General features: G+C 41.8%; 2 protein-coding genes across 4 annotated transcripts; both read right to left on the bottom strand.

The window, feature by feature from the left end:
• Nucleotides 1–11,932: 11,932 nt before the first annotated feature.
• CIP2A (cellular inhibitor of PP2A) lies at nucleotides 11,933–47,603 on the bottom strand. 3 transcript variants are annotated; one of them, XM_077820944.1, is made up of 21 exons: nucleotides 47,459–47,603; nucleotides 41,613–41,760; nucleotides 39,778–39,890; nucleotides 36,312–36,406; nucleotides 35,561–35,657; nucleotides 33,810–33,932; nucleotides 33,494–33,639; nucleotides 32,846–32,921; nucleotides 30,690–30,917; nucleotides 29,913–30,072; nucleotides 26,901–27,042; nucleotides 25,939–26,038; nucleotides 24,724–24,842; nucleotides 23,877–24,069; nucleotides 21,690–21,764; nucleotides 21,474–21,584; nucleotides 20,312–20,508; nucleotides 18,943–19,056; nucleotides 16,047–16,129; nucleotides 15,307–15,446; nucleotides 11,933–14,209 (listed from the first exon to the last, which is right to left on the bottom strand). In XM_077820944.1, exons 1-21 carry the CDS (start codon nucleotides 47,543–47,545, stop codon nucleotides 14,039–14,041), a joined length of 2,718 nt encoding a protein of 905 aa, XP_077677070.1. In that variant the 5' UTR covers nucleotides 47,546–47,603; the 3' UTR covers nucleotides 11,933–14,038. The 3 variants fall into 3 exon arrangements, with proteins under 3 accessions (XP_077677070.1, XP_077677059.1, XP_077677077.1); XM_077820933.1 differs by lacking the exon at nucleotides 47,459–47,603 and adding an exon at nucleotides 47,045–47,283; XM_077820951.1 differs by lacking the exons at nucleotides 39,778–39,890; nucleotides 41,613–41,760; nucleotides 47,459–47,603 and having other exon boundaries at nucleotides 35,561–35,676.
• A 5,998-nt stretch (nucleotides 47,604–53,601) lies between these two features.
• SH2D1B (SH2 domain containing 1B) lies at nucleotides 53,602–64,488 on the bottom strand. The gene is made up of 4 exons (XM_077807301.1): nucleotides 64,213–64,488; nucleotides 61,137–61,200; nucleotides 59,200–59,359; nucleotides 53,602–55,957 (listed from the first exon to the last, which is right to left on the bottom strand). Exons 1-4 carry the CDS (start codon nucleotides 64,344–64,346, stop codon nucleotides 55,920–55,922), a joined length of 396 nt encoding a protein of 131 aa, XP_077663427.1. The 5' UTR covers nucleotides 64,347–64,488; the 3' UTR covers nucleotides 53,602–55,919.
• Nucleotides 64,489–71,320: the final 6,832 nt, after the last annotated feature.

Genomic DNA, 71,320 nt, shown 5'->3' with positions numbered 1-71,320 from the left:
TCATGTTATGAATTTGGTAGCACTGTCGGATGCAATTTGAGACTCACTTAGAGAGTCTTTGGACTGATATTGCTGAACCCTTAGATCTTTCCTCCATAGAGAGGAACACTTTAGTGGACATCCTGAAGGCTCTTGTCCTATAGAGGTAGAATTGTAGGGCTCTCCTAGTATGATCTCCCTATTGTCTTGGTGAGGCTTGGGGTAGAAGATGGGAAGGTGGATTGTGAAAAGGTTCATGTGAAAAGAGGAGGTTACCTTAGGAATGAACTTTGGATGAAGCCTGAGCGTAACCTTGCCAGGGAAGAATACTGCATACAGGGGATGTGCCATCAGAGCTGCTACCTTCCCTATTCTTCTATTCAAGGTAACTGCTATCAGAAAGGCTCTTTTCATTGATAGTGAGCGAACAGGTGGCTACAGGTTCAAAGGTGGACCTGGTCAGCCCTTTCGGTACCAGGTTTAGGTCCCATGATGGGGTAGGAAGCCGAGGTTGAGGGAAGAGGTTTGTTATTCCCTTAAAAACTTTTTCATGGGTGAGTGTGATAGTACTGAGTATCCCTCCATGGGTTGGTGAAACACTGTGATGACTGCTAGGTGGACCCTGAGAAAGCTCAGGGATAAGTCTGATTTTTTAAGGGTCAGAGCATGTTCCAGAATATGTGGAAAAGTTGCTGACACTGGAGAGATTTGTTGGGACATGCACCAAATCTGAAACCTGGACCACTTCTGCAGGTAAGTGCATTGCATGGAAGACTTTCTACTGTGTAACAAAACTTCTTGCACTTCCCTTCAGCATGAGCTTTCTAGGTTCTGGAACCATGCAGGAGCCATGATTTGACACAGACAATCCCCAAGTTGGGATGCAGGGTTCTGATAAATATAAAGGGAAGGGTAACTACCTTTCTGTATACAGAACTATAAAATCCCTCCTGGCCAGGGGCAAAACCTTTTCACCTGTAAAGGGTTAAGAAGCTAAGATAACCTCGCTGGCACCTGACCAAAATGACCAATGAGGAGACAAGTTACTTTCAAAGCTGGAGCGTGGGGGGGGGGGGGGGAAGAGAGGGAACAAAGGGTCTCTGTCTGTCTGTGTGATGCTTTTGCCGGGAACAGATCAGGAATGCTCTTCAGAACTCCTGTAAAAAGTTAGTAAGCAATCTAGCTAGAAATGCGTTAGATTTCCTTTTGTTTAAATGGCTGGTAAATAAGCTTTGCTGAATGGAATGTATATTCCTGTTTTTGTGTCTTTTTGTAAGTTAAGGTTTTGCCTAGAGGGATTCTCTATGTTTTGAATCTGATTACCCTGTAAGGTATTTACTATCCTGATTTTACAGAGGTGATTCTTTTACTTTTTCTTTAATTAAAATTCTTCTTTTAAGATCCTGATTGCTTTTTCATTGTTCTTAAGATCCAAGGGTTTGGGTCTGTGTTCACCGATGCAAATTGGTGAGGATGTTTATCAAGCCTTTCTCAGGACAGGGGGTGTAGGGCTTGGGGGGATATTTTGGGGGGAAGACGTCTCCAAGTGGGCTCTTTCCCTGTTCTTTGTTTAACAGCCTTGGTGGTGGCAGCATAGGGTTCAAGGACAAAACAAAGTTTGTACCTTGAGGAAGTTTTTAACCTAAGCTGGTAAGAATAAGCTTAGGTGGTCTTTCATGCAGGTCCCCACATCTGAACCCTAGAGTTCAGAGTGGGGAAGGAACCTTGACAAGGGTACATCCTTTGTCCTGTGAGAGGAGGTGAGGAGTGGTCAGAAGGGAAATCAGCAGGCACATCGCGAGCTGCATCAGGTAAGGATACCAGGTCTGGCTTGGTCAAGTAGGAGCAATCAGGATTACGTGAGATCTTAATCTTTAGCAGGCCCTTCAACAGAAGAGGAAATGGAGGGAAGGCAGAAAGAAGGTTCTTGAACCAGGGGAAGAAAACGTCGACCTCAGAGTGCTGTCCCATCCCTGCCTTGGAGCAGTATCATGGACACTTCTTGTTCTGGTAAGTGGCGAACAGGTCTGTGGACGGTGTTTCCCACCCTGAGAGCAAGTCATGAAGTACGGGTGGATGCATTTCCCACTCGTGGTCATGCGGGAATTTGCGACTGAGCTTGTCTGCCATCAAGTTCTGTGTGCCCGGGAGGTAAGTCACTGACAAGGTGACATTGTGAGAGATGCACCAGTTCCATACCCTAATCACTTCCGCGCATATGGAGGGTGACCTGGCCACTCCCTGCTGGTTGATGTAGTACATGCAGGCTATGTTGTCCATTAGGATCTTTGTACGTGACCTGCTATCTGAGGAGGGAAATGAGTGCAGCCATTCCTAACTGCTCTCAATTCGAGGAGATTGATGTGCAGGGATATCTCCCCGGTGACCATCTGTCTTGCATCATGAGGCCATTTAAATGCACCTCCCGATCCTATAAGCAATGTGTCGGTGGTAAGGAGCGACGACGGCGCCTGCGAGAAGGGAATCCCTTTGCATGCATTGGCTGGGTTCTTCCACCAGTCCAAGGAGTTTTTGATCCTGGTAGGCAGTGATAGGGGTTTATCCAAACTGTCTCTGTTTGGTCTGTAAAACAAACTGAACCATAGCTGTAGGCGTTGCCTGTGTAGTCTGGCACGCAGTATCAAAGCTGTGCTTGCCACCATATGCCCCAAGAGTTGGAGGTGGGGTCTGGCCAGTATTTGAGGACTGTATTGAGCTGCATCTGAGTGAGACCAGGGATAGGAACCGGTCTTGATGTAGGAAGACTTTGGCCTGTAGTGCAGCTAGGTCGACCCCTTTGAAGTCCAGGTATTGCATGGGCATGATGGTCAACTTTTGGATGTTGATCTGAAGGCCTAGATCTGTGAACAACCATATTGTGAAATCGATAGCTCAACAAGCCTCCTGGAGTGACCGGGCTCTGAGAAGACAATTGTCCATGTAAGGGTAGATCATTATCCCTTGTGATCATAGATGAGTGGCTACCACAGAAAACTTTGGAAAATATGCTTGGGGCTGACAGAAGTCCAAAGAGGAAGACTCTGTGTTGGTAATGGTCGTGTCCCAGAATAAATCTGAGAAATTGTTAGGGAGACAGTAGTATTGAAATAGGAAAGTAGGCGTCCACTAGGTCGAGGGACAAAATGATGGAATGATCATTGATAAAGTGACCATCTTGAAATTTTGAGCTTTGACAAACTTGTTGAGAGCTCTGAGGTCCAGAATAGGTCTCCAAACTCTCTTTCTTTTGGGTCTTAGGGAGTAATTAGAGTAGAACTCCTTGCTTTGCAGATGTTGAGGTACCGATTCTACAGCGCCAAACTCCTGACATAGTAAACTCTCATGAGAAGGAACCCTGAAGGGGGATGGAGAAGAGTGTTGTGGAAGGGGTAGAGAGGTGAAATGGATCCAGTATCTGGATAGAATAATCTCTAGAACCCCTCTGTCTGATGCTTTGCACTCCCAGGCTCTGCAGAACACAACTAAATGGTGCATGGTCACAGACAGTAGTGGGGAGGGGTCTTGTGGTGCCTCAATCTGCCTGTCAAAAGTTGTGTTTAGGGGCAGGGACGAAGATTGAGAACTGGAAGTTTACAAATTATATCTTCTTTCCTTTGGGGCTCATAGTGGCACTAGATGGAAATTGAGACGAATGGGACCCGTGCTAGGACTGGGTGCTAAAACATCTCTACTGCCCCAGTGTGTAGATTCCCAGTGACCTGAGAGTAGCCTTGGAAGCCTTCAAGGTGTGGAGAGGAGTCTGTCTCCTCCACAAAGAGTTTCACACCCTCAAAGGGGAGGTCCTCTACTGTGGTCTGCACCTCCTTTGAGAATCCCGACAGGTGACTCCATGGTGGCTGTGGAGCCATCCAGCCGTGGAGATGGATCTGGCAGCTGTGTCAGCGTCATCAAGGGCCAAGTGTAACAATGTTTTTACCACCAGTTGTCCTTCCTGGATGATGACCATAAACGATTCCTAAGAACTCTCCAGCAGCTTGTCAAAATCACCTAACTTATTGTAATTCATGTGGTTATATTTTGGCAATATGAAATTGTAAGACGGCTGAGGAATACGCCTTCCTACCAAAGAGATCGAGGCACTTCCAGTCTCTGTCGTAAGGCATTGCTCTGAAAGGATGTTGTCAGCCATGAGAGTTTACAGCATCCGCCACAATGGATTGGATGGCGGGTGGGAGAAAAGGAATGCTGATTCCTTTGCAGCGACACACTATTTCTTGTCTGCTGCTTGCGCATTGGCGCTACCAATGCCAGGGTTTGCCACACCATTTTAGCTAGGTCTAAGATTGCCTTATTGATTGGGAGGATGATTTTTGAGGACAACGAAGAATGGAGGATGTCGATAAGCTGGTGGTGCATGTTTTCGACCTCCAATGGTATGTGGAGGGTATCCGCTATTTTCGCCAGCTTCTGACACAGGGGGAAGTCATCTGCCTCGCTGCTGAATCTGAGGAAGCATGCCTGGAGGGTTGTTGGTTAATGCTTGAAGCTCATGAGGCAGGCTGTCTGTGTGCAACCCAGGGGTCCCAGTTTGGCCATTATGGTGGCATATGGCCTGGTGGAGGTGTCCATCAGTGGCTTTACCAAGATGGTAGTGGTGCCATCTGCTGGTACAATCGTGGACCCTGTGGATAGTCTGTCCCATATGGATCTTGGGAGGAGTACTGTGAAACCCCATCTGGCTCACTGTCTAATCCCTCACTTGATAGTGGGGAGGCATGGCATGATTGCAGGGATATACGCCATACCCAGCAATGGCTTAGTGCCATGATCTCAGTACCGATTGGTGGAGAGTTGGGTGCCTCCATCATGCTTAGGTTACTGGCTTGATGGAATCCCACTGGTACTGAGTGTCCCAATGTCGGGGGAGATGGAGACCTCATCTGTACTGGGTTCTCAGGTGCCAGGTGGTCTATTATCACTGGCAGTATTGATGTCAACTCGCCTACAGGGAGTGTCCTAGGGCCTTCACCCTTCTCTCTTGACACTGTAGATAATGTGCTCATACCCAAAGGGTTCATGGGCCAATCAAACAATTGCCATGACTTGTAGGTGCCCAATTGTGGTCTGGTGCCAGCAGCGTAGAGGATACCGAGCGAGATGGCGATCGCTTTTGGCTACTTGTGGGCTTGCTGAGGGGACTTCCCACTCTCTTTTTTGACTCGTGAGAGGAGTCCCCAGGCCGTTTCTTCAACCCACTCTCCTTCAAAGTCGAAGGTTGAGGGGAAGGCTGGGGTCGGAGAGCTGCCTCCGTAAAGATGATTTTCTGGCAAAGCTCTCTGTCCTTGTGGGTTCAGACAAAACTGCTGGCAGAGGGATCACTTCTGCTGGATGTGGCCCTTACTGAGGCAGCAGATGCACTGGGAGTGCTTGTTCATGACCAGGACAGCTGTGCTGCAAATGTGGCAATTCTTGAAGCCCGGAGAGCTGGGCATACCCTTGTCCAGGGGGATTCCCCACACTGAGGACTTGACAAAAGAACGAAGTCCTTTCTTCTTTTTTTTTTGTAAGGCACAGCCAACTAAACATTTAGAATGAGGAAAGAAACAAAAGACATTTCAAAGGAAGCTAAAGTTTAGCAAATGTAAGAAAGTTAAAGATCCGCAAATGGACAGCTCGGGCTCTGACTCTAGCCAGATGCGGTTGAGAAGGGACTGAGGATGATTAGCCTGCGCGCGCTGCCTATCCTCGTGGTGCAGCACAAGCAGAGACTATGCATGTGTGGGCCCGACAGACATGGTTACTGAAGTTCTCTGATCAGCAGTGCAGGGACGCAGACACCTACCAAGGAGCACCCATAGGGATGGTACTTGAAGAAGTAAGACGTTAAGAGGCAGGCAGAGAATTGGGACAAAGGAGCCAAAGAGTGAGGTCATTGAAATTGGATGAGGATCCCTCGGAGGGACATTGGAACTGCGACCAGTTGCTAATAGAGGCCAAAGTGAGAATAGGGAGACAGAGCAGATGAGGAGCCAGTAAGGAGTTCGAGGGGCAGGACTGGTATAGTCTGAAAGGAAAAGATTAGGACTTAATGGGCAGGAAAACTGGGATGGGAAATGGAGATGGGAATGAAGAACAGGGGCGGGGAAGACAGAACCTGGCAGAGATAGATTGGAAGGAACAGGACAGAAGGGGGGGGGGGTCAAGCATGGGGGAACTAGGAAGGCCTTTGCCCATTAACAGAATCCTCTCCTATGAAGCCTGGAATGGAATCTAAGGCTATGTCTACACTACGAAATTAGGTCGAATTTATAGAAGTCGGTTTTGTAGAAAGCATTTTTATGCAGTCGATTGTGTGTGTCCCCACACAAATGTTCTAAGTGCATTTAGTTGGCGGAGTGCATCCACAGTACTGAGGCAATTGTCGACTTCCAGAGCATTGCACTGTGGGTAGCTATCCCACAGTCCCTGCAGTCTCCGCCACCCATTTGAATTCTGGGTAGAAATCCCAATGCCTGATGGGGCAAAAACATTGTCGCAGGTGGTTCTGGGTACATATCGTCAGGCCCCCCTTCTCTCCCTCCCTCCATGAAAGCAACAACAGACAATCAATTCGTGCCTTTTTTCCTGGGTTTAACCGTGCAGATGCCATAGCACAGCAAGCATGGAGGCCATACTCCAGGGTGCTCTTTTAGCTGACCTCGGAGAGGTCAGTCGGGGTGCCTGGGCAAACATGGGAGTGACTCAGCCAGGTCATTTCCCTTTTAAGTTTCGTCTCATGGCGATTCAGTCCTGCCGGCAGTCGTACTGCACCATCTTCTGCCGAGCACCAAGGAGATGACAATGGCCAGCAGTCGTACTGCACCCTCTGCTACCAGCCTAAGATGTATAAAAATAGATGAAGTGGATCAAAACAAGAAATAGACCGGATTTGTTCTGTATTCATTTTCTCCTCTCTTTCTCCCTCCCTCCGTGAAATCAACGGCCTGCTAAACCCAGGGTTCTGAGTTCTATCCTTGAGGGGGCCATTCTGTTTCTCCTTGATTCAAAGCCACCCACTTTGTTGATTTTAATTCCCTGCAAGCCAACTCTGTAAGCCACATTGTCAGCCGCCCCTTCCTCCATCAGAGCAACAGCAGACAATCGTTTTGCACCTTTTTTCAGTGCAGACGCCATAGCACTGGGAACGTGAAGCCCGCTTAGATCACCTCTGCAATTATGAGCACTATAAACCACGCATGTATTATCCAGCAGGATATGCAGAACCGTAACCCGAAAGAAAAGCAAAACCAGGCGAGGAGGAGGCGACTGCAGCGTGGTGATGAGAGTGATGAGGACATGGACATAGACGTCTCACAAAGTACGGGCCCCTGCAATGTGCACATCATGGTGTCAATTGGGCAGGTTCATGGTGGGGAATGCCAATTCTGGGCGTTCTGGAAACAAGCACAGAGTGGTGGAACCGCATAGAGTTGAAGGTCTGGGATGATTCCCAGTGGCTGCAAAACTTTCACATGCGTAAGGGCGCTTTCATGGAACTTTGTGACTTGCTTTCCCCTGCCCTGAAGCACAAGAATACCAAGATGAGAGCAGCCCTCACAGTTGAGAAGCGAGTGGCAATAGCCCCGTGGAAGCTTGCAACGCCAGACAGCTACCAGTCAGTCGGGAATCAATTTGGAGTGGGAAAATCTACAGTGGGGGCTGCTGTGATGCAAGTAGCCAACACTATCACTGAGCTGCTGATATCAAGGGTAAGACTCTGGGAAATGTGCAGGTCATAGTGGATGGCTTTGCTGCAATGGGATTCCCTAACTGTGGTGTGGCCACAGATGGAACCCATATCCCTATCTTGGCACCGGAGCACCAAGCCGCCGAGTACATAAACTGAAAGGGGTACTTTTCAATGGTGCTGCAAGCACTGGTGGATCACAAGGGATGTTTCACCTACTTCAACGTGGGATGGCCGGGAAAGGGACATGACGCTCGCATCTTCAGGAACTCTGGTCTGTTTCAACAGCTGCAGCAAGGGACTTATTTTCTGGTCTGGAAAGTAACCATTGGGGATGTTGAAATGCCTATAGTTATCCTTGGGGACCCAGCCTACCCCTTAATGCCATGGCTCGTGAAGCCTGGACAGGAGTCAGGAGCTGTTCAACTACAGGCTGAGCAAGTGCAGAATGGTGGTAGAATGTGCATTTGGACGTTTAAAGGCGCGCTGGCGCAGTTTACTGACTCGCTTAGACCTCAGCAAAACCAATATTCCCGTTATTACTGCTGGCTGTGCGCTCCGCAGTATCTGTGAGAGGAATGGGGAAGACATATATGGCAGGGTGGAAGGTTGAGGCAAATTGCCTGGCTGCTGATTATGCACAGCCAGACACCAGGGCGGTTAGAAGAGTACAGGAGGGCGTGGTGGGCATCAGAGAAGCTTTGAAAACCAGTTTCAGGAATGGCCAGGCTACGGTGTGAAAGTTCTGTTTGTTTCTCCTTGATGGAAACCTCCCCCGGGCTCACTCTACTTTCCTGTAAGCCAACCGCCCTCCCCTCCCACCTTTGATCACCGCTTGCAGAGGCAATAAAGTCATTGTTGCTTCACATTCATGAATTCTTTATTTATTCATCACACAAATAGGGGGATAACTGCCAAGGTAGCCTGGGAGGGGTGGTGGAGGCGGGAAAGACAAGGCCACACAGCACTTTAAAACGTATTGAATGCCAGCCTTCTGTTGCTTGGGCAATCCTCTAGGGTGGAGTGGCTGGGTGGCCGGAGGGGCCCACCCCGCGTTCTTGGGTGAGGAGGCTATGAAACTTGAGGAGGAGGGAAGTTAGTTACACAGGGGCTGTAGGGGTGGTCTATGCTCCTGCTGCCTTTCCTGCAGCTCAACCATACACTGGAACATGAATTTGATCCTCCAGCAGCCTGAGCATTGACTCCTGCCTTCTTTCAGCAAGCTGACGCCACCTACCATCTTCAGACCGCCACCTCTCCTCGCGGTCATATTGTGTTTTCCTGCACTCTGAGATTGTCTGCCTCCACTTATTTTGCTGTGCTCTGTCACTGTGGGAGGACAGAATGAGAGGTCAGAGAACATATCACGTGTGCGTTTTTTTCGCCTTCTAATCTTTGCTAGCCTCTGGGAAGGAGAAACGTGCAGCTGGTGGAGGGGGAAAAAAGGGGAGAGTGGTAGTTAAAAAGACACATTTTATAGAACAATGGGTTCACCCTTTCACGGTAAACCTTGCTGTTAACATTACATAGCACATGTGCTTTCATTACAAGGTCGCATTTTGCCTCTTATTGAGGGTGTGCTGGTTTGGTGTGTGAGATCACTCACGCAGGGGCGGGCAGCAGAATTCGGCTTGCAGGCAGCCACGGTAAGCCACAGTCTTTTGGCTTCTTTAACATTCGTAAATGTGGGAATTGTTTCAAACAGCAGCACCCTCATTTCCCATATGAAGTAGCCGTTGGGTTGGCCATTAAAAATGGGTTGGTAATTTAAAAGGAGGGGCTGCGGTTTCCAGGTTCACATGCAGCAGAAACCCAACTAAGTACCCTCCCCCATACACAATTCTCTGGAATGATGGCTTCACTCTTCCCCCCACCGCATGGCTAACAGTGGGGAAGATTTCTGTTCAGCCACAGGCAAAAAACCCAGCAGGAATGGGCACCTCTGAATGTCAGTTTACTAAAACCACCCTATTTCAACCAGGTGACCATGAATAATCACCACTCTCCTGAGGGTAACAGAGAGATAAAAAACAGATGTTGTTTAAATGCTAGCAAACACTGGGACCATACGCTGCAATGCTTTATTCTGCAATGATTCCCGACTATGTGCTACTGGCCTGGCGTGGTAAAGTGTCCTACCATGGAGGATGGAATAAGGCTGCCCTCCCCAGAAACCTTTTGCAAAGGCTTTGGGAGTACATCCAGGAGAGCTTTATGGATATGTCCCTGGAGGACTTCTGCTCCATCCCCAGACACGTTAACAGACTTTTCCAGTAGCTGTACTGGCCATGAATGCCAAGGCAAATCAATCATTAAACACGCTTGCTTTTAAACCATGTATAATATTTACAAAGGTACACTCACCAGAGGTCCCTTCTCCGCCTTCAGGATCTGTGAGCCCGCCTTGGGTGGGTTTTGGGTTTTGGGTCCAGGGTGATAAACAGATGCTGGCTGTTGGGAAAACCGGTTTCTCCGCTTCCTTGCCGTGAGCTATCTACAACCTTCTCCTCCTTGCCCCCAAAACACGCTTCCATGTTGCCTCCCACTCCTTGGATGGAGTCAAAGCACAGGGTTCGGTAGTGGTGGCTGCACTCCCTAGAATGGCATGCAGCTCATCATAGAAGCAGCATGTCTGGGGCTCTGAACCGGACCAGCCATTTGCCTCTCTGTTTTTTTGGTAGGCTTGCCCGAGCCCCTTAATTTTCACATGGCACTGCTGCGGGTCCCTGTTATAGCCTCTGTCCTTCATGCCATTGGAGATTTTTTCAAATATTTTGGCATTTTGTCTTTTCGAATGGAGTTCTGCCAGCACAGATTTGTCTCCCCATACAGCGAACAGATCCTGTACCTCCCATTCGGTCCATGCTGGAGCTCTTTGGCAATTCTGGGACTGCATGGTCTCCTGTGATGATGAGCTCTGCATGGTGACCTGTGCAGGTGAGCTCTCCACGCTGGCCAAACAGGAAATGAGATTCAAAAGTTTGTGGGCCTTTTCCTGTATACCTGGCCAGTGCATCTGAGTTGAGAGCGCTGTCCAGAGCGGTCACAACTGAGCACTCTGGGATAGCTCCCGGAGGCCAATAATGTCGAATTGCGTCAGTACCCCAAATTTGACCCAGCATGACTGATTTCAGTGCTAATCCCCTCGTTGGGGGTGGAGTAAAGAAATAGATTTCAAGAGCCCTTTAAGTCGAAAAAAGGGCTTCGTCGTGTGGACGGGTGCAGGGTTAAATTGAGATAACGCTGCTAAATTCGACTTAAACTCGTAGCGTAGACCAGGCCAAAGATTCCCAAGTGTTACCATTCTTCTGCAGTCACCCTATACCTGTGGTAAAAAGTGTTTCATCCCCCTTGAATGCTGGTCCATATATAGGATGACAACCTACTAAGCTCTACATTACTATTAGCTCAGCTCAAGTGGCAGAAGCCTGCAGTGGCTCTAAAGATTTCAAACCCTGCTGGTGATCCATGTGGGTCTGAATCTGATGCCATCTGATAGAATTTGTTTTTTTGTTTTTTAAAGAGACCTACCATATTAAGAGCATTCAAGTTGAAAGGCCAAGCACTCAAAAGTTAAGTGCCAGAATTAAGGTTGCCTGTGCAAACTTAATCCAGTTCCCCCTTGTGTGTATGCATTATGATAGTCTTTAATTACATGTTCACATACCCTTTTTTTTTTTTATAAACACAAGACCCCTGCCTCATTCAGTGCACAGGGTTGCGTAGTGAAGAAGGCTGTTGTCTGTAGGACCCTTGCCTCGTTTGTTGCAGAAGTTGAAAGTGTGTAATAAACAAGGCAAGGGATTGTAGAAAGAAAAAGGAAAGTCTCAATTTAGGCATCTCAATGTTGCCTTAGAGAAATGGATTCTATCCCTGCTTCTGCCATATGAGTTTCTATATGTAATGCTAGACAAGTGCCTTAAACCAAAACTTTTTGCTAGGAGTCACTATTTTCTGGGTGCACAACTTGAGGCTCTTGGGTTCTGATTTGCAGAAGCACCAATGCTTGCAACTGAAGTCAAGGGGAGCTATGCTTAATTATAATAAAGTAATTAATGCTGAAACCAAAAGAGGCCCTGAATATCTCAAATCCCCCCCCACCAAAACAGGATTTAATTATGACTGGCAGAAAGTGCTTTGTTTAAAATATGCCTAAGTTATTTGTAATTTCCATTAGGTAATATTCAGTATTACAGGTCAGAGAATGCAAATTACAAGTAATACCAATACACAAGTTCAGTCAAAGTGGTTTGATGCGTCCATGTATTCATTTGTTCAGAGTATTAATACGGCTCAGCTAGCAAAGTAAAACTGGGGTAGTACATTTCTACAGAAACATTTATATCGAGAGCCTATCTTTGTGGATTCTGTATACTAAACCCTGAAACATTCATTTCTAATTGGCTGTGGCCATTAAACATTTTTAGTGAATAGTCTCAATTCAGTGATCAGAATGCCTATTTTTAAAAGGGGAGAAAAATGCCATCTCAACATTTATCAGTTAAAATTAGTAAAATACTTCATATTTTGACTAAGTACTACCTTACATAAAGGAGTTTTTGCCTGATGAAAATATTTACTATCTTTTCACCCATGAGAAAGATTTTTCAAAAATATACCTGTGCCTGTAAAATGATTTTATGACATTCCCTCAAACTTGTTAACCCCTTACACTGAACTATACATTTTAGCTAACAGGCTATTTCCTCAATATATGCATACAAGTCTAAAAAACTGACAAGCAACTGAGCTGGTAATAGAATATTTACCTTCCAAAGCACCCATTATCAAAGTCCGGGAAATGCATCAAAGCTGGAATTTATTATAGATTGACTAGTAGCTGTATCTCTAATTAAGGTTGCCCAACACTTTCTATTATAGTATATATGAAGCACAAACAAAATATGGAGTCTTTTTTTTATTCCCCTTCCCGTCGTGGAGGCCAATGATATCTATAAACTGGCCAACAGCCAAAAGATACACCAAGTTATAATAAATATACAATTGATAAGCAAGTTAAAATAGCCACTATTCAGCTGGAGTTTACAAATGTGTCTAATATGTAAAAGATTGTGCTCAGACTCTGCAGTTGAGCAGATTTAAAAAAGATGGACCCATAATACAACTGAAAAAACATAAGGCATCTACACTTATGGCAAGACCTTAAAGGCTGGTCAGTGCAAAATAAATAGTAAAATAATGGCAGTAATAATACAATTGTGATACACATTACATCATTCAAAATGCTTCTATGTTTTTTCTAAAATGCACACAGCCATTCTTGAAATTTGAGGTTGTAGACATGTTATTCATGTCACAGCCAATGTTGGTAAATTACAAGGAAAATAATGTTCCCATGACCCAGAAAAAAGCATGTCTTTTACATAAAAAGTATAAAATGTTCTTCACATGAAAATGGCAAAAGTAGTTATACTGTAAGTTTAAAACAGTATAAAATCCTTTATACAATGCACAGTTGACAATGCTGAAAAAGCTAATGTGTGCCAGGTAAAACTGACAAATTAATTGCAGACCTCTAAGAATCAGAAGAAAGTGCTGTAAAATTTAAGAGTAATGTACTGATGGAGTTTAACAGATATTTGAAGATGCATAAAGAGATGTATATTATTCCATAAATCTACCTTTTCTAATTGACACTACTTTCTGGAAATTTGACAAGTATGCATTTTTTTTCAAATTCACATCCTTTCACAAATGTGTGGAGGCATTTCTAATATTAGTTCAATTTTAATACTTAATGTAATTTCAACTAAAGCTATGTCAAATACAGTTCTCGCTGTAAAATAGGTCTCTTGCAACAAATACTACCTTTTAATCCACATTAACAACTCCATTTTATTTCTAGATTTGTACCTTAGACATTTGGAATCAATATTGCATTAATATTTCTATATCTGACATCTGTATAATTCCATACTGCTTATTTTGAGTCTACTTACAGAAGTGGCACTTAACCCTTCCATAATGAAAGTCTCAGTATATCTCACTGGCAGTAATAGGATGGGTAGCAAGAAGAGAGGACTCTTTCTCCTCTTTTTATTCCAGTGTCAAGGGATAGTCAGTCACATTAACAAGACCAGGGCTTTATCCTGCTTCCACTGGAATCACTGGGAATTTGGCCATTAAATCTCAACTAAAGCAGCAGCAGGCCTACCTTCTGTAATACGGCTCAGATTTTTCAAGCCAAAGTGTTTTTTTAAAAACAAGCAATCAAGTTTTTCTTCAATTAACAATGGTTTACGCTTGTGTCAATTTCAAGTGGGCTACGAAATTTGAGCAAGATGGTGTATAAACTTTAGACTTACACAAACGTACAAGATATCACAAAACCAAACTTTATACTACAGAGCCCTATAAACTGAGGTTCACAGTTTCTGCATTTAGTTTACCACCACTTAAACTGTGAATCATTGCTATCATATGAGAATGTTTGCTCAGCTCTTCTTGCTGCAGTTTTACTATGGCTTCCTTTTCTTCCAAACGTCCTTCCAGTTGGGACTTTTGAACTTCGAGGGAAGATGCCTGCAACATGAACAAAATCCAGTTCAACAGTCTCTTCCACAACAGAGATCACAGAACACTTTCACTTAATGTGTAACAGGCTCAAGTAACTGATGTAATACATTTAAGCAACATATTTAATAGCAAAGGCACAGTTTCAAAACAAAGGGATTTGTTTTGGATGTGTCTTCCCCCACACATACATACATTTTGTTCATAACTAGTGCTGTTATGCTTCAGAAATGATTTGGGAATTAATTTTTTTAAAAAAAAAAGCTATTTGTTGTCCTGTCATCTTCCGAATGGTCAGGACATTGAGTTAAACCCTAAACAAAAGTTTGTGGTTGAATAAAAACTAGCTTTTTTCCCTTAGAGAGGCAAATTGTGTGTAAGAACAAGGGCACTATCAGTTTTGTAGCAGACACTAGTTTCTTTGGATAATTAGCCTGCATTTCCAGGGAATGGAATATTATTATTGGTAAAAAGCACATGCTGTAATTTGCATCTTCAAAATTCTGTACAAATATCAATACTCATCACTGATGAGTAAGTATTAGCCCCATTTAAAAAAGTTTAAAGACCAAGTTGTGCTGAACCCTTGCAAGAGCACACAAAAAAAAATGTGCAAAAAAGTCTCTTTCTCCACAGCCTCCAACTGGGGTAAGACCCCGTGTTGTGCTCAGTGCAAGGACAGGTCCCTAACTAACTCTAAAGTAGAGATGTCTGTCTTCTAGACTAACCAACAGAGCCCATCAGTAATTGCAGAAGAACATACAGCACTCTCTCACAACCTGGTATAGCATATGTGCATGCTTCAACATGCTAGATAGTTCCAGGAGACATTGTGGCTTCCAGAAGCACATCTCCTATAACTTACTGGACAGGGTGGACCTACACCAACTCAAACAGAAGCTCATTGCCTTAACAGCACAGATAACCCAAATCATACCTCTCTGGTTTAAATCTCAGAAGTCCCTTACTCAATTAACTATATAAGAATTTGGGGCAGCCTTAACTTTAGCTATTTCTACCATTTTCATACAATTTTTCATTTCTAGCAATTATTTTTTAACTCTGGCTTTTATAGTTTTCAGTAGGCTGCCAAAATAAATTCTTACCTTAATGCTCAATTCTTTTCTTGCCTGTTCTGTTTTACTTAATTCCTTTCTGAGAATGTCAATAGTTTCTTCCATATCTGTTTTTTCTTTCTGTCGGGCTTTCAGTTTTTCTTCCAGAAGCTTTATTTTTTGTTGTAAGCCTTTTGAAAGATTTGTTAGAGTCAGTTAGCAAGTTTTAATTTGTCCAATTACTAGTAAAACTCCCAGTATGTTTAAGTTTTACACACACCAGGGCTGCTCATATAAATTACCCCGTACTGCCATCTACTACAAAATTTTAGTAGGAAGCTACAGACTTTTCATATTCACTGAAGACTTTGAAAATTATGATCTATCTAATCTAATGTCTAATTTGTAGTTTAGCAAAAAAACTTTTTAGTGAACTTGTTCTAAAAAGAAAGTTTTCAAGGAAGCAGCTATGGTTTTTGACAGCATGTAAAATGCAATGGTTTAAGTGTAGGTTTGGCAGACTTTTAAACTTCCTTGGACTTTCCCATCTGTCCTTAAAACAATTCCTCATTTTTTAGTTTACAAATATTTAAGTCTATGTTTTGACTAAAAGTTACAGGCTTTTCAGGAGCAGAAGGCAGCCAGAGAAGTGCATTTTGAGCCTTATAATCTCTTGAGCAAAAAGGTAGCTGCCCACAGAACTAAGAAATTCACCGAAAAGTCTATTTAAATCCAGTTAATTCTATCCAGTATGGATAGCACAACATTTACAAAATCAGACAGTGACTTACTTGATATTTTACTATCTCTATCCTGTAGCTGTTTCAGTAATTCTTTTCTATGATCTTCTGTTTCCATCAATTGTGCAACAGTTCTGAAATTGGAATAAAATCCCGATTACCAGATATTTCAAAGATAACAGACAGATGCAAGATTCATGTCTCTATCTCTTTGCAGCAACAAGCTAGAATAATTTGTGCAGCATTGCTTTGCACGGTCACGAAAGTTCTTTTTAAACCAGGCAGGCTAAAGTGCACCTTTAATTCTGTGCTATACAAATATATTATTTTGATTCCTTATTTGGTTGAAAAAATATAGTATTCAAGTTTTATTTCCTTCCCTCTGTCAAACACACAGTAGAAACTCCATATCCTAAGAAACCTCATTCCTTCCTAGAGCTTGAATCCTGGAGAATCAGTCCCCCCAACTACAAGCAGTAAAGCATTCTTGATATTACCAAGGAAATGAGCCCAACCATCCTACTAAAACTCTAAAAACCCATTTATCTAGTGTTTTAGATTTACTAATATTACACTATCCCATATTGAGCAAAGTAGAAAAATCTGCTTCAAGAAAAAAAAGCGTCTTCTGCAACTACTGTGCAAAGTTTCCAGTACAATTCTGTTCATCCATTAGGAGGACCACATATACTAGACCTGTGGTTCTCAACCAGGGGTATGCATACCCGTAGGGCAGTGGTTCTCAAACTTTTGTACTGGTGACCCCTTTCATACAGCAAGCTTCTGAGCGTGACCCTCTTATAAATTAAAAACACTTTTTATATATTTAACACCATTATAAATGCTGGAGGCAAAGCGGGGTTTAGGGTGGAGGCTGAGAGCTCGTGACCCCCCAGAGCCTTGTGATCCCCCTGAGGGGTCCCGACCCCCAGTTTGAGTACTCCTACCGTAGGGGTATGCAGAGGTCATCCAGGTGGTACATTAGCATCTAGATATTTTCCTAGTTTTACAACAGGCTACATAAAAAGCACTAGCAAAGTCAGTACAAACTAAAATTTCACACAGACAAAATGTGAAAGTACGTACTTTTTCAGTCACAGCGTGCTATGACACTTTTGTATTTTTTTGTCTGATTTTTTAAGCAAGTAGTTTTCAAGTGAGGTGAAACTTGGGGTATGCAAGACAAATCAGACTCCTGAAAGGGGTACAGTAGTCTGGAAAGGTTGAGAACCACTGTCCTAGACAATCTTTTTTGCTGGTAGCACATCTACACTTTAAGGTATTAATTGCTTAAGTTACAAATTTTAAATGGTTAGAATTTAAGTTTAGTTCGACTCTATCACTGTGACCACTAACTTATGCAAATGCACTAATGTGGGTCACTTTGTCCTCCCTCTAGTTTGTCTGTTATTCACCTGTTGCCTATTGTCTAAATCCTAACTGGAAACTCGCAGGGTGGCGGATGGGGAGTGAAGGGAAGTGGACTTATTTATTTCACAGTACCTATTACACTAGGGTCCCTAGGCACTATCCCAATAGACAATCTGAAAACGGCCATGTGAAACACAGAACAGCTTCCTGGTGTATGGAGTAATATCTGATTGCTAATACACATTTTTACACTTATTAATGCTGAAGACACAAACTATAAGAATGTGAATGGCATTCCAGTCTGCCTCATGAATCAGACTTGTTAACTAAATTCTGATTGCAGAATTTTTACTACTGGCAATACAAGAGCCAGGAATAATGCAGCTTGACCTCCAGGGCTGGCAGCTAGAAAAAAAATCAAGCATTTTACTTATAAAGTGAACTTGTTTGATCTGGCCAGACTGTCATTTTGAAGAAGAGTACCAGCCTTTTAAAAAAAAATTATTTTTCTTGTTTCTAACTGATATTTTAGTTATTTACAACCAGGAAGCCTCTTCCCTCAGCTGCTGTAGTGAAACATAAATTTTCCTGCCCTGCCCCGCTCTTGTCAGACCACCAATTTGCACCAAACTGTAATTTCTATCCTCAAAAACCTGGGTCAGGTGGTAAGCTGGAGGATTAGGAAAGATGAATGAAAAACAAAATTCAGAATTCTTGCTCATTTGGTATAGGAGTATGGATGTACACCTGTGCTTGTGAAGAGAAGAAAGAAGTTAAATAAATAAATGATGTTTGAACATGGTTTCAAGTCCTACATCACAGGAGGAGACTGAAATGCAGCAAAAGTGAATTATATATTGAATTACAGTAGTGATTATAGGTTGACTCCCTGCAATCAAGGACAGCCATCTACCACCATTACTTCAAGTTGTACAGAAGACCCCTGCTATAAAGGTAAGTGATGAACAAGTTAGAAGCTCTACAACTGTAGAAGAGAGAGTTTAAGAGTCAAGTTCTTTTCTGCCTTAACTACTACCAGCTAATAAAGACTGTCAAATTTAGCCACATATATTAATCAAACAACTCCTGCTGGACTTTAATAGAAAGTTGCCTGCGTCATCAAGGATTGAAATTTGGCCCACGGTAGTTAAATGATAGTGAATTTCAATAAACTCTGGCATGGATTTAAGATACCCTCTAACAAGAGGGCATTAATTAGCAAAACTTTTGACCCCATCTGCTGACAAAAGCAATATTCTACGTGAGTAGAGAGAATCGTTGTACATTAGAAGGGAATCTTGAAACCTACTAAGTTCCATAAAATATGCTGTAAGTAGTCTCAGGTATTATACATGACCTCAAGTTCTCTTCCTGTTTGTGTGTAAGACCAGAAACAAAACCAGAAGAAACCGATTACACAGAGGAAACAGGTGAGAGTAACTAATTAAAGCAAAATGGAGAAGTCTCCCCCCCCTCACACCTCAGGTGATACTTGAAACCACAGACACTTAAACAATCAGTATTGATGTGACTTGATGGTTTACCTTTAATTTGCTTTTAAAAAAAATGAACTTACTTGTCATTCTGTTGCTTGAGCGATTCATTCAGCTTTTTTATGGCCTCAGCTTGTTTATTTAGTGAATTACATGTAATCTGCAGATCTTTATATTGTCTTTCAGTGGTTTCATGCCTAAAAGTAAGTTAGTTAATGGGTTATGGTTAAGAAGCCTAAGTAAACTTTTTAAAATGTTTACCGTGTCATGAAAGAAAAAATACTTTTGACATCCAATGAGCTATTTTTCCACTCCACTTCCAAGCAAAACATAGTTATGCCCACTTTTGGCAAAAAACTTATTAAAAAACCTGCAGTGCATAAAATATAAAAAGCAAACAGCAAGTTTCATCTTAACCTCAATACTCATTGGAACCCTTACACATTATCACTGACTGTTTATTAAGATTAAGAATTGGATTGAGACTACACGTTTCTTTCAGACAAAGTTCACCACAATCAGGTGGTTCACACAAATGTAGCGAGTTATACATAATCAGACCAGTAGCTGGAAGTAGCTTGTCTGACAGAGGCCAGACCAATGCTTCAGAGGAAGTCAAGAATTCCCATAATGGACAATTACGAGATTATCTGCACATAGGAGACATTCCTTCTTAAGGAGTATCTGGTAGAAGTTAGTCTCTGCCTAAAGTACAAAGGTTTTTATTCTTTAGAAAATTTGATCGTCTAATCTAACTCCGAATGGTCTCATCCAAACAAGTGCATTCCTTTTTTGAATCCCACCAACCTCTTAGCCTAGTTTTTTTGTATTCGCTTTAAAGTTGTTGCCTTTATTTCACTAAGTGTCCCTTTATTCTTGTATTATAAGGACAGGCAAGTAGGAGCACTCTATTTGCCCTTTTCAGCCATTAATTTTGTACACCTATCATGTCCACTCAACAAACTAGTTCCATTCTTTCTTTACATGGAAATCTTCATTACTCAAATCATCCTCACCCATTCCTTAACTTAATAGCTTTGGAATCTGCACCTTCATCCATCAATTTCTATATTCTGTTCAAGTTACAAACTTTTTCGAACACAGGATTAATTTGATCCAAGAACAAATAAAATTCAACTACATTAGCAGTGACCCACTTAAAACCTATATACAGAGTGTTTTAACACACTGTCCTGCAATACGATTAGCCTAGAAAAAGACAGTGCTTTGAACGCCTCAAAGCCCTTCTTCTGCTTCAGCTAAATTGGGCACTCACTGGATTCAAACAGAGCTCTAACCAGCATTCCTTGGCTGAAAGGACTAATCAGGTCAAAGTAGGTCCTTTAAGAAAGGCCTGTGTAAACCTATTTTCTCTTTTAATCTGTTACCTATCCAAAAATTTTCCGTTTTGGGTTAGTAAACAAGTAGTGCAGATAGATTTTAAGTTCTTACTTCTGCAGAAGATCAATGGAGGATCTTTTCAGTATCTCATATTCTTCAGCCACTGTTTGTAACTTCCTATTATGTTGAAAGAGCTGCTCTATGTCATTCTGCGCCCGTTCAGATTCTACATGCTGAGCTTTCAGCAATACATCTAGTTCTTCATTTTTTCGCTCTGCATCCTTCAACATTGCAGCAAGCGTCCTTGCCTTTTAGCAAAAAGCAAATACACAGACTCCTTTACATGCTTAATCTATGCTATGTTACTTATCTCACTCAAAACAACGGGGAATTTTACATGGAATTAGAATTTACCCTACTGCTAAATTATCCACAAAAACCTATATGATCAAATGCTCCATGGTCAGTGCACTATATTTAAAATTAGATAGCAAGTTTTAAGCATGTCTAAAGTTTTGGCAAATGATGACCGAATCAGTTATTTTACACTCAGATACAGTAGTCATTTGTGACCTTAAAAATAAACAAAACAAAAAAAAAAGTTTAGATACTCTTTTAAAAAGTATCTGAAGTGCTTACACTTGTGGCTTAAGCTTCATTTGAAAGCACAGACTAGCTGTTAGCTTGCACATAAACAGGAAAAGGTTCTAGGGCTGTGTGCAAACCCCTAACATTTTAGTACTGTACTTAGAAGTACAGTACTCTAGAATAGTGTTATAAAACAAACAGTAACACTAGTACAGTAAATCTTGTTGCGTAGATGGGGGAGATTATTGAGGCTGTTCTGAAAGACCAGCCATTAATGGGGCATTAACACTAGATAGCTATGTCAACAAAAGGTCATATACATAATTTAGCTAAACAGTGGAGGAAGGGAGAGCTTCAAAAATGACATAAGGTCATACCTAAAGGGCAAAAATGTCAAATATGGAGGCTCAAGTTCCTTATAGAGAGAAGGGGATGAAACTAAAAGAATATTTACAGTAAGTATTAGAAAAATTTAGCAGTGACACTAGATTAGAATATTTTCCACAAAAGTGGTAATCTTAGAACTTGAGTTTCTTTTAAAAACTAAACACAAAGATTATCTTAATACTCATGTAGAGAACCATTCTGTACTGGGGCCTCCATGAGAGAACACTGGGGTTTGGACTAGATGACCTTATAAGTATCTTCCACCTCTTCCCTCTAGAGTGTGGTTGTTCATACTCACCTCAGATTCAGCTTGGACTCTCTGACAACGATACTGGGCAATTAGCCTATCAGCCTGAGCAAGTGCTAGTGCCTTTGCCTCCAATAGATCTTGTAACCTGGTTTCTTTGGACTAAAGATTAAGAAAGATTAGTAGCGCTATTTCCTTAATTTTATCTTTCATAGTAAGTACACATACTCTACAGTCACGTAAATACACATGTTCATTTGTACTCACGGCTAATGCCGCTAGTTTCTGTTCGTAGACATCCATTATGTCAGACATCCTCACATCAGTGATTGGTTCCTTCATCTGTGGGAGAAGTTAGAGTAGTAGAATTCAACAGCCTGAAGATAAATAGTCTAATTTGTAGCTTCTGGATGAACAGTCATTCATCTTATAGATGTTGATGAGAGGATATTAATTAAATAAGCCCACAGGCTGGCAGCTACTCTGCCTTCAAAGATTAGAAGCCTTACTGCATCAACTTGATTATAGCTCAATCCTGTTCAGTTTAATGTAGGAAAGTATTGGAATTACTGAATAAAATTTACCCAACAAAGGGACAATCATAACATCAGCTATCATGATAAGTTAGTGTGACTCCAAAAATGAGGAAAAACTCATTACGTACATATTGCTGGCTACTACAGTAAACCTGCTGGTTCGGTTGGGTGTGGGAAGCTTAAGTGTTCCTCCTGACAAATGGTATTTCAGTTCTGCAAGACTAGTGGCAGGGCATTATGGCCAAAAACCTAATCTCAGACTTCATTGAGCTTGACAGAGACAGGTCAGAATATTTTGATGAAAATAATCAGAGAAAGTTTTTGCGAAATGTCTCCTCCATCTTTCATTCAGATTCTTTAGCATGCTAAAGAATTTACTGACCTTTATGGCACAATATAGGGCTTATATGTTTACTCAAATGAATACTTGTGTAAACATTTACATTTGTCTATATTCAGTTAAGTAGGTAATTGAGGGGAGAGAGTCTTCCATGGGTGGGCTGGGGATTAAAAAAAAAAAAACTTTCCATGACGATAGTGCTCGGGGAGATGTCAGTGCCAGTTTTGGGGAGACCGTTCAGCGTGTGTGCTGATGGATGATGCTGTGGAAGTGAGCCCAGCTGTTTGTGCTTTTCAGTACAGAAGATAAATGTCATCCAGTGGTAGTTCACTAACATCTTGTTTTCAGAACAGCACCAGCGCTTACACAGGGAAAAATTAGTTCAAAATTCCCGACTGCAGAAGGAGATTAGATATCTATTCTTTTCCCCCATTTGTATGTTTTTCAGCTTTCTGTATCGTCTTGGACCCTACCGCTGTTGTTGTTACAAAGCTGAAGGATCACGTGGCATAAGTACTTTCATCTAGAATTTTATTTAAATGTACAAACAAGTCAATAACAAAACATGACTTGCAATATTCGGTTTTCTGCACATCTTGTATTTAATTTATTTAGCTTCTTCACGTGAAGAACTTAAACTACATTACAACAAGATGGCATCTTCTACAGTGTCCACTTTTCTTCTGTAGATTGTGTTAAACATTTAAGGCTGAAGTGTTTGATGTTCACGGAACAAAAGATCAAAACTATAAAAAATCATTCCCTCCTGGAAGGAGCAACTCCTCTGATCAGAAGAGTTAAGTGCATCGCTAGGTATATGCCAATAAGCTTTCTTTCTGTCAGAAGTTCATCTTATGGTCTGGGTTGCAGGAACTGTTTCTGTATTTGGAGTTCCTTTGTGTTGGAGAAACCACAGTTAACTTAATGCAACAAATTCTGCATTTGGTGCCTAGACACTATGGTGACATGCTTTAGAAAATTCAAATAAAAGGAATGATAGCGTAATAAAGTTATTCATCAACTTACGATGCACACTATATCTGAGGGAAGCAAGATTTCCACTGTTGTAAAACGACTTCCCTAGGGATGCTATCAAATATCAAGATAAGGAGGTGCTCAAAATACTACCGTGTTTGGAGGGCACATACAAGTATCTAAAAGATGGGTGATTATCCCTGATCCTATACGCCAGAATGTCATCTGCCCCCCAGGGAGTGTCTTTCTATACAAAACCTCTCTCTCTCATCATTGCTATAGCTTAGATCTTCTGGGACACATCTGCTAAGTCCCCATGTCTGAAAGCTAGGTAAACGTAAGCAATACGCTCTCAGGGTAAAGTTTCTGAACTATGAAAGTCTGACAGACCAGACTGTTGACCTTTCTGGACACAACAGGGATCCTCTTTATTTGGCCTTCTGCCTGAGAATGTAATAGCATACGATTGAGTTCAGGTGAGGTGTTTACGGTGTATACGTTGACAAATGTAAACTCAGTCTAAAAGTTTCAGGTGCTACACCCCTTCTGTAAATACTAAGAATGTTAGTAGTTATCCTACCAGAAATATTAAATAGTATTAACCTCCAGTCCAGACTGAAGTTTCTGTATAAGCTCTTGAATGTTCGAAGTTGTTGCATCATCATTTGAAGGGTAAGAAGTAGAGCACTTCATGGACATAACACTAGTAATGGATGACTGCACATGGATTTTTTTTGGTGCATGCTCTGTCTCTTGTTGTCTGTAAGCATTATTTGCTGCAATGCTTTCACCAAGCCTATATAACAAGATAAATGAAGTAAGCAATAGAACCTGGAAAGAATGTTAATGTGAAGGCAGGAGACAATGATTTTATACGTCTACAACAATTACACACTACACTTCAAAAACATATCAACCCTTCTTGTACTATCATACTGAATTAGGTACTTCAGTTAGATATGTGCATGAAGTATTTCGAGATATAAAAAAGGAGAAATGCTAAAAAATCAAACAGAGGCTGATCATTCACTCATAGCAGATTTTCTCTACAATCACTGTGTGTATTTTAAGGTTCCATAACTCATTATCTACTATATCCAGAAACAAGTGCCATATCCTATTGGAAATGATATTTCCAACTCCTCTCAAATGGCACAACATCTGTTTCTAGCTTTGATAGTTTGAGTTATTGGACTTTAAACCTCTCCGAGAACTGTGAATGTGGCCCAGCATGCATGACAGACCAGCACTGGGGGTGATGAGAAGAAAGGTTCAACTATGAGAGCAGAGAAAATGTTTTGAAGAAGGTAACAATTACTCAAACATTTGGAACATTAGTAGTCCTAATGAAAAAGATTCAAACACAGACTTTACACAAGTCACTCAGACTAAAGTAAGGAAAGTGAAAGACACCACATTATTACCCCCTTATCACACACAAGAAACTCACACTATGGCAGGGAAGTCTGGTAATGGCGCTGCCTCAAACAGTATTCTAAGTCCAGCCTGTACTTGTTCTCTGTGGTCTGATGTTAAAGCAAAAGCCAAAGGTGTAATCAAACGTTGATCCTGGGCAGAAACCACTTACGTCAATTTATAATCAACTAAAGAATCCAGATATTGCAACAGACCGAAGCCAATGTGAATAGATATAAATTTTTAAAATTTAAAAAAAAAAAATTATGTATCCACACATACTTGCAATTTTCTGAAAACCCATTTAGTTAACCAGAGCAATGACCTTTTACAAATCTGCAAGACTTGCTTTCAGGATTCTGTACATTATCTGCACAGAATTATGTAATAGAAGCATTCAGATCAGATAATGTGTAACGAGTGAGTGGTATTATTGTCCCTGAGTGTAAAATCATCTGACGTATCTAAATACTAGTCTTCCTCCCATCTGGCCTGGATAGCAGAGGGAAGACTAATGCCCCAAACCTGCAATCCATTAAGCACGTGCTTTACTTTGAACATGACGGGTCATGTGGTGAAAAGGTTTACCTGATCATGCCAGAAGCATGCCTAGAATAGCTTAAGTCATCCACCCTCCTGAAAGCTACACAAATCTTGTTTTAGATGGTCACCCAATGAGAACTAGAAGGAAGTTGAGTGTCCTTGCATTTGCAAAAAAGGGTGCAAAATACAGGCATTATGATGGTTTTTGCACTGTGAACCCTTGTCCACATGAAAGCGTACTGAATACTATTCATTTGACTTGTCAGTAATGACTGATATTGTACCATACGAACAAAACAGCTAAACTGGATTCAGACAAGAGGTGAAAAGTTTCATTTCCTAGTAACCAATCATCCGAGCCAGCTACATGATATAGGAAGCAAAATAATTTTCTGAGTTTAGGACATTTTAAATTTCAACCCTAATACTATTGCTGTAGTTGATCATAAATGCTATATTTAAGTATATCTTAACATACATCACTGGAATAAAAGGCTCAAAACTTCAAAAACTAAATATTTTAAACAAACAAAAAAACCATTTGGACTGAACAAGAAACATGAGGAATCTCAGCTCCCTGGATAGGTTCTTCAATGTGTTATGGACACTTAAGATTTATACTGGAAACACATTCAGAATCAAATCAAGGGTGATATAATATATACTCACTTTCTTAATGATTCTCTGTAAATCATTTAAAGCCTACCTGAAGAATTTTGTAGAAACTGACTTCCATACTAGGCACCAACTGTTTAAGTCTGCTCATAAGATCAAGCGTTTTCAAAATGACAGCAGCAGCAAGTTTGCTTTAAACAAAATAAAATTGGAGTGAAAAGTCTGAAATATACACCGAGAATAAGTTTACACTTACTTAGAAAAAGTATGTGCTTTATTTTTAGAAAAAAGGTTGACTTGAATTTAATGATACAATGGCAAACATGGAGATTGAATAGAACTGAAACAGGTGGTAGCAATGCAGGCTTCCCCTATTCTACCATGTAATGTGCACCAACTATCTCTAGCAGAAAGTTCAGTCATCACACCATGGTCTCTCTGCTTCGATCAATGATAAGGAAGCCAATAGCAACAATGGAGGATTTTACAGAACACATTTGTAAAACTTTAAGCTGACATAAGAAATTCATTTCATATAAGCCAATTAACAGAGGACAAATGAGAACTCCAGGTCACCAATCATTTGGGATAGATCCAGATTGGTGACATTATGGTGAAACGTATGATGATCCCATTCCCATGCTCCAGCCCATTTGGTCCCCCTGAAATCATGTATTTTCAATGTTTCTACCAAAATAATTTCAAATAGATTTCTGAAGTTCAGTTGTCTAAACCCAAGATGTAAAAGAATGGATGGCTTGAACATTAAAGGCACCTAGGATATAAACTGATAACTAAGGTTGGACTAGTATATATTAGGTTAGCTTTTCCATAAAACCAGAATTCCAATGTAGCCTGGAAGAACTACAAAAGGTCTAACAATTTAAGAAAGACACTCAATGAACAGCTAAAGCTATCATTCTGCTCTCTCAGTGCTGCTCTCTATTGCCAAGAAAATTAGCCTGAACAGAAGCGTAGTTTTTTTTGGTACTTTATAACCCTCATTTTCAGAGTAAATTAGGTTTTAGACTAATTTGATTTTAGCATGCTCACCACAGTTCAGAGTCCACTACCTTTGTCCCAAAGCCAATGTCAATCCCACTGCACGTAAATTGGTGTTCTATAAGAGATGTGCATCTGCTTGCAGTCAGTGCCTTAGAGACATGCATTTTCATCGGGTCATCTCCACAAAGCAGTAAATTCAGTTAAGGATGCAGACTAATTTATTCTTTTATGCATTATAATAAACTAAAAGCTTTCTGAATTAGATTAAAAAAATCAAATGTTTGAGACACTTGACAAGTGAACACAACTTCTCAATTACAATGAAGCGCCTTAAAGACACAAGGGAGTAAGCTTTTGTTTGTTTTTCTCTCTCCAAAACAAAACAATTTTTTTTGGCACTTAAGAAACCTAAACTCATACCATATTAAGCTGCAAATCACTAGCAAAGCAAAGTTTGCCTAGGCCAGTTCTTGGATGGGAATCTCCCAAGAACACCAAGATGCTACAGGAAATAACTGATGACTGAAAAGAAGGCACCCTTCACTTTAGAGCTCATGCAAAAAAATACCCCTCCCCCCCATCACAGGACATGGATCATTAATGCTGTAGATGTAATCTTTCCAAATTTACAAAAGAGGACTGACAAATGCATGAATTGAAAGCTTTATGGTGCTCCTCATAGTAACTGACCATTCCACATTGTTATTACTTTATCCTCAACACTGATGTGAAATAGCATAATAGCCCCCCCCCCTTTTTTTCTTAAATAGATGGGACACTGATAGGGAGCAAGTGACTTGCTCAAGTCTGTGTCAGAAACAGAACACAGACTGCCCAAACAGCAGTGCAGGTTCTTAATCACAAAATAATCCTTGCAAAAAGAAAAGGAGTACTTGTGGCACCTTAGAGACTAACCAATTTATTTGAGCATGAGCTTTCGTGAGCTACAGCTCACTTCATCGGATGCATACCATGGAAACTGCAGTAGACATTATATACACAGAGACCATGAAACAATACCCCCTCCCACCCCACTGTCCTGCTGGTAATAGCTTATCTAAAGTGATCATCAAGTTGGGCCATTTCCAGCACAAATCCAGGTTTTCTCACCCTCCGCCCCCCCGCACACAAACTCACTCTCCTGCTGGTAATAGCCCATCCAAAGTGACCACTCTCTTCACAATGTGTATGATAATCAAGGTGGACCATTTCCTGCACAAATCCAGGTTCTCTCACAAACCTGGATTTGTGCAGGAAATGGCCCACCTTGATTATCATACACATTGTGAAGAGAGTGGTCACTTTGGATGGGCTATTACCAGCAGGAGAGTGAGTTTGTGTGCGGGGGGGCGGAGGGTGAGAAAACCTGGATTTGTGCTGGAAATGGCCCACCTTGATTATCATGCACATTGTGAAGAGAGTGGTCACTTTAGATAAGCTATTACCAGCAGGACAGTGGGGTGGGAGGGGGTATTGTTTCATGGTCTCTGTGTGTATATGTCTACTGCAGTTTCCACGGTATGCATCCAATGAAGTGAGCTGTAGCTCACGAAAGCTCATGCTAAAATAAATTGGTTAGTCTCTAAGGTGCCACAAGTACTCCTTTTCTTTTTGCAAAGACAGACTAACACGGCTGTTACTCTGAAAATAATCCTCCTTCTTTTCCGATCATCTAAAATCCATGGATTTTTTGCAAAAGCAACCTAGCAAGTATGTGCTACTTAAGTTTCCCCTGCAGTTTCAACTAGAAAAGGTTATTTTCTGTCATAATTGTGGGTAGTGGTACCATGTGCTGTTAAACAACTGCCTGCCACATTTCTGTAGGCACCTGTATTGAATGTTAAATAAGGTGATCTTTGTATATTGGTTACAATCAGTGATGAGCTGCCAAAATCTTAACAACCGATTCCCTCCTCACGCCACGAGGGGGTCGTGGCCCCCCCGGGACCCGTACCTCATCCACCCCTCATGCCCTGTCTCCTGACTGCCCCTGGAACCAGGCAGGAGGGTCTTGTGGGCCACCGTACTGGGTGCCCACTCCGCCCCACCCCTAAGAGCCAGAAGGACCTGTCGGGGAGCGAGGTGGGGAGTCCCAGCAGTGCTTAACTGGGGCGGCTCCCAGGAAGCATCCGGCAGGTCCCTCTGGCTCCTAGGGGCAGGACAGCATAGCTAGGGAGGGAGCAGGGGGAGCGACTGCTCCCCCCACTGATCACATCAAAAGTGGCACCTTAGGCACCCACGGGGAAAATTTGGTGGGTGCACAGCACCCACTAGCAGCTCCCCACCCCCAGTCCCAGCTCACCTCCGCTCTGCCTCCTCCCCTGAATATGCCGTCCTGCTCTGCTTCTCCCAGCTTCCCGTGAATCAGCTGTTTGCACAGGAAGCCGGGGAGGGCTGAGAAGTAGGCGGCGGCTTCGCGCTCAGGCCCAGGGTGGCGGAGGTGAGCTGCAGTGGGAAGCGGTTCCCCTGCGCAGCCCCGCCCCCTTGGGTTATCTGCTACAGCCCAGACAGCCCTCCTCGCGCCCCCCCGCCCCAGCTCACCTCCTGTCCTTGGGCGTGAGAGCGAAGCCGCTGCTTGCTTCTCAGCCCTCCCAGGCTTCCTGCGCGAACGCGGGAAGCCGGGGGGGCGGTGAAGCAGAGAGAGGCAGAGCATAACTCAGGGGCGGAGGCAGAGCGGAGGTGAGTTGCTGGTGGGTGCTCTGGACCCAACAAATTTTCCCCATGGGTGCTCCAGCCCTGGAGCACAGACTGAGTCGGCGCCTAAGGTGCAACTTCTGGCTTAACAACTGGTTCCAGCGAACCGGTGCCAACTGGCTCCAGCTCACAACTGGTTACAATAACTAGTAGAGTACTTTTCATCCTAAAAGATTCCAAGCTGCAAGAAAAAAAGAAAATTTAATTTTCAAGTTTCCTTTTAATTAAGATCTATTAATTTCAGGTCATCTTAATATCTTTGGGAAAAAAAAGCGATTTTATATCTAAAAAAATAGCAACTGATACTATCCTACAAGAACAGAGCTCATGTTATACAGCCAACAGGAATAACTTGCATAAGGATATTTAGCATGACTTCAATGACTTTGACTATTCTTTCACATTTCTTCTTTGCTAATAGCTCATCCAGATTCTGTTCTGGCAACTGAAGGTGATCAAGGAGGACAGGGAGCAAAAGATCCACAAAGCGTTCAGCTGAAGTGCTGTTGCCGGTATCAGTAACATCCTGCAGCAAAACACATAAAGATTCCGTATTTAAACCACCAATCAAGGATGTGCAACCTACTCTTATCCCTAGATCAGCCTACTAACTTCCTCACCTTGGTCCCAGTGACATTCATGCATCCAAGCCTAGGGGCCTCTCCAGCTCTGCCACCAACTGATCATGCTGTTTTTAGATTTACTTTTCAAACTATTGACCAGCATCATAAGAATTGAGGAAAGACTTGTTAACTATACACAATCAGCAGAGACCACCACACTTCTGCAAGTCCTTCAAAATAGCTACAATTGTTTATTATTTCTTGATGAAATTTTGTATTCTAAACATTTTAAAACCAAATGCAAGACTTTATGCATTTGGGTAACAATTTTAATGTATATCAGATATAAGATCTAGACTGACAGTGCCTTCTTAAGTGGAAAACCGGGTTACAAAATGCAGAAGTCTAGAAAGAAACATTACAGCAATAACACTTAGGGTTTATCATCACACTTTGCTTTCTACATAAAAACATGTATGTGATACCCCATTTATGATTGGTAAAATACAGGCGCATGTGTTTCTGAATTGGATAACATATAATTCAGATACAAGGTGACCACTAAAATCAGTCTTGGTACCTCAAATATCTCCTTGAACAATTCTAAAGTTAGAACACAACAGTTTTCAGATCCTTCCAATGGCTGGTTTAACCAGTGCACTAAAACAATAGATGGCTCTGAAGGTTTAGAACGGGCTGTGAATCTGGTACTTCCAGAGACTGGCACACCAGATGGCTCCAGTATTGTCTGACGCACAACATGGCGCAGTTCAGTCACTGAACAAAAAGCAAGTAGTAATTCCAAGACCTGTACAAATCAGAAGTACATGAGGAGTTAAATATTTTAGTCATGCAAATAAAGCAAATACATTGTTTATTAGAATTGTGCACAGTGACATCTACTGCCGAGGTTGTCTCAGCATATCCATGAAGGTGGATTGATTTAAAGTGATTTAAATCACTGATTTTAATTATGATTTAATACAGCAAACAGGAAATCTTGATTTAAGTCACTGATTAGGAAAATAACTAAAGTACAAATGCAAAACAAGATTATAAACAAAAGTTGATTTTCACTGGCATTTAACCATAAAAACATTTGCAACTAAATATAGCTTTTACACTAAATTTGGTACTTTTTGCTACTAAGAAGATGCACTATACACATTTGAACAATTTCATATATTCAGATTCTTAATTTAAGCTACGTTAATGTTAGAAAATGGTGAATAATGCATTTCTTATTGACTAAATTAACTTCAATTTGTGACTTGTCAGGCTGCACTTGAATAGAAATTTAAATTGAATTATTTAAGCTAATAATTTTTTTAACTACCTTAAAGTGCTGGATACATAAGAAAAAAAGTTTATCAAAACATATTTTGCATTTAAAATGGATATATTAAAACTTAAGTATTAGCTGTAGTAAAGTTAATTGAACTGATTTTTCCTGGTCACAATGTCCTTCAAGATTATAGAACTAGCAGACCTCATCCTCTCAGATTTTTATTCATAGATTCGAAGAGAAAACAAGCTTTTTCAGATCCCAGTCTGTTTCTCAATTTTAAATGAGCTACTCATTGAATTGAACTAGCTGAATAAAACGAAATGAAGAAAATACTCTCACACCTGCACAAGCAGCCACCACTGTCAAAGCTGGTTTAGGATTTCAAGCTAATTCTAATTCCAGATATTTAGTCAGCGACTTCCACTAGTACAGTAGTTTGTCGCTATCTAAAATTTTGGCAGCAAACATGTACTGCTTGAGTATTAAAGTCATTTAAATTAATAGATTAGCCAGTTTAGGCCTTAAAATAGGTTGTGAAATTCAAATTTAATTGAAATTACATTTAAAAAAAATTATTAAAATAAAAAAATCTAATTTAAATCAATATCCACCTTTTCATTAAAAATGAATCATCCATTACAAAAGATCACTCGGTTGCTTGCAGCTCTCTCAGAATATTATTCTATTAAATAAATTAGGCATGCTTGCTCTCTTTTAAGGGCAATTATTTTTCTTTGAAGGTAACAGGTTCAAATTCCCTAAGATGTAGATATCCCTTTAAATGGTCTGATGGAAACCGCACTAATTTGACCAAGATATAAGGGTTATTAAAAAAAAAACAAAAAAATACTTTGCCCATGCACACTGGATGTTAAACAATAAGACTATTGCCCAGCAACCTATTGGCAGTGCACACGTATATATAATAGGATATTAATGGATGAAAATGTGCACATTCACAAAAGAGATTTCAAATAACGAATCTCTAGGAACCTTCACATATCGAGAATGTATCTTTTTGTTCACTAGTAGACTCAATGTCCAACACATTAAAATGTTTTAGCATTTATCGTCTGCCATGTTGTAAAATTCATTCTAGGAAGGTTTACAAAAACCTTTAAAAATAGCTAAGTTTACATTATATGCAAGGTACAACTGTAAATATTTAACCTGTAACATTTCCAGGTTGCTGTATGACTATTAATCTTCAAAACAAGAGGAATTATTTCATTTTATGAACGGTGAAATTGACACAGAGGTTAATTGCCTGATCCCAGAATATACTGAGCACCTTCAACTCCCACTGATTTTAACAGGACTGAATACCTGTGAGAGAGATTTGGTTAAGGCCGCAAAGTATCTAGAGACAGTATTAGAAGTTAGCAGCTCCTGATTTAGGCCAAATGCTTGGTAAATTAGATTCCATAGTTTCTCTCTCTGTAAAATACCTTTGATGATGAATCAGGATCCCTTCCATGAAGAAGGCCTAATACTTGATTGAGGCATGAGGTGAAGTGTTCATATCTAGATTATAAATGAGAAAAAGTAAACTAAGCTCTTACTTCAATGATGTAGTTACTCAATTAAACATTTATGAACAGCAGTGGATTAAAATGCCCTCTTCCAGCCACATCCCTAAAATAGTTATGAAAAGCCAATAGGAAGAAATAAAAGACAAAGGAAACATCCTCCATCTCGTAACTGCTATATTCAAAAAGACTAAGCTACAGTTTAAAAATCACTTTCTCCTGAAGCTTGTTTTTGTATTTTATGTTTCTATCTAAACATTTTTTTTTAAATAAAAAGGAGTACTTGTGGCACCTTAGAGACTAACAAATTTATTTGAGCATAAGTTTTCGTGAGCTACAGCTCACTTCATCAGATGCTGTAGCTCACAAAAGTTTATGCTCAAATAAATTTGTTAGTCTCTCAGGTGCCACTAGTACTCCTTTTCTTTTTGCGAATACAGACTAATAGGGCTGCTACTCCGAAACCTTTTTTTTTAAATAGGAACTCAGGATGTTAAGCTTCTTTCATCATTATTTGAAGATGAGTCTAAAACTGCAACTGGCTAATTTTACAAAGCAAAGTCATACCTAGTGAGATAATCTGCAATTTTGGGGTTCTTCAGCAGATCCATGAGTAGATCAACAGAATATTTTCTTGTCAGTGTGCCATCGCCGTTTACAAGAATGTTGAATATTAACTGAAATGTCTGATGAATGTTTCGGGCATGGAAGAGCTAATAAAAGGAAATGAGAGCTATTTATGCTACAACACCAACAAATCATCTCCCACTAGTCAAAACAATCAGAACAACCGACTCAGTTATTGTGGTTACTCGATAGTTTTACTCAAAGTTTACAAATTTCAGTGAGATTTTCGTTACAAGACTCCGAAATATTTACTTACCTTTTCTCCAACTTCTTCATTTAAAGTCAGGCTTGATAATATCGAAAGTGCAAACACGACCATAGTTAAACTACTATGGGCCAAGAAACTGATCAAGGTACGATAGAAACCCTTCACGTCATTCTATAGCAAAAAGGAGAAACTCATTAGCATTTGACAGTTTTGATGAGAATATAATTGATAGAACTGTCTGGAATAATGTTTTATAAACAAGGATTCAATCTAGCCTAAGAACTATTCTAAGGTGATACCCAGAAAGAGGCCAGTGAATTACATGGGAAATATACAAAATGTGATTTCCACTTAAGGCACATACCAGTATGCAAAGTATCCTCTAGAACAGAAATTTTAAGTCAAACTTGAATGGTAAAGAAAAAGGGAAGGAAGGATTTTCACTCATTTTACAAGATGAATGGAATGCCATTTCATGAACATATGTCTTTATAGATAAAAGATAGCTATCATAAATGGACACCCAATTCCTGTCTAATTCAGCTATATTTTTTTCTTTATAAATATCAGGGTTACAATGGAGGTATACTTTCAATGACATCTATGGAAGGATTAACTTCCCCACATGCTGGAAATATCTACGTATGCTCCTAAATAGTTTGGAAAAGCTGAGGGTACATTTCACTTTTCCATTTTATTCCCTTAATTAGGGTGAGAATTATTTGGTGAAAATTTTAGCTTTAGTTTGCCCTAAGGAACCAGGAGTAACTTGAAGGGTGTTAACTACTCCCCAGGCTTTTAAGTAGGATCCTGTGTACTCTAATTCTGCAGCACTAGACTTCACCTCATGGCACATAATTATGCTCCAAATTCTCAGCTTTCACTAAAAAATATGTTTGGAGCCTTTATCATAGTAGAGAAATCTAAAAACAACCAAGACAAGCCAAATGTAAAGCAACAGGATGATGTCTGCTTGAGTCTGCAGAGAAGCTAACTGAGATGTGGATTTCCCTTTTCACTTTAATCTGGCCCCCTGGATTAATTCCAATGGCATGGAATCTGTCTTTCCCCCCCGATAAAATGCCACAGTTTTTCAACTTTGCTGTGAATTCATCACTCAGCTAAAAACCACACTTAACATTAATTTGTGTAGTGGTGGGAATAACAGTGAAAGTACACTACTGTTGAATAAACTGGTGTCGATGCTGAATAAGGGCATGAATCCAACACCAAGATCAGGGGTGATTTTTGCTTTCTTCTCAGATGGGCAAAAGCCTTAAGTATTCAAGTTATGCCAAAAATCAACACTGGTTATCCAAATCCATCTACAATAGTAACATGAGACTGTTTTAATGTTAAAGATATAAAGAAGATGCCATGCTTTTACACTGACAAAATTTAGCTTCTCCCACAAGATCTCAACTGGTGGGTCAGAATCAGACCTCAACTTAAATCTTTCACTAACAAAGCGTGGAAGCAGTACGTGCAATCTGAACTAGGTGGTAATGGTGTGGACAAAGCACAGAGAAGAGCCTGACCTCCTGAGGTCCCTTCCAACCCTGATATTCTATGATTCTAAGAGTAGGCGCTTCACATTAAAATTGAGGAAAACGATCAGTGGGATAAAGTGGGACTGCAAGCTCTGGAGGGAAAGTTGGAATCACCACTGCATGAGGGATGGGGAGAAACAGGATGTCTGTGAAAAGGAGCTCTAAGTCCTCAAATGATCAGATTCTGACTACCCTCTTCCTTTCCTCTATCCCCAGAAGAGAAAATACATAATCAGAGAAGTTTCTTACCAAAGATTTTATATGAGCTTGAACAGAGAGATTGTGTCGACAAAGATTTGCCATTAGTCCCAAACATGGTATCGTTAATTCATCTTCTGTTGATTGACTAAAAAAGTTCCACAGGACTTAAGAATTTAACGGTTACAGCCATTTAGCTTCATTTATATATTCAGAATTCAATGAAATCTCCTTCTATATATAAACATCCATCCAAATTACAGTCATGTATTAAAAAGACATTTATAAACTTGCAATGCATATTCAGTATGGAAAAGCTACCCACAATACAAAAGTGAAACCAATCATATGACAGTTCATTCATGTCTATGGTCCTGAACCGGCAATGGGCTTCAGGTGCATGTATTAAAGTCACTAGAGCTCTACACAGGCACAGGGATCTGCCAGCACAGAGCTTGTTGTAGAGTTGGTGGCTCAAATTGTGAAATAAGTCTAAATGACAGGCAGAAGTGTTCTAACTGCTATTTTAGTTTTTTTGACTTATTTCTTCAAAAAGCTCAAATTCTCCTTAAACTCTACCAGCTGTTGAAAATCATAAGTAAATGCCCCATCTTTGAATATTCTTTGCAACAATAGCATTTTGAAAGAGACAAATGTCTGGTAATTTAGAAGCAATTACTACATAATTTATGCTACATCCAAAGCTTGTGAAATAACACATTAATGAAGCTATTAAAGAAAGTTTAGAAATGTGTTTAGCTAAAGATTTCCTCCCCAAAAAGAAAATTGGACACATACTTACATATGACGCATTAGGAATAAAATCAATTCATCAGTGTTAGTGCTGGCTTGGAAAACTCTGACATTGTAGGTTAATCTCTGCAGAAGTTGAATACTCTGAAGAAATAAAATGAAGTCAATTATATAGCCTTCCCACAGCATTCTACTGTAGAACATGGACATTTGGTGTTCAGCCTAGAGGATACTTCTCTACAGTTTAATGAGTCATAAGAACAAGCAGTGTTAATTTTGAGACTTGATCACATTTAGATCTCATTAAGTATAAAGTTATGGTATTACAGAAACAATATAGTATTGATACATGTGGGATATTCACCTAGCATATCTTTACTTAATTAATGAAAGCAAGGTAACAATCTTGGATTAGTACATTTGAATGCTCACAAACACATACAAATTGCTTAGAAATAGGTTGCCCAGTTCTCCCACACAGCTTGGCCAATAAACTTGCAATGAGGTGGAGGGATTCTCTATATTTAACTGGGTTTCAGTGGGGCTCCTGAATTTTTTTTATTTTTTTTTTAAACAAATCCCATATAACTATTTAGAGACCTCCAAAATGTAATCCACAACGGCAATAGTATATTGTAAGCAGACATGCATATTAAGAAGAACAGTATAATTGTTTTTTAACATGAAGGCTTTTCCCCCAAAGGAATATGGCTTTTTTGTCAAAATGGAAAATTTCCATAGGAAATGTCTGTTTACAACAAAAATTTTCCCAGGGAAAAAACATTTTCCTACAAACTGTACTATAAATACGCCCCCATTCCCCTTTTTATGTGCAGAGAAATGACAGTGACTCATTCAACTCACTCAGCTTCCCAAAGTAGCTAATTTGAGATTTGACTGTAAACCTTTACATAGCATAGCCAAGGTTATCACCCAAATACATAACCTAACTTAGAATTTCTAAGTTAGGGAAGTGGGGAAAAATATAAATATGCTGGTTGCCGCTACCCTCAACACTTTACTGCTATTTTAAATGGGAATTTTCATACTGAGAGAAGCTTTCCTATGTTAGACACCAGACAAACCCATGAGCTGCTTGAGTCGCCTAGTGCCTTAACAGGCCCTCTGACCTGTGGAGAGTCCCCTTAAGATCAGAAGAGGTGGGCTCCAATGGTGACTCAATCTTGTCCCTGCAGATCCCTGTCTAAACACCATCAAAGGAGTGCAGTATTGTAGGCAGATCCTGTTCTTTTGTCTGTCTTTTCTCTCTACCATAAAGAAAGAGAGAGCTGCAACACAACAAGGATGGCAGTGAAGTGACAGCTGGGAGACCAGCACCAGCTAAAAGAAAATCTACAGGGATTAAAAAAAGCATTGCCAAATGCTCTGGGTTAATAAAGAGTGAACCAGTGAAATCAATCTGGGGAGGACTGCTTTAAGAAGAATGAATAGGATCTGCCTGAAGCTGCTGGTGGCAGAACATATATGGCAGGGTCTAAAAAAGTACAGCCATTCCCATTCTGCCTTGTCTGATAGGTCTGGTTCTGCCTTCAAACAGCAGTGAACAGATGGCAAAACGAAAACATGGACACACTGTAAGTAACCTGCAGACCGTTCAGTGGGAAAAAGCCAGTTTTCCTTTCATTAATGACTGATGTTAGAGTAGACACAAATAAGTTGACCAGAGAATCACTGTCTATTGGTATTTATATCATTCATTCTCCCATCTATGAAAAGGGATAGAGATGTCTGTCTCCTTTGTAAAGTGCTTTGAGATCTACAAATGAAGAGTGCCGCAAGAGATGGGGGGTTAAAAGGGTCTGTAACAAAAATTTAAAGATGGAAATATGCAAGACAGCAGAGAGATATCAGACTATCAAGAGTGATATCCTAAAAGCTAATACTTGCTTCAAAATAATAGAAAATGAACCCACTCTCCCCTCACTCATTTCTTGAAGTAAACATTGCCAATTTCTAAGTTAATAGTTTTTGTAAATTAGAGCGAGGTGAACACACAAGATAAAAGTAAATAAGCAGTTTACCATAAGTAAATACTGAAAAGTAGTCCTAAAACCATTTGTACATCACTTAGATACTACGATGATGATGATATAGAAAACTTTGAGACAGTAAATAAAATATACAACTTAAATACTTTGATTCTATATATCAGGGAGATCACCTTGAGCAGCATTTCGCAAATGCAGCCACCAAGGGCTCTTCTTGCAGCCACAGCCTCCTGAACAGCGATTGAGGAAGGGAAGAAGTGGCTTTTCCTTTCTGGAGCCACAAACGCCAGAGGAGCAGGCAGCTGATGTGAGTTGCCCACATTCCCAGGGGCAGTGGGGCATGGGCTTCCACCCTGGGGTGGTGGGTGGCAGGCTCTGGCTGTGGGGCTCCATCCCCTGGCTGCAGGGCTTCAAGCTCAGGCTGCAGGCTCACCAACCCCCTAAATGTTCCTGGCCCCTGCCACTTCCCTCAGCCCTCCATCACCCTTGGCCCCCACTGCCTCCCTACCCACCTTTCTATCCAGGGCTTAATTTATTGCCCGGCTCGTGCTAGGGCTGAGTAAGTCTGCTATGAAAAGTGATATTTGTTATCACTCTTCACTGCCTCCGAGCTATATAGTAAGTCTGCTGTTTAAAGTGATATTAGCAAATATACAAGTATCAGTTTTCACAGCAGTAGACAGGTTTCAGAGTAACAGCCGTGTTAGTCTGTATTTGCAAAAAGAAAAGGAGTACTTGTGGCACCTTAGAGACTAACCAATTTATTTGAGCATAAGCTTTCGTGAGCTACAGCTACAGCTCACGAAAGCTTATGCTCAAATAAATTGGTTAGTCTAAGGTGCCACAAGTACTCCTTTTCTCACAGCAGTAGACTTACAGATGCTCCCCAGGTTACGCAAGACCCAACTTACGCAAATTCACACTTACGAGAAAAGTTCCGTAAGCTAGAAATAGGAGGGTTTTTTGGGCTGCGTAACTGTTGGGTATACGTTTCCGACTTATGCAAAATTTGAGTTACGCAAGGTGTAACCCAGGGAGCGTCTGTACTAGCTAGCAAGTCTAAAAAAAGGAATAAAAAAAAAACAAAACAAAACAAAAAAGAAGACCATGCAAAGCACCTTATTTTGTTTCTATTCTGTTTATGTCCAGTAAAGAAGAGACAATTGTACATTATTTTTTATTATTGAGACAGCAAAAAACCCTACTTAAATAAATTGTGATTTGGACATGTATATGTGCATATTTGTTTTTTCTCAAGTTAAGTATTTTAAGAAAAATTGTCAGAGCAGCCACCATCAAGAGTTGGTGGCTGCATGCTAAGGCCACCAAAACATTTTTTGTGAGAATTCCTGACCTTGAGTTTCCTAAAATGCATGATTTCTATTAGGGATCCCTGCTTATTAAAAATATAGCATTTTTGGTTTTGTTATAAATGTTTGAGAACAGACTCTTCAGAAGAATTAACTCTATGATACAGATAAAATATTAAGCATTATTTTGTCTTACCTGTAACAATACTGGATCATTAGGATTTGTAGAGCTTCGGTGAACCACTCCTGCCAGCACGCTAGTCAAATTATAAGTATTCTGAAGAGCTTCTCTGGTCTCTTTGTCCAAAACTACAGTGTAAAGTCATTTGTTAATGTCGTCCTGCACAATTGCAGTTAATAATAAAAGCAGCATTAGCTAGCAGTCTGAGCACTGAATTGGGAACCAGTAACTGAGCTCTATCCCTAGTTTTGTTGTTGTTGTGTGTATGTATTTTCTTTTAAACCAGCTTTTAAACTTTGTACATGCTCTGTGACCATGAGCAAGTCAAAACTTCTCTCTGCTTGGTCCAGACTACCTTCTGCCTAAATGCAACATGGGAACACTTCCACTTACTTCACAGGATGTTGTAAGGACCATTCCACCCTGACTAAAAAACCCTCTTGAAGTATTATAGGCCAGCTGCACAAAACTGTCAAGCAGCTTTATTAGCCTGTGCAGAAAAATCTACCTGTAGTTCTTCAACCAAGATGCGCGGGGGGGGGAGGGTTTAAAACTAAGTTTACTCACAGATCAAACACACGGCAAGATACAACTACTCTTCACTCTAGTGAGTAAACAAGCAAACTTTTACAAAGGTGATCACTGCCATTGCAAACTATCCAGTCTCAAATCTACCTCTAACCATGACCCATCACCCTCAGATCACATGACACAGAATATAACTTAATAGGCTTAAAACAGGCATTTTGTCTAGGTTATTGCTACACATTTTAAAAAAAAACTGTTTCAAGCTCTAGGAACCCATTAAAATCCTTTACAAAAAAAAAGATTTAAAACAGACTCCAACTATCCCGTATCATACCAACATACAACCAGATGTAATAAACCTAAGACAACCAGCCCCCTTCAAATGCCCTGCAACCTCTTTCATTTCCCAACTTTTATGGGCTAGATGCCAGAAAGCAAAGATCATCCTTCAAGCATGTCCTGGAGATTGGCTTGAATCACCCGGAGTCTGTTAAAGAGCAGAAGCAAGTTCCAAATGTGCAGCCCCATAACAAATGCCCTGCCAGCAACCCTCTCTTTTATCTCAGACACTTCTGCTAATTGCACTGTGAAAGAATCTCAAAGGGAAAGCAGCTGTCAAAGAAAATGAATACTGCAAGTATCATTCAGTTACACAAGCTAGGTTGATGGGGAGAGAGAGAGAAGACGACAACCACGAACTATATGGATTGAGGAACAAACTTCTCCTATGGGTGTATTACAGGGGTTCTCAAACTGGGGGGAGGTCATTACATGGAGGGTTGCGAGCTGTCAGCATCCACCTCAAACCCTGCCTTGCATCAAACATTTATAATGGTGTTAAATATATTAAAAAGTGTTTTTAATTTATAAGGGGGGTGGTGGTGTCACACTCAGAGACATACTATGTGAAAGGGGTCACCAGAACAAGTTTGAGAACCACTGGTGTATTAAATAGCTGTCAAGCACAGGAGCTTTTACGTAGTTCTCTGAAACATCTGGTATGGGCCATATTAGAGACAATACTAAACCAGATGGATATATTTTCTGATTCAGTTTGGCAATTTCTGTGCTCCCATAGAATGCAAGATATTACACATTGCCAGGAATAAGATATTAGAAAACTAAATACTTAATTTTGTTACAGTACATAGTTAATTATTCCCCATCCCTCAAATCAATGCAATTTACACAGATAGTATAGCAGATAACTCACTTGCAAATGCAACCTGTCACAGATTCCAACTGTTTTAAGACTTATTAACAATCTTTGAAAATTTAGCTTTAATTCCCCAAAAGAAAAATTAAAGATGTGAACAACTTACCTAGTTGTGACAGCAAAGTAATCACAGACAGGATTAGACATGGACTTATATTTGGATCCTCAATGAGCTCCGCTAAACAGCTCAGACATTCACTTGGCAGTATTTGGTTTGATGCAAACAATCTTGTTAGCTTCAATCCAGAGATAACCTAAAAACACATTTTAAATTAAATAAGTATTATATAACTGCAACAATATTTGTCTCAGTTCTGCACAAGATTCAGAGGGGAGTTGTATTTTCAGTTCAATGCAATATACTGCCAACACCAGTAGCATCCTTGATAGCACACAGATACTTTCGCTTGCCTCTTTTAACCCACTTTTGTTGAATTTGTAAACTCTGGAAACATGTTTTTCACTACAGTAACTCCTCACTTCACATTGTAGTTCTGTTCCTGAAAAATGCAACTTTAAGTGAAACGATGTTAAATGAATCCAATTTCCCCATAAGAATGAATATAAACAGGGGGGTTAGGTTCCAGGAAAATTTTTTTTTTGCCATACAGTACAGTACTATAGTTGAGAGGTGCCCCCGCCTTACCCCACACAGGCACAGCCCACTGGCATTGGAGAGAATGAGGCAGGCAAGGAGGCTGAAGGTGCTGTAGGCTAGGAGAAGCACGTTGCTCAGCAGCAGCTTCCCCTATTCTGCAAGCACCAGGGGCAGGGGGCTCAACCCTCTGCCCGCCCACTCCACCCCTTCCCCAATCCCCCACTCTTAACCCTCCTCTTCTTCCCCCCTCCTTTACTCCGCACGCAGCATCCTCACTTCTCCCCCCTCCCTCCCACGGCAATCAGCTGGCTTGCGACGTTCAGGGGGCAGGAGGGTGGAGGGCGGACACGGCGCGCAGCCTCGCCCCTTCCTCCCCGGCTCCTGCCCGCAGCAATCAGCAGGTTTGCAGCGTTCGGGAGGCAGGGGGAGCCTGCGCGCCAAGTCCTCGCTCCTCCCCCCCCTCTCCTGAACGCCACAAGCCAGCTGATTGCCACGGGCAGGAGGAGGAAGGGGAAGGCGCTGATCCGCGGGGTCTACCAGCGGCTGGGAGATGCTGTGGGGGGGCCATAGGGGAGCTGATGGGGGGCTGTCAGCTGTGGACAAAGCAGGCAGCCAAACAACATTATAGCAAAGCATTGCACAACTTTAAATGGTGCATGTTCTGTAATTGAGCAGGGACGCAAGATCGAAACACCGTTAAGCGAGAGGACGTTAAGTGGGGAGTTACCGTACTGTATGTGTCCCCTTTATATTTGAAAAACATACATTTCTTCTGTTTTGGACTCATAATTAACAGTTGGTTTACTTTGTGCACAGCTCTACCAATTATACCACTGGGAATTGATTTTAAGTTAACAGCTGCTGCAGCGTGAACACAAATCATTACTAGTTTATAAATACAAAAATACTACAAGTCTGTATTTGTACATAAGAAACATACAGCATCAGGTAAGTTACCCACCAGTTTATATATCTTTTAGGATAAAAAAAATATTGGTTTTACATAGCCTGGAAATGTATTGTTTAAACAGAATGTTTGAAAATTAGTTCCCAATTAAATATGATAGACTAATTCACAGTAAGACACAGATTTCAATAAAAAAGCATTATTCTGTACAAAGATATGAAATATTCACAAAGAACGTTCAACTTATCTGTTGTATTAAAGAATGCAAGGCAGAAAGACTGAACTCTATTTCTTCAACTCCAAATTAGTAGTTGTCAAAGAAAGACTTGTTTTCTTTTATGTAGAACCATCAAATTAATTAAAACACGCTGGAATTAATCTCATTTTAACTCTACAGCCTATACCATGGAATAGCTTGCTAGAACTAGTATATACAATAGACAACAAAAAAATTACAGCAGTTATGTCTACAGTTGGTTGCTATAGACAATGAAAAACAAAAATGAACAAACATGGAAAAGCTACAGACAGACTCATTAAAATATTAAATTAATTATCTTCATTTGAGCATATTTTGAAAGTTATGCAACTGACAATTTCAGCTGTAAAACATTCATGTACCACTCATAACTCGCACCAGTAGACTGAGCGATTGGCTGAAACAAGAAATAGGGCTGAGTGGACTTGCAGGCTCTAAAATTTTACATTGTTTTATTTTTGAATGCAGGTTTTTTTTTGTATATAATTCTACATCAAGTGCATTTTGGGAAAACAAGGTTGCTTAGAGTTTTAACTAGGGCTGTCAATCGCAGTTAACTCACACAATTAACTAAAAAACTGATCACAATTAAAAAAATTAATCATGATTAATCATAGTTTTAATCACGCTGTTTAACAATAGAATATCAATTGAAACTCATTAAATATTTTGGATATTTTTCTACATTTTCATATATATTGTATTCTGTCTCATAACTGAATTCAAAGAGTAAATTTATTACAAATATTTGTACTGTAAAAATGATAAAGAGAAATAGTATTTTTCAATTCACCTCATACAAGTCCTGTAGTGCAATCTCTATGTGAAAGTGCAACTTACAAATGTAGATTTTTTTTGTTACGTAACTGCTTTCAAAAACCAAACAATGTAAAATTTTAGAGCCTACAAGTGCACTCAGTCCTACTTCTTGTTCAGCCAATCGCTCAGACAAACAAATGTTTTACATTTATCGGAGCTAATGCTGCCCTCTTCTTAATTACAAGATCACCAGAAAGTGAGAACAGGCATTTGCATGGCACTTTTGTGGCTGGCATTGCAACTTATTTACGTGCCAGATAGGCTAAACATTCATATACCCCTTCATGCTTCCGCCACCATTCCAGAGGACATGCTTCCACGCCGATGACGCTTGTTAAAAAAAAAATGCATTAATTAAATTTGTGACTGAACTCCTTGGGGGAGAATTCTCCTTGGGGGAGAAACGGCTCCGTTTCTGCCATATATTTCATATTATAGGCGACTCAGATGATGACATGATGTTCATTTTAAGAACACCTTCACTGCAGATTTCACAAAACGCAAAGAAGGTACCAATGTGAGATTTCTAAAGATAGCTACAGCACTCGACCCAAGGTTTCAGACTCTGAAGTGCCTTCTAAAATCTGAGAGGGACGAGGCATGGCGCATACTTTCAGAAGTCTTAAAAGAGCAACACTCCGATGAGGAAACTACAGAACCAGAGAGGTGTTCTGATGGAACCACCAAAAAAGAAAATCAACCCTCTGCTGGTGGCATCTGACTTAGATAATGAAAATGAATATGCGTCAATCTGCACTGCTTTGGATTGTTATCAAGCAGAACCCATCATCAGCCTGGACGCATGTCCTCTGGAATGGTGGTTGAAGCAAGAAGGGACATAAATCTTTAGCACATCTGGCACGTAAACATCTTGCAACTCCGGCTACAACAGTACCATCAGAACACCTGTTCTTCAGGTGACATTGTAAACAAGAAGCAGGTAGCATTATTTCCTGGAAATGTAAACAAACTTGTCTGTCTGAGCGATTGGCTGAACAAGAAATAGGACTGAGTGGACTTGCAGGCTCTAAAATTTTACGTTGTTTGGTTTTTGAATGTAGGTTTTTTTGCACATAATTCTACATTTGTAAGTTCAAATTTCATGATAAAGAGATTGCACTACAGTACTTATGTTAGGTGAATTGAAAAATACTATTTCTTTTGTTTTTTTACAGAGTAAACACTTGTAATCAAAAATTATAATATAAAGGGAGCATTGTACACTTTGTATTGTTGTAATTCAAAAATATTTAATTCTTAAATAACAGCATTTAATATAATAAATCATATTTAAATAATCTATTACAGTAACTCCCCACTCAACGTTCTCTTGCTTAACGTTGTTCTGATCTTACGTGCCTGCTCAATTATAGAACATGCTCCATTTAAAGTTGTGCAATACTTCGCTATAATGTTGTTTGGCTGCCTGCTTTGTCCATAGCTGGCAGCCCCCAATCAGCTCCCCTTTGCACCCCCCACAGCGCCTCCCGCCCGCCGGCAGACCCACAGATCAGCGCCTTCCCCCTTCTCCTGCCTGCGGCAATCAGCTGGCTTGCAGCGTTCAGGAGAGAGCAGGAAGGAGCGAGGAATCAATGCACAGACTCCCCCTCCCTTCCCAAGGCCACAAACCAGCTGATTGCCAAGGGCAGAAGCCAGGGGAGGAAGGGGGGAGGCTGCGTGCCTAGTCCCTTCTCCCCCCACCTTCCTGCCCCCTGAATGTCGCAAGCCAGCTGATTGCTGTGGGCAGGAGGGAGGAAGCAGCATGCAGAGTAAGGGGGGGGGGGAATAGGCAGGTTAAGGGTGGGGGCTTCGGGGAAGGGGTGGAGTGGGCAAGCTGAGGGTTGAGCCCCCTGCCACTGGTGCTGGCAGAGTAGGGGAAGCTGCCACTGCTGCTGAGCAATGTTTTTCTCCTAGCCTACAGCACCTTCAGCCTCCTTGCCTGCCTCATTGTCTCCAGTGCCAGTGGGTTGTGTCTGTGTGTGGTAAGGCGGGGGCACCGCCCAACTATTGCAAAAAAAAAAAATTTCCCTGGAACCTAACCCCCCTGTTTATAATCATTCTTATGGAGAAATTGGATTCGCTTAACATCGTTTCCAGTTGCAGTCGCATTTTCCAGGAACACATTTACAACGTTAAGTGAGAAGTTACTGTATTGTTTAATCACGCAATTAATTTTTTTAATTGCTTGACAGTCCTAGTTTTAACATGTATTTAGATTTTTTTAACCCGATCCACAGCGCTGGGGAAGGAGGCTAGAACCACATTTTAACTGTAAAGACACATGTTATAAAATAGATTCCAGCAATTTCTAAGGAAATTACTTCATTCAAGTCTCACCCCACGGCTTTGTTTGTTAATATTTACAATTTCTAGTTATGAAATGACCCCACTGTATTATCTGTAGATCAAACTAAGAAGTGCTTTGGAGTGCATAAGAGACTACATAAATGCAGAATACGATTATTAAATGACAGCACGAAAGTATTAGCATATCTTCCAAGGACAGTCATCCTGAAGCTTTGACCAATTCAATAAGTTAAAAAGTCTCAAGCGTATACCTGCCTTTTAGGCTCCCTGACAGTTGCCACTGTTTTGTTTCATAAAGGCATATTTTTTAAAGTATTTTTCCTTTTCTCTATTCCTGTGTGAAAAGGTCCAAACGAGCAACAGGGTAAACTGACTTTTCCAAGCTTAACACGGATTTAAAAAAAAAAAAAAAAAAAAAAAGCCGCCCCCCCCCACACACGCTCATCCCGGGACTCCCGGAGCTGAGGCTTTAAGGAAACACCCACCCAGTATTCTAGGACCCCACAGTAACTCCCCACCCGCCGAGCAGAGAGAGACCAAGGAGGCGGGCTAGGAGCAGCCCCCAGCCCGACGAGGGGTTTGACGCAGGGAGCTGCGCGGTGTCCGGCTCCGTCTCTCCCGGGGGCCCCGGGCTGACCGCGCGCTCACCTCCAGACTGCGCTGCAGCAGCGCCGCGTGCGCTGGGCTCTTGGCGGCCCGGTACTGGGCGGCGGCCAGCAGCAGGGACTTCATACAGGCCGAGGCGTCCATCCCGCCCCGCCCGGCGCCTCACGCGCGCAGCCGGCTCGCAATCGTATTTGGCGCCCGCGCCGCCATCTTAGCTCCGCGAGCGTCCGAACCCTGGAGAACCAGCCCGCCCCCGCGCGGTGCATGACGGGACCGGCGCGAGCGGAGGCGCTGGCCATGGCGCTGTGGGAGGGGGACCCTCTGCGCGGGCATCCTGGGAGCTCGGCCCAGCGGGCGGGGCGGAGTCAGGTTCCTGCTGGTGCATGCTGGGAACGGCGGCCGCCATCGCTCTGTGGGGATAGGGTCCCGCCCGCTGCCCATGCCGGTGTACCGTACCGTGGGAAGGGAGGCCGCCATTGCTCTGTGTAGAGAGAGCTTCGCCCTGGTGCATGCCGGAAGCCCAGGGAGCGTGGCGTCCGCCATCGCTTTGTGGGGGTCTACCACGTTCGGTGCTTGGGGCGCCCGCCATCGCTCTGTGGGGGTGCGCTCGGCAGGTGGCGGGACTAGGCAGCTGCTCGGTGCTTTGTCCTTGCTGGGCGGGTGGCCCAGTGCCCGGCTGGCAGCGGGGCTGGCACAGTGTGTATCCTGGGGGAGCTGAGAGGCATTGAACCAAACTGCAAAGCCTGTATGTGACAGGGACCACGTCAAGCCCCGGGGGGTGGGGGGGGGCAGCTGGACCCCTAGTTCCCTCACTATGGGAGAGAGCAGGGTAGCCGGCAGCTGGGCGCGCCTCAGTGCAACCCCCTCTGCTCCAGCCACATGGCAGGGCAGATGCGTCTGCCTGCCTGCCCCGCCCCTGGAGCCAGTGTCCCCAGCCCCCATCGCCATGACACAGCAAGCGTCCCGACATGTGTCCTTGGCGCAGCCCAGCCACTTAACAGGGCAGGGTACTGCCCACGGGCTGCAGAGGCTACATGAGCTCTAAGTGTTCCTGGCCCCTAGCGTGGGCCACCTGCCCTGGCCGGTTAACATGACACCTGCTCTATGGCACGTGAAAGTAGCCCTGACAGAAAGTATCCCGGGCAGTGAGACCACGGTATAATTTTGCATCCTGAGTAAAGCATTGTGGGCTGTAGGCATCTGAAAACCAGCATAATGCTTTCTGTATGCAGAGTTGTTGGGGTGTTGATCTGACAATATTAGAGAGACAAGGTGGGTGAAGTAATATTGTTTATTGGACCAAGTGCTGTTGGTGAGAGACAAACCTTTGAGCCGGTCACAGCTCTTCTTTATGTCATCTTCTGCTTTGTGAGAGCATGAAAGCATCTTTTTTGCACCAATAGAGGTTGGGCCAATAAAAGATACCACGTCTTGACACTTTATGTCCTTCAAATGTACAGCACAGTAGAATGAGTCCATAGGGAAAGTGTGATAGGCAGGAGAGTGGGTAGCAACATGTTAGGCCAGAAGGGGGAGAGCTCAGCTAATACAAGGGACAGGACCTCTCCTGATTTAAATCAAGGGGCAGAAGACAGTGGAAAACAGGCTGCCATGGGTTTCACCCCTACAGTTTTCTCAAGATAGTAACCCATCCCTCCTGTCCTACCCTCTAGAAAAACAGCCTTCTCTTTGGATTAAATGGTTTTTGTTAACCTTTTAGCTCATATGATAGCAGTCTGTACTAGAATAGTGATGGTTTAAGGCTCAAATCCTTCTATGACTCCTAAGGAGAAATTAGTTGTTAAAGTTGAACACAAAATTTAGTTTTACTTTTTTTATAAAAAAGCAAATACAAAAATAATAAACATTGTTTCAGAATCAAGTACTCAAAAATTAGGAAATGCAAGTGCAAGCTTATTTTCACCACTGCATGCATATATATGCACACACACACACAGTGATAAAGGTTTTAATTACACGATTATATATTTTTTTCCCACTACTCTCCTGCTTCATTCAGTGCACAGATGAATCCATAAGGGGAGCAGAATTAAGGCTGTACAGGCAACCATAAATCTATCATTTGCTAATCTCTGCATGCTTGAATTTTCTACCTAACATTTTTAATAGTTTGTGTGTAATACGGTTGATAGGAAGTTTGCCAGAATCCCTCAAGAAAAAGCTAATAAATCTTTGATAGGTTCTAGTCCTTGCTTGAGCTGCACATGGAAGAGTTTGCCTCTGGCATCAAAAGCCTTTCTAGTGAAAATGATAGTGTAGTTTAATCCAATATGGAACATTTGTTAATCGATTTAAAAGGTTTACTTTGGGATGATCTCTTAATTATGGTCAGTTGTTGTTGTGGAAACTCACCAGCTCTGCAGTTCAGCTGCAGACAAAATGTTCTGGCCCTGCCCTATATCGTCCCACAACTGTAGGCTTGCTGAATGCTCTGTAAGAGATAGGCTTACAAGGAAGGATCAGATGGTGTTATTATGAAACAGTTAATCATCTCTAAACTGTTCCTCATTAGGAAAGACATCCCTAATTTTAGATTCTAATTTACTTTATGTACACACCTGGTGTTCTCACTTTGATTACTGAGTTAGAAATACTTAAGAAATTGAAATCAGAAATCCTTCTGGAGGCTGAAGAAATTGGCACAATCAGAGCTCCCTCCACTATCATCTTTCACTTCAACTCTATTTTACATTATATTCCACATTGGGTCATTAGACTATCAAGCAGTATGGGCTATGTAATCACCACAAATAACTGCTAGTTCCTATGGCTACAAACAGTTTTCAAAAGATCCTGGGTTGTCCTTAAGGTTGACTCCAAGCAATTTAGAGGGTTTTAAACCGAATCTTGTCATATTTTTAATCCTCATTTAAAATGCATTACGTCTGCCTACTGTGGGGTTCTTATAACTTACTCTGAAGCATCTGGTACTGAACACTATGAGAGGCAGTGTACTGGAGTAGATGGATCTCAATTTGATGCAGTCTGGCAATTCCTATGTATCAGAAGACACATTTTTCCTAGATAAATTGTGAGAGAACAAGATTTTTTTCCTCAGACTTCCAAAACGTTAAAACCAATAGTGCGTAAATGTAAAATTAGGCTTATTTGGCTCTGTTATGTTGTTTCTCAGCCTGTGCTGGATAAGGGGAAATGAAAATTACAGCTAGGTAAAATTTTTAGGCAAATGGTTAATTTTGCCAAAAATCCATTTTTCAGGGCTCTGAAATGATTCATTGAATTTGGCCCAAGTTTGCAAATAGCTTCAGCTGGAAAAAAAAAAATAATAAAGAAACCTTTCAAGAGTCAAAACAGTTCATTTCAGCCATTTGGAAATGAACCATTTTGTTTGGCCACTTTGAAACTAAATGTTTCAGCTTTTCATTGAGAAACAGCATTTCATTTTGAAATTTAGCTAATTTTAACAAAAACTATCCAAAAAACTACACCCCCCCCAAAAAAAAGTGCATGTGGGAGGGGGCAGGAGGGAGGGCTTTTCCTACAGAAATAAAAGTGAAATCTGTTCTACCACCCTCCAGCTCCATATTAATTCTGCATTCTCCACCTCTGCTTCTCCTGGAGCTCGTCACCTCCTCTCCCAGGCCTACATGGGCTGCAACAGGATCCCCTTGTGACAGAATACACCCTGGTTTTCACACCCTACACACTGTTGTACTAATCTTTGTGAAAATATGCCTTTTGAGATATCATTTCAAAAACTAAATGTGCTGGTCAATAATATCATGGTGAGATGTATATAGCAACATTAGATGTAAAGTTATGAACGTGCTCTGAACTCATGACTGAAGTGCATTTATCAGACACGTCTGAGGAGTGGGTAAGCCTGGTTCTCAAACACAAAGGACAAACTGACACCTCTAGCCAGGTGTCATCAAAGCTGATGGGCCATCACCTGTCAAGTGGCCATTCTTTGGTAAAGAAGGGGAGTGGGAACAAACAGATCTACAGCTTATCAAACAACAGCATGAAACCTTTTCACAACAAGACACCTTGCTGCTGTCCTCACAGCGGGAAAGAACTTTATCAGGCAAATGCATTTCAAAGGGTTACTGAACTATAAAAGTGAGGGGCAAAACCACCTGTAGTTATCTCTCCCTGTCCATCTCTCTCCTTCATCCAAGATGACAAAAGAAACAGCCTTTGGACTTGGGGAGATCCTGGCCTGAGAATTTGATCAGCCATGTTACTGGGAATGTGTGGTAAGAGATTTCACCTTGAATCGAGTCTAGTTTGTTAAATTTTAGTACTAGGAAGAGTTTTATCTTTATTTCTTTTGTAACCATTTCAGACTTTGATGCCTTATACTTGTATTCACTCAAACCTCTGTCTGTGTAATTAAATAAACTTTTTTATTCTTTAATCAAAAGTAATCCAGTGTTGTATTTAAACTGAATTGTGTGGGTAACTCCAGTTAGGGTAGCAAACTGTTGTATACTGATCCCCTAAGAGGGGCAACAGACCTAATATATCTGGACTGGTGAGGAGGGGGCTGGACAGTGCAGAATACATGTTTTGGATGAAAATTCGGGACTGGGGATATGTTGGGATCACTCTGTAAGTAGTAATCAAAGCTGGTGAAAACCAGAGTGGGACTAACATGCGGCTGGCAGGCTACAGCTATACACAGACTCTCAGGGTGTGACCTGCCTGCTGTTTGTGAGTGGCCTAGGTGGGAGCTACAGCTACAAAGCATTGTGAGGCACCACAGGTTGCCGGGCAAGGGTGACACAGCCCCTCACTGGTCTGGATTGCTCCCTGAAATGTCATACCCCTGTACTTCTTCCAGGCTGGGTTCAGCGGGGAGAGAAACAGTAGAGCCATCCTCTTGCTCACAGGAGGGAAGGAGGGAGCAGAGCCATCTTAAGGGGCTGCTTCCTCTTTCTGCTCCCTCTCTCCCTTCGTGTGAGAGCCACTTTGGCTCCTGAGAGGAGCCAGGCAGATCTTTTTCCTCCTTCCCACAGCAGTTCTGATTCCTTGCTCTTCCTTGGGAGGGCAGGCAGACAATGAAATCAGCAAGGTTTTTCCCTCAGGCAGGGCTGAAGTCTGCATCCCTCAGCTAACTGGCTCAAGCTGTAGCAATATTATTTGCTGGGCCTGTGACCCAGCACTCTTTAAGCACTGGTAGTAGAAGAACAAACAAAAGCCCTTCATCTTTAGGTCACCTATTCAAATTCAGCCCAGGTTGGTAGTAACCAACAGTCATTACCATCCTACAGTTGTTCAATAGCCTGCATGAAATGATCTGGTCTAGAGAATAAGTGTTTATCTCAGAAAAACAACATCACTTCATTGATAGTGACTGGCGCACTGAGAGTCTCGGCATTGGCTAAAAGCTGAACAGGAAATCATATTACAATTTTGATTCACAAGTGGCCCTTCCAAGTTACAGTTAAAGTAAATTGGAGAAGAGAGGTGGAGAAACTTGTGGTTTCCTGTGCTGTGCTGTTTCTAACACTATTTAAAAGTCAAGAAAAGAGAGTGACTCATTCTCTGTGACTTTCAAGCTAGAGTCTTTCCCCAGAATTAAATCTTATTTTCAACAATGTTTTTCTCATTCAGTGTGCATGAATTAAATCTTATTTTCAACAATGTTTTTCTCATTCAGTGTGCATGGCCTGTGCTGACCTAATATGTTCATTAGAAAACACCTAGCAAAGATTTCTGCAGGAGTGAAGTTAGTGAGCTAACTTAGTGAACTTTATTCAGATCATTTTCAAGAAAAATGGATGCTCTTTTGCTGTTTCGATTTTTAAACATACATGTAATGCAATACCTGCCTAAGATACTGGCATAAAGCTGCCTCTGATATATACAGTCATGAGCTTTCCCTGAAACCTTTATAGAATTAATACCCCACTCATTATTTCCTTGATTTTCAGGCCACTGTTATCATCTAGTCTGACCTCCTGCATAACACAGACCATGGTCGGGCCTTAACCTCTTGCATGTAGGTATTAGAAACTTGGGCTCATTTTCCTGATGCTCAAGGCCCGTGAATTATCTAGAAATAAGACATCTGACTATGTATTCCTCCCCCTGCCAATAATCCCACACGCTGCTGAAAGAACAACTACTGCCTATTCCAGTGTGTCCTATATGGGTACAGGTGGGTATTTTGGCTCAATTTATCTTTATACTCCCTACCCTCTCCCCTCTTTTAGGACCCAATCCTGCAATGTGCTGACTGCTCTGTGCTTCTACTGACATCTACTGTACTTATTACTTCCAGCTGCAGCAGATTGAGTCCCTCGTTCTCTCACATGTTCTTCCAAAGGATATGTAGTTGGCTGACCTATTCTTCAAGCCATCGAGAATTGAACACAGCTTCTTGTGGAGCTTAGTCTAATGATGTAGCATACTGTAATCTGGAAACCTGAACACTGCTGGCACTTAGGTGGGGTCGATACTAAAAGGTTAGGTTGATCCAGTTACGTCACTCAGGGGAGTGAAAAATCCACACTCCTGAGTGACATAGTTAAGATTGTTATGCTTATAAGAAGTACACAGAATTTTTAAAAAGGGGATAAGGCAATATGCCGCATTTATTGAGAGTACAGTTAAAGCATTAAAATTAGTATATGCTTCCATTTACACACACCTCCCCCACCAAAGGTTCTGCAGCTAGATTATATAGTTACCAGTCCTTAGTGTTGCTCAGTCAGTTCCAATGGTCGGCTGAAACTGCACACGAGGGAGGGGGCGCTGTGTTCTGACGAACACGTTCGAAGATCTGATGTTGATGCAGAACGAACCCAAAGTCCCATGGCAATACACTCTTTTTTTTATAGTAATAAGTTCCCATACAAGTCTTTGGACCTTGCTGTGTATGCCCTGTTCAAGGTTGCTTTAATTAGCATTATTTGGGTTGTTACTGGGAGTTATTCGCAGCTGTTTCTTATCTCGTCCCTCTGGCTTCACTCTTTATCTTGTTCTTGGGGTGTATGCCTTTGCTTTAGGGTTGTTAATTTGCCATCTGGGTAAAAGTTGGTGCCTCTCGACTCCTCCACTCCCTTCTTGACCATCTGGCCTAGCTGACTGTTCTTTCTTAGTTAATTACCATATATTCTTCGCTCACACCAAACAGTAAATAAGGCAATTACAGCCATACAATTTTTATCCTTCTAAAAACAGTTATTAACACAATTAGTAAAGAATAAACTCAGAACAATTTGGGCTTGTGGTTTTAATTTGAGGCTACAATTTTTTTTTACTAATTTAAGGCTAGCAAAATAAAGTATAAGGCAAAATAAGCAAAATAAAGTACAATTTTACTTGAAACAATTTCTTCCCATTAGGCTTTTGGCCTACAAGATGACCTAATCCCTGGCGTAGACAGCGTTAGGTTGATGGGATAATTCTTCTGCCAACGTACCTACTGCCTCTCCTGGAGGTGGATTAACTACAGTGATAGGAAAATCCTTCCTGTTGCTATAGTGAGTGTGTACACTGATGTGCTACCTCAGTGCTGTAGCAATCTGATGATAGAATGTGGAGCAGGCTGCTGGAGCTCTGCTAATATAAAAGCATTAATCCCTATATTTCTTTAAAGTAAGATTTTCCCTACAATACGGAGCAGTTTTTTCTCCCCTTCGGCAACCACTTACTTTCTCAAACAAATCAATGTTTTGGCCGTCTACACTAATCAACCTGGAAGTCTACGGATTAATTTAAACACCTATTTGCATCATAACACTACAAATACCCTCTGATTCCAACATGTGGAATCACCAGCACTTTAAATTTACAATGAGCCGAGAGTGATACTTCACAATTCTATGGCATGTTATCTGAAGATCTCAAGGCCCTTTACAAACATTAAAGAAACAATTTTTGTCGTGCCTCTGTATCTTCATTTTACAGATGTGGAATGCACACAGCAAGGTTATATGACTTGCCAGAGGTCACAGAACAATCCATTCTCCGTTCTTAGTTCTGCCAGTCAATAGTCCTGAGTTCTCTTTCTGGCAGGTAACCATTAGACATACCACTTCCCCAAGCAGTGACCTTCAGAACAAAACTGTACAATAAGCAGATCCCTGGTTTAATTCTTTAAAGCTAACTCTTGTTAGAAAAAAGAAATATAGACACCACAGAGCCATTTGTTTGCTGTGTCAAATGCATGCAACAAATATTAAATATAAAAAAATTAAACTGTTCCTAAAAGTATCTGTGTAAAACTTGCAGTCCCAAAGTAAATCTTCAACACTACCATTCATAGATATGAAAACAGTCCAGGTCATTTATTTACACTGTATAGTATATTCTCTATTTTCAGTTGCTGCTACTTTCAATGCTTTTTTGTCAGCAGCCTTGGATTGTATCAGTGCTACAGGATGATATTATTCCTTCAAGACAGTAAAGATTCTGATTGAATACACCATTCAGTTAGCTGAAAATGAGGCAAAACTAATGTCTTTTGCACAAAGTATGAAAACATAACAAACATGGTTTTAACATTCTGTGGAGTCTATAGAGTTTGTATCATAGTAGATTTCAGCTCTGCCATTACCATTTGATCTACCCATATGCAATTAACATATTTACCTTACTATTTTCTAACAGGCTGCAGACCGGGGCAGCTAGAACTTCAGTTAGCAAAAAGGAAAATAACAAATTAAAAATAAAAATAAGTTATTCTAATAATGAATAAAATAAATATAACTTGGATTGTGTCCCAAAGAGTACAAGTCTGTTACTTGGATGCGCTGCCCAGGAGAGTGAATTTCAGAGGCATAAGTCCACTGATGAGAATGCCCAGTCAGCAGATGTGGCATGTGCAAGGACAAGTTCTGAGAGCAAGCTTTTTACATTTGATCTGCTGAGATGGGGGCCAGGATAAGAGGTGGCCTCTGACAAAAACCAGGTCCCAGATGATTTAAGGTAAGACATCAACATAATCTCCATCTTCAATTTCTGTAAAGAAAGCAGCATAACAGTATGTCGTCATTTGTACATTCCAATGATCTTCTAGGGGGAGGAAAGAGGAGCTTGTTGTAAAATAACACATTTTATTTTGGTTTTTGAGATGGAATCATTCAGTGTTCTGGACACCAATTATATATGACTCCAGTTAGGGCTAGGGTCTTGCAGATTTGGCCCCCAAGACCACTCCTTTGCCATTGATCTGAGTGAAATTGCCTGAAACTCAAGCTGAAGAGATCCTGCATTGTTCTCCTCCAGAACCTGACAGCTCAGTTCTTGAACTATCATGTCCATGAAGTACAGTTAGGAATGCCTCATAGCAAGAAATAATCAACTGCTTCTGAGTGGAAACAGTTTACAAGACAGGTCAGTGGATCTGATGGCCAATGCTACAACATATCCTTCCACTACGTACAATAGTTCCAAATAGAGAGACAATTGTAAACTGTAGGGCAAGAGAACCTAAGACTCCTTTTCTCTGAGAATAATAAATGTAATGCTAACTAACTTCTGTATTTAGCTGGGGACAAGGATGAGATTTGAGCTCTTAAGACCCTCATCTCCCTCTCCATTAGCTTAGATGTCCTTTCAAGCTGCTATCTGCACTGAACATTTAGTATATTACTATCACACATTCAAATTTTGCAAGAGAAAGGAAGTTTAGTAGAGGCCCAGCTACTTGTAGAGCTTAGGCAGATAGCTGGCAAAAGGATATTGCGGTTTTCTTTAAGAGGCACCAGTGGCCTCTCAAGGTATCCAGTGGCAAACAAACATTATTCTTTAACCTCGACTCATCTGTGCAACTCAGTAGCATTACACGGGAGCCAAGGCTGCTGCAAAGTGGAGCTTTATGTAGAAAGGAACAAAAATGGTATAAAAATAAATACAAACTATGTTTCCAATCCCAAAGTGTTATGACAAATCCCTACACATATTTGCCGGGCCACAAGCCAAGTTCAGGGTTCAGTCTTTCTCCTGCAAGAGCCGATGCAGCTTCAGCATCAGATACTACAGCATGTTTTAGATTAGCCTTTTTCTTAAAATCTCCCACCATTACTCTCCTGCCAGTAGAGCTCTCCGCGTGCTAGCAAGGATGAGAACTCTAGTTTAGACCAGCACTGTAGCCACCATGCCAGGAGCCCTGCTCAATGCCTTTCACCTCAGCTCAGAACAGGTCTAGATGGCAACTGATCTACCCTAGTGGTCCCACCCTGGCTACCAGCTATCGGCAATTGTGGGGAGGCTTAAGAAAACCTGCTAGTATAAACAAGGCTGCAACTTTACTACCCTTTATTGTTGGCTATGGTGTAGATGCACTGGCACCAGCAACATGGTGAACACTAGTAGGCATAGGGCTCAAGGGATTCCTGGAGCAAGTCTTTTTGATGCTGTGCTGAAGATGTCTAAGTTTTTTAAACCATTGTTCGAATCAGGGTAGCTGCACCGTTGCTGAAAAACAGGTGCACTGTGCCAATGTAGACAAGGCTCTAAAGCAGTGCAAGAGCGTCATTCCTTACACCGCTTTAGATGCCAGGGATAGGGCTTATCTCTTACTGGGGGACTCAGGTAAAAATATATTTCAGTTAACTATTAGCATGTACTTGTCATTTTAAGTCTACCCATGTGTTGCACTAATGGAACCTTAAAAACTGGGCCATTTAAACATAAAATGTCAGTTCATCTTTAATTAGGAGCTATTTCAAAGATTGCCATTCAGGGCTCCAGGCTACCTACAAGAGGTGTAACTCACGCAGAGGATTGGAAACTTGAGTTTACACTCGTATAGCCACTGTTCCTAAGTGAGGACTCTTGCGTCATGCATACATGATTCCTACACTTTTGCTGGTATAAGCACTTACTCTTATGGGTAAGCAGTTCTAATGGAGAAACGGTTTCTAATGACAGCTCACACTGCCTGATTAACTCAGCAATTAAGCATTATTCAGCAGTTCTTAAAGTCTTTTGCTCTGTGTCAACAGCACTGTCCGGGTTAACAGTTACCACTCTTACTAAATTCATCCGAACAAAACCAAGGGCATGTTACAGTAAAGACACATGACTACAATCAAAGTATACTATATCTGAAAGCCTCACAATTTTTAATGTATTTATCCTAAACACCTTGGTGAAGTATTAGGCACATTTTATAATTGGGGAATTGAGACAGAAACAAAGTGAGTTGCCCAGCTTCACAGAAGATGACTATGGCAAAGCAAGGATTGACCTTGAGACTTACAAATTCCAGGACAGCGCCCTAACCACTGGACAATACTTCCTCCCCCAATTTTTATTTTTAGGACAGTTTGGATTTAAGACTACTTATGATGTTAGAACACAAGGCAAAACAAAAAAACTATGAGTTTGAAGTTAGTTTATATTTTCTCCCCTAGGCCCTCAAAGATAATTTAGTTTGTGCCATTTTTGGTATGAAGGTAATTTAGGACTCGATCTCTCACTGAAATCAGTGGACTCAGCACCTTATAGGAACTATATTGTAAATAACCATACTAAAGTAATGCATACTGGCAATGTTTATATTTTTTAAATCTTAAAACATTACGGGTCAAATCCCAACTCCATCAAAGTCATTAAGTATGTCTTTGTCCCCATTTTCGTTAGGGGGCTATTTAGCTAATGTCACTGGTAGGATTTTGATCACTTAGGCAGAATATGTAATTTTTGCTTTTCATCTTGAAATAAAAAGAAAGTTGAAAATCAAGTATAGGGGACTCAGTGATTCAGGGATGCGAAATATTTTGCCTCTAACTCATGGGTTCAGATCCAGCCTGTGTTGGTAGTACTTAAGATTATAACCATCCGGAGGGTGCGTCGGAGGCAAGAATTCTGAGTATCACTCCTGACTCTCACCGTGACATGCTAGGAGAGTTTAGATGAATTCTCAAACCTTTCTGTGTCTCAGTTTTACCCATCTGCAGTAGGCCGAATTGATTTTCACATGCCTGTTCATTGTGATGCGGACACCTATTCTGAGAGTTGCCATTATCTTGTTACTAATGGGTACCTTGATTGGCAGGCTAAGAAAGGCTGACAGAGCTCCCTTCTCTCTCTTAAATGTGATTCAAAGCGTTATTGAAACACAGTGGTAAGGACTGAGTAGGAAATGTATAGAACTGCTGTCTGGGCTCTCTGTGCACTGAAGAGAAACAGAAGGGATTCATTCTCAGAACGGTCAATCCAGCACTAGGCTAAAAAGACAGAAATAAACCTCTTACCATCATAAACTTCATCCATCTCTACCTTGGCTTTCCTTGGGGACTTCAGTCTCCTTACTGGGTAGCGAAGGTTGATGACAAGTCCTTGATTTGGCTTTTCATATGCGTATATCAAATCATTTATCGTTTTGAAGACCCGTTGTGGAGCATCTTCAGAAGTCTGAAAGAAAGTGAAAAAAGCGTTGCCACTGCATGTATGTTTCATCCATAGGGTGACCATATTTCCCAAAGGGAAAACGGGACACCACCTAGCGTGGGGCTGGCCCAAGCCACTTGCCTGAGCTCCCCGACTCCCTGCACAGGGCTGGCGTCACTGCTTGCCCAAGCACTGCCTGCCCCCCTGCCCGAGTCCTGCCTACCCCCTGCATGGGGCTGGCATTTCCACTCACCCCCATGCATATTCCTCCACACCCCGCTTTTTTCACAAAAGTGGGCATTTGTCCCATTTGCTCTTGACAACTTGATCAGTCAAGAAATATGGTTAAAAAAAAAAAAAAAGAAAAGAAAAGAGAGAGAGAGAGAGAAAGAAATCACACTCTTAGCTGACATTTTTATGCCAGGGAACTTTCTAGGGTACACCTTGCCTGAATCTCTCAAATAGTTAATCTGACCCACCCTGTTCTAAATGTTTTTGTTGCTTCCCCAGAACAGCAGTTCTCCTGCAGGCATAATTAAACCACCCGCAACAAGCGGCGTTAGCTATGTTGACAGAAGAGCCTCTCCTGCCAGCGTAGCACTGTCCACACCAGCACTTTTGCCGGTGAAACTTAAGTCGGTCCGGGGAGTGGTTTTTTCACACCTCTGACTGACAAAAGTTTTATAGACAAAAGTGGTAGTGTAGACAAAGCCTTAGTGAATCAAAGTTCACGTTCCAAACACCATCCCTCACATTCAACTGGGTGTATAGCAGTCTCCTCTGCTCAACCTTGTAAACAGCACTGAGACACTCCGGAGGTGTCATGCCTGTGATTGAGGGCCCAGGCTGCTGTGATCAAGGTGAGAAGGCTTTTGAGAGTTGTGGTGGGAAAGATAAGGCTTGGAAGTTATCCCTCTATAAAAAAGGATATGCTGTAATGCCAATTCTGAGTGTTCCAAAATCAGGAGATTGGCTTAAAAGGGATACTTTTTTAGAAGTACTTTTGAGTTCTTTTTGTCTTCTGACATCATAGTCTTTAGGTTGAACAGTTTGTCTGCAAGCTTTGCTCTGCAACCATAAAGGACGGAAACTTTTTCTAAATGAATAAACACAGGCCATCAAAATTCCATTCAAATACCCACCACCAATACCTGATGCCCCTGGAATGCCAGGGAATTAGTTTGGTGAGATATCCCCAGATGATCCTAGCAAGCAGTCTATACCCTGTGCTATAGAGGAAGGCAACAAAATAAAATAAAATAAAATAAATAAAGCAGAATGCCCTTGCTTAGAAATCCAGCCCAAATCAGTAATGCTCAAAAGCACCTCTCGGAGTATTACAGTCGCACAAAAATATTATATACAGATCTTTTTAAAAGGAAAGGACTAATTCCAAAATTCAAAACCCCTGAACATTCAGAAGCACAAGGTGTTTGTACACAGGACCCAGCAATGTCTTTGGTGAAATGGAAGCGGATTCCATCAGAAAAAGGACGAAAAAAAAATATGTGAGTAGATACTCAAGAGATAGATTTTATGTTGTCAAAAAGACATGATCAAATCAGTAGCTATGGGCAAGCCATGCAATAAATTATGGATACAAAGAAATTACTGTGGAGATAGCAGTAGTGTGTTACTTCCAAGCTAATGGGTAATGAGAGAAAGTGTTGTTAAGGGTTGTGTGAGGTAGAATGCAGGTATGAAAATACCTTGTGAAGGTGAGATTTTATGTATATGATTTTTTAATCAGAAAATGACATTAAACAATATTTTCTCTTGCAGATTAAATGAAATTTTTTACCTGAATCCTAAAGTAACCTTCATGTTCCCTGAAGATTCGATAAGTGTAGATGAGCTGTTCAAAGCTGTGAAGAGATACCCTTTCATAAACTGTTTTTTAATCAACATTCAAGGAACAACAATGGCTAGACACCACTACATCTAAACCTTTTGGTGGAAGTATTTTTTTTTTAAATGTAAACCAAGCTAAAACAATAAATGACTAAAACCCCAGGGAGCCAAACTCAGGAAATGTCTGTCATTACATTTTTTGCTAACAACAATTACATACCATTTACATCTCTTCTAAAGTACAAAGTATGTCACTTGTACAAACAGCTATTTTAGAAAATGCTTAGCCACTTAATTAGTGAAGTTAGATACCCCAACGCTAACTCTGCAGCCTAAATCTAAAAAAAAAAAAAAGAAAAAAAAATTTTAGGAGTACCTAAAAACAGAAATAGTGTCCATTTACCTTTTTAAAGTGTATTGTGTGCATTTATAAACACTTGTCTTCAAGCACTACCATGGAAAGAAGGATACTGGAGAGTTTTGGGCACACATTCACTTTTACATTTGATTTATATTAGGGCTGTCAATTAATCGCAGTTAACTCAAGCAATTAAATCAAAACAAATTAACTTGATTAAAAAATTAATTACGATTAAACACAATTTTAATCGCACTGTTAAATAATAATAGAATACCAATTTAAATTTATTATAATTTTTTTGATATTTTCTACATTTTCAAATATATTTATTTTAATTACAATACAGAATACAAAGTATACAATGCTCACTTCATATTATTTTTGATTACAGATATTTGCACTGTAAAAAGATAAAAGAAACAGTATTTTTCAATTCACCTCATGCAAGTACTGTAGTGCAATCTTTATCATGACAGTGAAACTTACAAATGTAGAATTTTTTAATTTTTTTACATAACTGCACTCAAAAATAAAACAATGTAAAACTTTAGAGCCTACAAGTCTACTGAGTCCTAAATGTTGTTCAACCAATCGCTAAGACAAACAAGTTTGTTTACATTACAGGATATAATGCTGCCCACTTCTTATTTACGTCCCCTGAAAGTGAGAACAGGCGTTCACATGGCACTTTTGTAGCTGGTGTTGCAGAATATGTACGTGCCAGATATTCTAAACATTCATATGCCCCTTCATGCTTCAACCACCATTCCAGAGGACATGCATCCATGCTGATGACAGGTTCTGCTCAATAACGATCCAAAGCAGTGCGGACTGATGCATGTTTTTTTTTTTTTTCCACCTGAGTCAGATGCCACCAACAGAAGGTTGATTTTCTTTTTTTGGTGGTTCGGGTTCTGTAGTTTCTGCAATGGAGTGTTGCTCTTTTAAGACTTCTGAAAGCATGCTCCACACCTCAAACCCTCTCAGATTTTGGAAGGCACTTCAGATTCTTAAACCTGGGGTCTAGTGCTGTAGCTATCCTTAGAAATCTCACACTGGTACCTTCTTTGAGTTTTGTCAAATCTGCAACGAAAGTGTTCTTAAATCGAACAACATATGCTGGGCCATCATCTGAGACTGCTATAACATGAAATGCATGGCACAATGCAGGTGAAACCATGGAGCAGGAGTCATACAATTCTCCTCTCAAGGAGTTCAGTCACAAATTTAATTAATACTTTTTTAAATGAGCATCATCAGCATGGAAGCATGAAGGAGCATACAAATATTTAGCATATCTGGCACATAAATACCTTGTAATGCTGGCTACAAAAGTGCCATGTGAACATCTGTTTTGACTTTCAGGTGACATTGTAAATAAGATGTGGACATCATTATCTCCTGTAAATACAAACAAACTTGTTTGTCTTAGCGATTGGCTGAATAAGAAGTAGGACTGAGTGGATTTGTCGGCTATAAAGTTTTACTTTGTTTTATTTTTGAGTGTAGTTCTGTAAAAAAATAAAAGATTCTACATCTATGAGTTGTACTTTCATGATAAAGAGATTGCACTACAGTAATTGTAGGAGGTGAATTGAAAAATACTATTTCTTTTGTCTTTTTTACAGTACAGATATTTGTAATAAAAATAATAATATAAAGTGAGCACTGTACACTTTGTAATTGAAATTAATATATTTGAAAATGTAGAAAACATCCAAAAATATTTAAATAAATGGTATTCTATTATTATTTAACGGTGCAATTACACCGGTGATTAATTGCGATTTATTTTTAATCTCGTGATGAATTGCTTTATTTGTTTAACAATCCTAATTTATCAATCTAGAGTTTTCAGACCCTGGAAGCAGACATCTGTTTGTCTGATGTTGTTGCTTCAAGTCATGTTTTAAAAACAAAGGCTGGTTAAATGTGACTATGTAAAAATAGCACTTTCTTCGCATGCAAGTTCTGTTCAGTTAGTTTTTAGGATCCAAATTTGCTTATCTTAGTGCAAAGTAATCTTCTTCTTGTTCCTCTGCAGAAGCAGCACAGCTAAGAGCTGGTCTGTAGTGCAGTCACTTGGTGCAACTGCGGATGGAGCAGACATACCGAAGCTAGCTTTAATTTAGCTAGCTCAGGTCCTGGAACAATGAAGCTGTGGCAGCATGAGCTTTAACATGGGCTGTCCAAACCTATCCAGAACCCTAAAGCTTGTGCTGCCCATGGGGATTCCACGTGTGGTAATGAGCCAGCCACTTTAACCTGGGGTATATCTGATTGGGCTGGATTGCAGCTAGAGATGTATATGGGACTTGGTCTTTAACATATTACCATGCCAACTGTATGCAAAGCATGCTGTGTGCCACCCTTCCAACCTTTTCAATTTCAGGGACTCCTAACTACTGCCACCTCCCTCATGCAAGACATGTTTACCCCCCACCCCTTCCATGCCCAAAGTCTTCACTCCCTCCTATGCCAGAGGCAATGTGTGCCCCTCTCCTCTGCAGAAATATTTTGTACGCTAACTAGGGCTATGCAACTTATTTAAGTTTCTGGCCTGTGAGATCACTTTCACATTTGCTACTTATTCACCTTTAAGGATGTAATAACTTCCACTTGTGATTGTCTTAAAATTAATGCAATTTTAAAGTACAATACTTACAAAACACAAAGACACAAGGCTCCTGTCACGCTCTCGCTCTCTCGTAATAAAAAGCTGCCATCCTTGCCTTTCTTGCTTAGTAATTCTTCACAGGTTTTTTTTGTTATGTTTCCATGATAAAATGGGAACTCCATGGAAGAACAGCAACCAGACCCCTTGTCTTTATAACTGATTCCAGGTGAATTCAGCAGTCTGGCATGAAAATGAAATTGTCTAGAGGATGTTGAAACTGAAACTGTGGTGCTAGGAGAAGTTTTTCTTGAAGCATTGAGTATGTCAGTGGGTTCATCTGTGTGGTTGTTACTGACCATTCTGGAAAGCTTTTCTAGCCAACAGAGAGCAAATGAATATGATTAACACAGGAAGTGTGAAATGGCCAATAGTTTACCTGAAATAGGCCCCATCCCCCAATGCTTCCTTATAAGACCTTGTTTTCCAATGCTCATAGCAAAGTTTAATCTATTGGGTTGATATTTTCCCTGTCAAGTGTGCACCTCAGGCTTGGGGGAGGGCGGGGAGGAGGAAGTATCAGCAAACATTGCTCAACTATTTGAGAACAAAATTAGAGAAAAACATGTTTTACCCATGTTAAAAATTGTACACAACCATTTTGTGGAGCAGCTGGAGTGCGGCCAAGATTTAGAACATGTAATGTGAAATTTGGCTGGGTGGTGGGTTGCTCAGCTGTCAAGGATGTCCCTTCTGCTGTCCCCAAGAAAATCTACTCAAATTTGGCCAAATTATAACTCTTTGAAAAATGTTACAATTCACGCATGCTCAGCAAAGACTATTTAGAGTTTGACAGCTAAATTTGCCCAAGATTCAGTCTGTACTGAGCATGTGCCAGCCCAGGGATGCAGAGACAGAGCAGAACTTTCATTGGAATTGCTACTCCGAGCCACGGAAGCAGCAGAACTGAGAGCAGTGAACTTGTCTTTCCTGTGCTCTCAGTGGTCTCCCTTTTACTGCCCAGGTAGCATGGAGAAGGAGGAAGCATTCTGAGTTGAATGCAGAGGGGACAAGAGGCAGACTTGGGGGTGTGGCAAAGGAGGGATTAAATTGGGATGAAGAAGGGAAACCCAGAGGAGGAATCTAGGACTACTAAAGCAAAGAGACTAAGGCCTGGTCTACACTACGAGGTTAGGTCGATTTTAGCCACGTTATGTCAATTTTATAATGAATGCGTCTACACAACCAACCCCATTCTGCCGACCTAAAGGGCTCTTAAAATGGACTGCTGTACTCCTCCCTGATGAGGGGAGTAGTGCTAAAATCGACCTTCCTGGGTCTAATTTGGGGTAGTGTAGACGCAGCACTGTGCAATTCGATGGTATTGGCCTCCGGGAGCTATCTCAGAGTGCTCCAATGTGACCGCTCTGGACAGCACTTGCAACTCTGATGCACTAGCCGGTACACAGAAAAAGCACCGGGAACTTTTGAATTTCATTTCCGGTTTGGTCAGAGTGGTGAGCTCAGCAGCACAGGTGATCACGCAGTCCCAGAATTGCAAACGAGCTCCAGCATGGCGCGAAAGGGAGACACTGGATCTGATCGCTGTATGGGGAGAAGCATCTGTACAGGCAGAACTCTGATCCAGCAGAAGAAATGCTAATATATATGCCAAAATTGCACAGGGCATGGTGGAGAGAGGCTACACCAGGGATGCACAGCAGTGCCGTGTGAAAATTAAGGAGCTCAGGCAAGCCTACCAAAAGACAAAGGAGACAAACGGTCACTCCGGATCAGAGCCCCATACATGCTGATTCTATATCAGCTGTATGCCTTTCTAGGAGGGGGGACCCTAAGAGTATCCCAACACTCTCTGGACACCTGCAACGTGGCAGCCTCACGCAACACGGATGACGATTTTGTGGATGATGATGAGGAGAATGCACAGCAGGCAAGTGGCGAATCCATTCTCCGCAGCAGCCAGGACCTTTTCCTCACCCTGGCGCCAATACCCTCCCAGAGCCTATTGTTACCAGACACTGACGGCGGAGAAGGCACCTCTGGTGAGTGCACATTTGTAACGACACTATGGGGTTAAAAGTAATCGTGTTTAATGTTTGATTTGCCCTGAGCAATTGGGATGCATTTGTAGCCAGTACAGCTACTGGAAAAGTCTGTTAACGTGTCTGGGGATGGAGCGGGAATCCTCCAGGAACGTCTCCATGAAGCTCTCCTGAAGGTACTCTGAAAGCCTTTGCAGAAGGTTTCTGGGGAGGGCTGCTTTATTTCATCCTCCACGGTAGGACACTTTACCACGCCAAGCCAGTAGCAAGTGGTCTGGAATCATTGCAGCACAAAGCCTGGCAGCGAATGGTCCTGGGTTTTGGTTGCATTCATGCAACATTCGGTCTTTATCTTTGTGTGTCAGCCTCAGGAGAGTGATATCATTCATGGTCACCTGGTTGAAATTGGGGAAGTTTTGTAAGGGAACGGTAATCCCCTCTGTTTGCTGATCCCCAACACATTAGACACATTGTGCTTGGCTAAAAGGGATCATCCTGGAGAATAGCCATGTGGGGTGGTGGGTAGGCCGGAGCGGTGTGCTGCATATTCACCCCAAAACCGCAGCCCCTCCTTTTAAACGGCAAAAACAATCGGCATTGGGAAAGCAGGATGCAGCAGTTTGAAACCATTCCCATATGTTATGAAGGCGGAAGAAGCCAACCCCACGTACCCTTTGGCTTACCATGGCTGCCTGTAAACCGAATTCTGTTGCCCAGCTATGTGTGATGTGTCACCATACTGGCAGGCGCTCAATATAAAAGGCAAAAAGTGACCTTGTACCTAAAACACATGTGCTGTCTGCTGTGAATTGCTTGATTCGCTGTGAAAGAGTCTCCCTTTTGTTCTCAGAAATGTATCTTCTTAAAAGTCTACTCTCCCCTTTTCCCCCCTGCAGCTGCAAATGCTTCTATGCTCCCCGCATCAACTCTGTCCCTGAGGTTATCGCAGATTAGAAGGTGACAAAAATGCACTTGCGATGACATGTTTTCAGAGCTCATGCAATCCTCCCGCACTGATAGGGCACAGCTGAATGCATGGAGGCTTTCGGTGGCAGAGGCCAGGAAAGCATTAGGTGAGCATGATCGCAACACGCAGGAGGAGATGCTGAGGCTAATGGGGGAGCAAACGGACATGATGAGGCATCTGGTGGAGCTGCAGGAAAGGCAACTAGAGCACAGACCCCTGCTGCATCCATTGTGTAATCGCCTGCCCTCCTCCCCAAGTTCCATATCCTCCTCACCCAGACGCCCAAGAACACAAGTGGGGGTGGGAGGCTCTGGGCACCCTGCCACTCCACTCCGGAGGATGGCCCAAGCACAGAAGACTGTCATTCAAACAGCTTTGGTTTGTTGTGTGGCTACAATAAGCAATGTGGCCTTGTCCTTTCCTCCTCCCCTCACCCCATTATCAAACCCTTTGTATACCCCGGCTTCCTTTTACTAGTCAGCATTGTCAATGATCTCAAGTATTTTTTAATAAATAAAGAATGAATGGATTCAGAACAACAGGGACTTTATTTCCTGTGCCAGCTGTGGTCGAAGAGGGGGAGGGGGCTTGGCTTACAGGGAAGTACATTCACCAACGAGCGCGGCTTTGCATCAAGGACAAACACACACAACTGTCACACCATAGCCTGGTCAGTCATGAAACTTTTTCAAAGCCTCTCTGATGCTCAGCGTGCCTGGGTGTGCTCTTCTAATCGCCCTGGTGTCTGGCTGTTCAAAATTGGCCTCCAGCCGATCTTCCTCAACCTTCCACCCCGCCATAAATGTCTCCCCCTTACTCTCACAGATATTATGGAGCACACAGCAAGCAGCAACAATAATGAGAATATTGCTTTCGCTGAGGTCTAACCTACTCAGCAAACTGTGCCAGCATGCTTTTAAACGTCCAAAGGCACATTCTGCCACCATTCTGCACTTGCTCAACCTATAGTTGAACTTCTCCTTACTGCTGTCCAGGCTGCCTATGTACGGCTTCATGAGCCAAGGGAGCAAGGGATAATCTGGGTCCCCAAGGATAACTATTGGCATTTCAACATCCCCAACAGTAATTTTCTGGTCTGTGAAGAAAGTTCCTTCTTGCAGCTTTCTGAAAAGCCCAGAGTTCCGAAAGATGTGTGTTCATAACATGTGGGAATAGTTTCAAACTGCAACACCCTCCTTTCCCATAGCAACCAATGGCGGTTGTGTTTGCCATTTAAAAGGAGGGGCTGTGGTTTTGGGGTGCATGTACAGCACACCCCTCCCCTGCTCCCCGTGTGGCTATTCTCCAGGATGATCCCTTTTAGCCAAGCGCAAACAGCCAAGTTCCATATTCCCGTCTAAGAATGATTAAGAGCCAAGAAAGCCATAGGGTCTTTGACATCATGAGGAACAAAGCAGCATAGTGCACAGGTCAATACCATACCTCCCCACCGTCCTGGGTTTCACAGGATTATCCTGCTCTGACCCGCTCCTGCCCCTGCCCCCACAAACTCCATCCCCATTGAAGAACAACATTTCCCACATTCAGTGCTGTACACAGCCATACGCATGGCAAGTATGGTACATAGCACTGACAGGGTGAGAGCTAGGGAGGAGAGCACCTTTGGCTGCTCTTGGGCATGCTCTGCCCTCTTGGGAATGCTCAGTGGCTGCAGGAGAGCTTAGGGATGGAGAGTGACACTGCACCTGGGTGGGCCAGGCTGGAAGGTGGGGGCTGAGCATGGCACAGACTCGGCAGGTGAGGTACTAAGGCTAGCAGCTGCAGTGGGGATAGCTCCACAGGGATTAATGGTGACTAAGTGTATCCCACTTTAGCCATTTAAAATGCTGTGAAGTCTGAAAAATATGGGATTAAACTACATTGCTGCCAGGCATTGAAGACAAAGTAGGTGTAACCATTCTGCCAGGTGGAGTTGGCAGCAACAAGGGTCAGATTCAATATCAAGGGGTTCCTTTGCTAACCATGAACAGCCAACCGTGAGTGGGGTACAGTGGAGGGAGAGAGGAGAGATGTGTGATTCATTCGTTGGAGTTTCCCACTGTATGGTGGGAAACTAAGCCAAAGGACACTGCTCAACTGTGGGGTCATATTTGCTTATGGTCACATGCTTTTGAATGTGGTTGTGATGTTTTCCCAAACTAATGCTTGTAGGATTGTCAGTTTTGGTTGGACGTATTCCTGGAGGTTTCATCACATGACAATTTTTAATTAAAGACTAATCTTTACTTCCTGGAGACTCCAGAATAATCCTGGCCGGTTGGCAACTCTAAATGCTTTGTTCCTATTCCCTTTTACACAGACTCAGAGCCTGCAAGTGGGGAAGTATTGCCTTAAATTTTCCCAGATTAGTTAGTTCTGTTCTGTATTGTTTATAGGAATCCCTAGATATTGAACCCAGCCTTCGTTGCTGCTGACACTACCTGATAGAAGGGTTACATTTTGGGGGGGCTCATCCGGGATACTTGGGTCAGTACCTCTCGCAAGCACATCTTGAGTAAACCATTATTTTGGAAAAACAATTTTGCTATATTTTGAGGAAATCACAATTTGTATAATGGCTGTACACATGCTAGAGGATTGGTGCAAGGGGATGAATACTGACCCTAACAACTGCCTTCAAGTAACAAGGATACCTGAGGCATTCGATGAGGGCTCAGATGAATCCACTTCACAGGCAGCCACAGAGAGCCTGAGCAAATGCAGAGTGCATGACTGCATTTTATGAGGGACAATGGTACCTTTGCAGCTCTGTGTGAGCTGCCAGAGGCGGAGGAAGCCCCACAAGTTCCAAGTGAGGTAACAGTGGTGGGCAACATGTGGAAGCTGGTAGGCTCTGGAAGCCAGTCCCCACCCACTCCTGCCTCAGATGCAGTTGTTTAAGAAGATGTCGGCCTTCTTAGGGAAAGAGGGAAAGACCCTGACTGATACGCTGGATGTCTTGGGTCTTGACCCAGAAGCCCTGAGTCTGGGGGCAGCAGCCTCACCCGATGAGTGGGCAAAGACACTGAGGCAAGCACCAGAAAAGGTTGTGCTGTCCCATCCTAAGTCAAGCTCCTATCATAAGTTAAGGTTATTTGCTGGGGGTCACATCCCAATACCTGGAAAAGAGGAGTTTGAACCCTAGTTGGAACATACCACTGAAATGCTGCAGGAGAGGGATGTACCTGATGCAGAAAAGTGAAGATGTCCAGTAGAGAGCCTCAGGGACCCAGCATCAGACATGATTCTCACCCTGAAGCTCAGTAACCCTGGGGTCAGTATGAAGGACTGCCAAGAGCAGTGGTTCTCAACCAGGGATCCGGGGCTCCCTGGGGGGCCGCGAGCAGGTTTCAGGGGGGCCACCAAACAGGACCAGAGTTAGACTCGCTGAGGCCCAGGGCAGAAAGCCGAAGTCCCACAGCATGGGGCTGAAGCCCAGAGCCCTGCCACCTGGGGCTGAAGCAGAAGCCTGAGAAACGTACCTTCTCAGTGCTCCCGGTGGTTTGGGGCCCCAGGCAATTGCCTTGCTTGCTGCCCCTTAACGCCAGCCCTGACTTTTATTTGCAGAAAGGCACAGGTGGGCCGTGGAGTTTTTAGAGCATGTTTGGGCGCGGGGGGGTTCAGAAGGAAAAGGGTTGAGAACCTCTGGCCTAGAGGCCTTCAGTCACACCTTTGAGAACACAACAAACTCTGAGGATATTTATTTTAAGTTCCTTAATGTCTGACAGCAAAGGGGCAAGAAGGTTCAGCTTATATACAGAGGTTGGAGAAACTGCTACAGAGAGCTGTCAAGAGCAGAGCAGTGACTGCTGAGCAGATGGATCAGTCTAGACCGGCTCACATTGTAAGAGGAATTCAATATCAAACCCAATTCTACTTCATCTTCAGTTAAGAGAACAATAGGAAAGAAGAAAGGCAACCAGCCAGTGAATTTTGGGAAGCCCAATCACCTGAGCCAGCCAACACAGCACTGCTGGGACCAACCAGCGTACTGATGGCGAGCACCAGAGAGGAACTTGCCTAACAAATATGGGATCTGATGGCACAGATGACTGAACTACGCACAACATTAACAAAGTGCTAAGCATGTAAACAGAAAACAAGAAATAGAGGAAGTGGTCACTTGTAT

The sequence above is a fragment of the Eretmochelys imbricata genome, chromosome 1 (genome assembly GCF_965152235.1).
Source record: "Eretmochelys imbricata isolate rEreImb1 chromosome 1, rEreImb1.hap1, whole genome shotgun sequence".
NCBI classification, from domain to species: Eukaryota; Metazoa; Chordata; order Testudines; family Cheloniidae; genus Eretmochelys; species Eretmochelys imbricata.
The sequence above is the reverse complement of the archived record's forward strand: the minus strand, read 5'-3'. Positions and strand labels throughout refer to the sequence as shown.

Bases quoted from the DNA above. Each gene is read 5' to 3' on its own strand.
- CIP2A (XM_077820933.1), bottom strand. From the start codon at position 47,146: ATGGACGCCTCGGCCTGTATGAAGTCCCTGCTGCTGGCCGCCGCCCAG. The intron at 33,640-33,809 runs GTAAGTAAATAT...TCCTTTTATTAG, and splicing joins ATGAAGAAGTTGGAGAAAAG to CTCTTCCATGCCCGAAACAT. The intron at 14,210-15,306 runs GTAAGAATTTAT...TTCATGTTGCAG, and splicing joins GAAAAGAATTGAGCATTAAG to GCATCTTCCCTCGAAGTTCA.
- SH2D1B (XM_077807301.1), bottom strand. From the start codon at position 64,346: ATGGAGTTCCCATTTTATCATGGAAACATAACAAAAAAAACCTGTGAA. The intron at 59,360-61,136 runs GTAAAAAATTTC...ACTTTCTTTCAG, and splicing joins AAGGTTACTTTAGGATTCAG to ACTTCTGAAGATGCTCCACA. The intron at 55,958-59,199 runs GTAAGAGGTTTA...CTTTCTTTACAG, and splicing joins GATGGATGAAGTTTATGATG to AAATTGAAGATGGAGATTAT.